The sequence below is a fragment of the Simochromis diagramma genome, unplaced genomic scaffold, assembly GCF_900408965.1.
Source record: "Simochromis diagramma unplaced genomic scaffold, fSimDia1.1 OVJJ01000205.1, whole genome shotgun sequence".
NCBI lineage: Eukaryota > Metazoa > Chordata > Actinopteri > Cichliformes > Cichlidae > Simochromis > Simochromis diagramma.
This window is the reverse complement of record NW_024386782.1, coordinates 4,710,264-4,775,436: the sequence shown is the minus strand read 5'-3', so window position 1 is coordinate 4,775,436 and position 65,173 is coordinate 4,710,264. Positions and strand designations below refer to the sequence as shown.

Below are 65,173 nucleotides of genomic sequence, written 5' to 3'. Positions count from 1 at the left end.
CCATCATCTTTTTCTTTCAGTCAAAGTAGCAATACCACAGTATAAGAACCAAGTGTTGAAATTACCTTCATAAATTTAATTTAGCAATGTAGTATTCATCACCCTAGCTCACATAAATGTTGCTGGCCCATTTTGTTGTTTTTATATCCCTCAGCTGTTGAGATCGTGTGAGATTTACAGACTTTAATTGAACTAAAGCCAATTTTATTTCAGGGGTCTCATTTATGTCATGAGCTGGAATCGGCTTGACTGTTTTTGAATTCAAAAGCACAACCCAACAACAGACTCTTCCTTGTTTCCCAACAAGTTTATTTACAAGATCACTCATCAGTCACCGGCATTTTAGGGACACAGTTCAGATGGATGAGGACAGAGTGGTAAGTTAGAGCCAGAGCAGATGTAAAGCACTCCTTCCTCAGGGAATGCAGACCAGCTCAGAGTTTCCAGGGAAGGCTGTCACTGAAGGTAAATGGTTTCGCTGACAAAGAAGGTAACATATTAACAAAACAACGATGCACCAGTGCTGAGTCTTAGAACCTGATATTGGACATTGTTTAACGAACAGTTATGTCTATAACTTCTGTTCCATGAAGGAGAGGGACGATGTATAACACGTACAAGTATGGAATGTCACGCCCTCGTGTGTCAATGTAGGTTCACAGCACACACACTGGACAAAGAGAATGCATCCTCCTCTGCTCCTCAGATGCAAAAGGAGGGGAGCAAAAGCTCAGCAACTCAAACTCCATTGAGCTATAAAATGTAGGCATCTTGGGAAAATAGGTAGCATTTGAACGCAATACAACCTTGTGGCCATCAGGAGACAACTGTGTGCAGGAGGGACACAAAGACAGCACATGAAGGTCACCCACTTGCTTTGCCAAAGCCAAAGTAAGATGTAATACATCATATGCCATCATGCCCAACAAACGTAATATTGTCTGGAAACACTCTGCGTCCCAGCTGAAACTGAGCAAGGCAGCGATGAAACGCGGCCATTCTGTGCTCCGACAAACGTGCAAGGCTGGAAAGCGAGCATATTTCTAAACCGAGGAAAGAAATCTGCTGACTCGGGATTAGCGAGCTCTTTTGAAAGTTCACAGAGAACCCCAGTGTCTGAATGTGTGACAGAACCAGCGACAGCTGTGTCTCCGCCTGCTCTCTTGAGCAAGCTACAAGAGCCCAGTTGTCTAGGTAGGCTAAAGTGCGGATGCCTCTCTCTCTGAGGGGCGCTAGCGCTGCCTCGGAACATTTCTCAAAGGTGCGAGGAGTGAGCAACGACTCAAACGGCAGCACCAGGTATTCGTAGGCTATGCCCTCGAATGCAAACCTCAGAAACTGCTTGTGATTTTGGTGTATAGCCACATGAAAATAAGCATCTGTTAGATCGATTGTTACAAACCAATCTCGCGGGTGACTGCATTCAAGAGCTGTCTGAGTATTAGCATCTTGAACTTGTATGTTCATAGATACCTGTTCAAGACTCGCAGCTCGCAGGATGGGACAAAGTCCTCCAACTTTTTTTGGAACAACAAAATAACAGCTGTACTAACCGTTTTATGTCTCTGACACAGGGATCACTCGTATTGCTCTTTTCTGCAATAGCGCCTTTATTTCTTCCCTCAGTATCATTGCTGCTTCAATGCCAATGGTAGTGTTTACAACTCTGCAGAAAGGAGGCGGCTTGACCCGGAACTGCAACTGGTAACCCATAGCAACAGTTTGCAGCACCCACAGAGAGGGCGCAAGTGTGTCACTGAGGGAAGTGAGCAGCCAGCCAGCTGGCCTGCAGCACCTCGGTGGGGCATGTCGTCCCCGAGTGTGTCTGCAGGGGAATGCATCACCTGCCTGACCTGGCTCATTCTGCCTGCATGCTGAGTATTTGTGATTATTTGACAGTAAACACTCTTTATTGATTGTAACATGGGAATGTGCACATTCATATATTTTGATGGAGGCAACTTTCCAGAGTTACAGCCTGAGGCGTTTTGTGGGCATGGGGTTTGTGCTTGGGAGACAGTGTTAGGAAAGTGCAGCGCCTTCTGGGGCTGACAACCTGAACAGAACTTGGACGGCGACAGAGGGGTAAAAGCAGCGTCTCCCTGCCGCTGGACTCTTTCTTCACTTAGAACCAGAACTGGGAGGGCTGAGGCTTTTTCCTCCTTGGCGTCGGGTCCCGCCGGTGCCCTTTGCTCCAGGCTGACTGGCGTGTAGATCAGACTGGAGGATGTGCTCCAGTCTCTTGCCAGTCGGCAGAGGAGTGGTGGGCCTGTGAGAGCTAGCTGTGGGCTTGGGCTTCGCCTGACGTCTGGGGATGATGTTGCACAGAGCTTCTGTCTGCTTCTTCCTCAGATCAAACCTAGCCTGAATGGCTTCAAGTGAATGTCTGAATAACCCAGCTGTAGACACTGGTTCGTCCATATATACAGCCCTGTCCCTCTCCGGGACATCAGAGAGGGTCAGCCATAGGTGCCCCTATGCCACTACTGTCAAAGCCATCCTTCTGCCCAGGGAGAGCGCTGCACAGCGGGACTGACCACATTAAGAACAGGTGCCAGTGGGCTGTCATCAGGAACCAGCGACCCGAGCTCCACCAGCCACATCGCCTGGTACGTCTGGAGCATGGTGACAAATCATAGATGTCCAGGCTGATGTCCAGCACGTCATCGTCTTCCTGGAAAGCGTGCTGGGAACCATGCTCCTGCATGGTTCTGGCTTGTCTTTGACTAACCCCTCAACGCATTCCATGTGGTAAGCCCAGCAAACTGCGGGGACATCGACCAGGCTTCAGGCTCCGTCTACGCTCTCCTAGCGCGGACGATCCCCAGACAGAGCAGGCATCATGCTGGCTGTTGTGCAAAGAGAAACCGCATCCCTGAGGACCGGGGTGAACAGAAGATTTCTGCTTTGCTTGCTTCGGTTTGGAGTCCATTCCAAAACGCAAAGCAAACCGCTGCCCAGGAAAACTCGAAATTACCGCTCGAACGCACCAACTGCGCGGTGGACGCTAAAACCAACAGGGGTACTTAAGCTAAGTTCAAGTCAGTGGTCAATGGTCAATGGTAACTTTATTGTCCTTAACGGGAAATTGATTTGCAGTATGTCCATACAGAAATATAAAAAACAAACAAACAAACACATCACATACACACAAAAATAATATTTATTTGTGTGTATGTGTGTATTTTTTTTATCATCAAAAAAGTGCAATGTGCAATGGCAACAACACTTATGGTTTAGTGTTATTAACCATGATAATAGCAGTAGGTACAAAAGACAATCTATGTCTCTTTGTCTTCACTGCAGGCAAGTTTAAAATCAAGTTTAAACTGGTTAAGAAGTTTATCAACTAAAAGATGTGGCTGGATAGTATTAAAAGCTGAAGAAAAATCAATAAATAAGAGCCAAGCATGAGTTTTGGCACCAACAAGATGGCGATAAAGGAAATTCAACAGAGTAACCACTGCATCATCAACACCTCTACGAGACCTGTATGCAAATTGTAGTGGGTCGATAAGCTTTTCTACTTGCTGCAGGATCTTCCTGACAAGTTTTTTAAAGGACTTCATCACTAAAGATGTTAAAGCGACAGGCCTAAAATCATTTAATGATGTAGGTTTTGTGGTCTTAGCAACTGGAGAAATAATTGCTTTTTTCCATACCTCTGGAACCTTCTGTTGCTGAAGTGATAAAATGTATAGCATGTTCTAAGCACCTGGGCACATATATTATCAGGACCTGGACTTTTATTAGTCTTACTCATTTTAAAAAGATTTTCCACCCTTCTTTCATCAAAGAACAAAGCTGGGGGGCTCTGGTGCTCTCTATTAAGAAATCAAGTGTATTCCTAAAATTATAATTATCATTAAATCTCAAATAAAATCTATTCAGCTCATTGGCTAACTGAGAGTCTGAACTAAAACTAGGGAGACTTATCTTATTACAGTCACTGTAACAGTGACCAGTCATGTGTTTCATGCCTGCCCAGGCAACCCTTATGTTATTGCTGTTATTAGGGAAAAAATGCACAACCTTTGAAGGGATAATCATGTCTCTGCAAAAGGAGATATAGCTGCAGACAACATCAGTGAGTTCATTAATGTCTCTACATGATTCTGTAAACACCGACCAGTCTGTACAGTCAAAGCAGCCCTGTAGGGTTAAAGAGGCGTCGCCACTCCAAACCTTTATGTGGTGTTTCCTCACCTTCTCAGCACAGTCTTATAAAGTGGCAGGAGATGCACTGTGTTGTGATCCGAGGATCCAAGGGCGGGGCCAGCCACAGATGTGTACGCACCTTTTAAGGAACCGTAACATAGATCCAGAGTCTTATTGAAGCGTGTGGGACAGTTCACATACTGATAAAAACTGCTCAGTGTTTTCTTCACGTCGCAGTGATTCAAGTCCCCAAAAACAATATTAGGGGCCTCAGGAGAGAGAGATTGTAGTGAGTGGATGACGTTGGAGATGGTGTCAGTCGTATTCTTAGGATTCGCTTTAGGGTGGATGTAAACGACAGTGACGTTGATCTGTGGGAATTCCCTCGGCAGATAAAACGGCCTCAAAGACACAGAGAGGAGCTCAATGTCAGACAGACACACTTGTTTACGAACTGTAACGTTTTTACACCATTTCTTATTTATATACAAACATACCCCTCTTCCATTTTTCCACTTATTTACTAATCTTATCTGAACTATGACAAATATACAGGCAAAGCGTTTGCTTTTGCCTGTATAGCTGTCATAGCTTCATCATTCTCATCATTCTCTTAGGGCATCTCCTAATCAGAAGATTGGTGGTTTGATCCCTGGCTACTCCAGTCTGTATGCCAAGTATCCTAAGATATCCACGATACTAATCCCAAGCTGCTCTCCGATGTGTGTGAATGTTAGATAGGACAAAAAGTGAGGAAAGTTGTGTAAAGCACTTTAAGTGCTCAGAGTAGAAAAGCAGAACCAGTCCATTTATAGCTTTGTAGCTACCCTGACATTTAATACTGGATACCATACTCTCTTTTAATGGAATTCATCCTTTTAACCACTGATCAGACTTCAAGAATTTCTGTCTCCCTTTGCATTTGTAATAATTCTTCTTGTGACCTTTTATTTTGAGTAAGATTTATTTAAAAGAAAACAAAAAGTTATTTCAGCTTTTAATTGCTTTTAATTACTTTATCACATTCCTTTGTCCACCTGGGTACAATCTTCTTTTTGCTCTCACTTCAATTCAATTCAATTGACTTCCTTCTTTATAGTCAGCTTGCTGCTTGTAGAACACCATTATAAACATTCATATCAACTATGTTGCATTTCCTGGCCACTAAAAAGCCCGAGTGTCCCCCATCTGCAGAAATGAAACACCACTTCTGCGCACCCCCTGTATCATACTCCTCTACACTCAGTTCGATCTCAGTTATTACAGGATGGTGGTTACTGATCTGAGATCCCTGTGTTGGTTTTGTTCTGCCATTATTATAATAACGTTGGTCCAGGATTGATGTGATGTCATGGCTTTGCAATGTGAGGACATTTTAAAAAAAGATAAAACAGCATTTGTTTCTGTAAAACTGTTAAGCATTTTGGGTATTTCTTTATTAATTTATGCAGCATCTTAAATATGCTATCAAGCTGTTAGCCAAATTTCCATTATTCATGTTGGTTTACTAGTGAGTTCTTTTTTTTTTTTTTGCTAATGGCAACTGAATGCTCAGACAATTTCACAGGTCAGTTGTTCCCCTCCTCAGTTGTGTCCCTCAAGATAAGTACACCCTCAGTAGAGAGTGTATTTTACTCACAATACACCCTCTGCTGAGAGACGCCTACCTCAGGCTGTTCAGATCTGGGTGTTTACCGTAACATCTCAGGGCCCAGATGGGGTTTTTTTTTCCTCCTCATCTAGCCATAGACTGCAGTGCTCAGCAGTCCCTCAAATTTCCCTGAGGGTGTTTAGGAAGTGTGTCTGTGGTTGTAGTGATGAAACCCAGCAGTCGACATCCACTGGGCAAACTGCTGCTCTCCAGATTTCCTGTTCTGCCTTCAGCTCGGTATATCGCAGCCTCTTCCTCTCACTGACGTCTTCCTTTGATACTGTAGTAGTAGTACAGAGAGAGGTGGACCAAAGTACCAGACTGGTCTTAGGATGAATAGAAATGTACTACTTTGGCACTTTTGTTTCTGGTCCAGGTTTCAATTATGATATTTGGTCATTTGTCATTTTGTTACTTTTTACCACAGTAAATGCAATCGTACATTTACCTTCAAATCAAGACAAGTATGTTTTCCTTGAATTTTTATTCAAAAAACATACAACAGCCGGGTATTGACTATAAAATTACTACCCAGGTGTATGCAAAGTCACCTACCACGGGACACAAACTAAATCACAGAGCAGCAGGTTAAGTCAGAGAAATATCACAAACTACCACCTATACTAGTTTTAATTCACTTTTTGCATAAATAAATACATTTCTTAAAATTGGGAACCATACATATTCCGCTTGTAGTAATTTCAAAGTTGCAGTCTTTATATTTTTTTACTCCAATGTCTGGTTGCGGGGCTCCGTATTTTCCGGCGGACTATACTACCTCTGTCGAACTGTTTTCTTCATAAACTGGGGTGCACTGTGCCCCCACCCGAGTGTTGCCAACTTAGCGACTTTGTCGCTATATTAGCGAGTTTTCAGACCCCTTAGTGACGTGAAAAGACGTGAAAGCGCGTATTGCTTTTACTCTCAACAAGCAGCGGGTGCTGGTAACACACGTCAGTTCTTCTTTTACTCTTATGCTGTTTTGGTGATCAACAAGGTTTAAAACTACTTATAAACACACACCACAAAGTAACTCCACCCAGAGTGCCTATTTGGGTCACTTTTGCCGGTCCCAAGCCACGAGGTAGGAAGGAGCAGGGTTGGAATTGTGACATTAAAAAAAACAACAATGCTAAAAGAAATTTAATTTGTAGTTCTAAATAAACTCTAAATGTATTTTAGGACGTTTTTATCTCACTTTATGGTCTCTTCCACGATGTTATTTCGCTCTCACCAACATAGGTTAAAGCATTAGATGTTAAGCAAATGCACCAATTATGCAAATTAGGCGATGACGTCATTTAGCCACTTCTAGGCGACTTTTTAGGACAACCAATAGCGATTTCCTTACTGAGGAGTTGGCAACTTGCCCCCCCCCACACACTTCCATCCCATCACCGGTTTCTCCGTCTTTCTGGCCCTGTCCCACTACATCCGCGGAATCTCGGAAGTCGGAATCGCCCTGATTCACATAATTCTGATTTAATCAAAAACGCACCATAAAAAAGAATCACGTCGTCGTGCTCCAGTATAGAGTTTAAAGTCGGATTTCCAGTTTTTTTCCTCGGGAATTTTTAATTTGAAATGGTCCCTCAATAAGAGAGTGTTTTCACTGTACTTGATTTGCTTGTAAGAGTCACATTTCTGTCTCGCAAACTGAAAAGAAAACAGAAATCCACTCTGGTCAGATGCTTACCACAATGCATGCTACTCCAGGTACCCCCATCCCTTTCATTATGAATCACAAATATATGATGTAAAATTTGATGTTACCTTTTCAGCAAGGAGGTTTGGCAACTTCTTTCCTGTGGTGGATCATTTTGATCTTTGTAGCCCTGGTTAGCGATCCAATTATTAATAGTAGTTAGATGGTCTCTGTCATAACACCTTTGTTTTAAGCTGGTCAGACCATTCCTTTACCATCTCTGTGCTGTGTTTCTGAAAACTGTTTTCGAAGGTGTCAAGCCTGGTTTTACTCATTGGGTTGTTCTGAAAGTTTTTCAAGTCCTTTTCACTATCCAACCAGAATGTTGGCATTGAACCAAGGATCGTCAGCTTGAAGGTTCCCACAATATCATCTTTACTTATTGTGTTGGCCAAGTGTGTTTGTGATGTTGTACTGGGAAATTCACGATGTATTTCTTTAGGCACGTAAATGATTGGGCGTTCACCGCCATGATATTTGTGTACATCAGAAATGTTCCCAGTAAATGAGTTTGTTGCCATTTCAAGCATGGCTTCTGCTAATCTGCTATTCTGGTTCAATTTTCTGGCCTTCAATATGCTACTGACTGGTGGCTGTTGAGCTGCATTGATGAAATGCCCAATTCCTTTATTTTTTATTGCATATTGTTGCCATTCTTTGTATAATTTCACTTTTCCAACTTCTTCCTGACGTAACTTTTTGGTTTCTTTTATGACTTTTCCAGCTCCCTCTAACATGTACCAGTCCCCTCCCTTGATTGTTTCAGTTAATTCTTTCCGCTTGATGAAAGGCTCCCATTGGCCTGGGTGTCTGAGAAGAGCATCGGCCTCCACAGATCGAAGACGATTTGCTTCCACAGTGATCTCTTCTTCACTGGCTTGTGGTTTCATTCCACGTGCCAAAGCATAAAACAGACAGCTCTTGCCTTTGTTGTCTATGCTCACTGTCTGGTTATTGATGTGCACATCATAATGGCCATCGGGGTATTGGTCACTCTTTGGTCTGTAGATCAGGGTCACAGTTTGATTGGCATGTTGAGTGTCTGGGCTCAGCTCTTGCATTTTGGTAAGTCTTCCATTGCTGTCCTCTGTTAGGATGACAACTTTAGTGCCAGTGGCTTCTGACAGGACTCTGATATCAAGGATGGTGCCTGCAGTCGTGGAGTTGTTGATCTTTTCAGCATGTGATTGTGAGCACTGACCTGCCTCTCCTTCAACTTTTAGGTTAGAATTGGGGTTTTTTGGCTTGTATGCAATGTATCTGTTGTTCTGTCCTGCTCTGAGCTTTTCCTCTGTTCTGTCACTCTTTAAACCCTTTCTTACATATTTACCAATAACACCATTTGCCTGGTCTTTAACAATAGAAACAATGTGACTGGAGACCTTCTGGTGGAAAACTTCCACCAAAGCATCAGCCAATAAAGTACTGATGGTGCTGGCTAAATCCTGCTTGAAATCTTTCAGCAGTTTAATGTCTTCTGCAGACAGATCACTTACATTCACAGTCTCTGATTTTCGTTGCTTTTCTTTAAATATTTTCAGCTGTTCATGAAAATTTGAAAAGAATTTGTCTGACAGGCTGAGCACTGCACTGATGGCTTCCCCTGTCAGTATGACCATGTGGACACCTTGTATAACTGTCAGAATTGCTTTTGCTGTTCTTCCAGTGTGTGATTTAGCTTTTTCAATCACTTTGTAGAGGGATGAATTCAGTTTGTTCTGCCACCTGAGGTCTTCATGGAACGGCTGTATTGCAGTTTTGCTTAACTCTCTGAAAACGGCCAGCAGCTCTTTCTTTCTTCTCTCATCATTCAGGAGGTGATGAAGTTGTTTTTTGTCCTCAAGTTGTGAAAGAATAATGAGGTCTACTAATGAAGATGGAGGCTCTTTTTCTATTTTTAATTTCACTTCGTGATCAGTTCTCTCTTTCACCTTGCTTTTGATTTCTTCTAATATTTTTTTAATTATTTCATCTTCTGCCTTTCCCAGTGCAAAGGTGATTAGTTCTTCTGCAATTTGTTTACCTGTGTGTTTTACTGCATTCTTCATATTTGTCTTTAAAACAACACTGAAGCCATCTTTAGCTTGTCTAGAGAGAAATTTTGGCATTGACTTAAGGCGTTTGCCTAATTTAACTAAGGTTTTAAAACATTTGAAGCCCTTTGAAATCAGCTTTCCAACTCCGAACCCAATGAGAGAGACAGCAACAGAAATGGCTTTTTCTATAGCCCATGACTTCCAGCTGAATTCTCCTGTCACCATGGCCTCAATGCCAGTGATGCAGTCTGATATCCCCTCAATAATGAGTCCCATTCCAACTTCAGCAAATGTTCCAAATGTAAATGCAGTGAGCAGTGCTCCTCCAACAATCTGTAAAACTCCAAGAAAGAACACCAGCAGACCTTCCCATGAGAAACGAGGCTTTTCTTCTACAGAAAATACATATTTCAGACCTCGACTGTAGAGGGTGTGAGCTTCAACTTGGAGATCTTTATCTTCATTAGACACCAATTTAAAAATCGGGGATTTTTTGGCCACTGCATCCCTCTCTCTCTGTCTTATTTCTTCTAACTTTTGGATGGCCTCAGTAATGTTTTTGTCAAAATAACTATACATTGTGGACCTGGTTGTTAACTGTTTTTCAAGGCTGGTTGGGGTACTGTTTGTTGAGCCTGCAGAGGACATTTTTACAAACTGAAGACAGACTATTAGTTCCTCAGTGAGATACTTCAGAGACCTCTGTGCCTCCTTTAGATCATCTATTGCCTTGGTGAGGTAATCTCCTTCCGCCTGTTGTATAGTGCAGTATGCACGAGTGTAAAAAGCTACAGCTGCCCAGCTTTCATCCTGTTTCATGGCTTTTTCAAACATTATGGCTGCGGTGTCCCACTTTTTTTCATCCAGTGCAACATTTCCAAACTTGATGTAGTGATAAATGCTGGAACTTGGTGAAGTCTGACTTTCAGACTGACTTTTTGCCTTTGACAAATCAGCTTTCAGACTCTCTTGCAGTTCATTTCTTTTCAACTGATCAATTTCTTCTGATTTAGTTTGCAGCCAAATCCCCCAGAACTCATTCATGATGGCAACAACAGCTCTTTCCTCGTCTCCATCAGTGGTGTCATAAATATCTTGAAGTGTTTCACAGTATTCTGAAAACAGGTCCTCCCGCAGTTTCATCTCAGCAACATCAGTCATCATGTGACTTATCTTTTCTGCTGTAAGTTGGTCCCTTGTCCTCTTGGCTTCCTCCAGAGAGGACATTGTGTGAAAAGATGGCTGCAGGTGTTCAGTGGAAATGATTATCTGAGCAGATCCAGGTTTACCTTTGCGTGCAGTTTGTCCAAAAGCCTGGAGTTCCACTCTTGTGTTCTCAGAGAGGAAGGAGAGGATCACAAACAATCCTCCATTATTGTTCACCTTTGAGGACACTTTTATGTCTGTGCCACGCCCAGCAAGGTTTGTGGCAACAATGACATCACCAGGAAGCAGCTCCTTGTCTATTTTACTCAAACTGTCTCTGTCACTGCGGCAGTAGAGAATGATTTCACCTGGGATGCTGCTCTTCAACTCTTCGTAGATCTCTTTTGCTTTGTTTATAGTTTCACAGATCACCAACGCTGCTCTTCCATCTCTGTATGAATTTGGGGAAATCTGAGCCGTGACCACATCTTTTATTTCAGATTTCCATTCTTCAGCTGTTTTTTTCAGAGTACCTTTGACCTCAAATAACTTCTTCCTGTTGAATGTTGACATTTTGCACACAGAGAGATTTGGATACAGGTCCTGCAAAAACTGAATGTCTGCTTTGCTCCCCAGTGTTCCTGTTGTTCCGTATATTTTCCCCTGGTATTTCTCAAAAAAGGAGATGTTGGAAATGTAGTTTGTCACTGTTGAAATTGTGCTCAGTTTGACTTGGTGTTTAATCTCCACAAACTGCTGCAGACCATCCCCCCATTTCTTATTCAGTTCAACAATACCAGTGGATCTGAAGTCCACTGGACAGACGTTGTCATTTTCTACGACATATTCTCGTCCTTCTTTCAGTAACATTGCCAGAAAGGCATTCTGAACCCACACTGAGACTTTCTTCTCCACCAGAGTCTTCAAGAATCCAGGAATGCTGATTTTGTCTGTATTGTTTTCACATGGGGTGTACTGAATCCTCTCATAGATCAATTCTGCAATGGGCTTGATGAGAACTTCTTCTGACTTATAGAGAGGACAACACAATCCTTCCTCCAGCACAAGAAATGAAAGCTCTGGAATGTCCCGGTCATTGTATGGACTGCACTTTTGAAGACAGAGCAGTCCTTTGTCATCTAGTGTGTAAACAATAAAGCCGTAAGGGACATAGTCCTCAATTTCTTTGAAAAAGTCAACCATAGAATCCTGACTCACTGTTTTCAGTTTACTGAGAAGTTCATCTTTTTCGCTCTTGTAGATATCTTCTGTAAATCCTTTTGGCACAAAGTTGGATTCTTCAGCAATAGTTAAAATGTCCATTGGATCATTAATTTCAGTGTCTTCTGTGTTCATTGAGTCATAGATGGCCTTGAAGAATGAAGCAGGAGGACCTCGTACAAATGTCTGGTGTCCTGTAGATAGGAAGCCATACTGACTGACGTGGCTCCAGAGCATGGTGAGAATAATGTTCAGGTGCTGCATGGAGACCATGGGGCTGGACAGGTATGTCAGCTGCACTCCCTGATCCAGCAGCAGTGAGTCCACTTCATCGATAATGATGCACTGAAAGTTACGATCAGCCCTCACATCCTTCATCTCAAATATTTGGCGAAGGTGATCAGCAGCAAAGGCTTCAATGGTTCCATAGACCACGTCCTTCTGATAGCATTCTTTCCGATCTTTATCCTCATTTTTATTTGTGTTTGTGTCGACTGTAATGCCAAAGTATTTGTAAAATTCTGCCCATTCTTCAGCATCTCTTTGGCATAACACAGAAGAGCTGGACACCACATCCACCTTTTCACCTCTAAGCACACGCAGCACGGCAAACATCGCTATGACACAAGACTTTCCTTCTCCAGTTCCCATCTCCAGGAGCTTCCCAGTGTCAGACAGGGCCAACAGGCACCAGCTTATCATCTGAGTTGTCCTGGGAAACCACTTCCTTTCAGCTTTGTGGAGGTGTACAGCATTGCAAAAGACTGCAAGGACCTGCTGTAAATCCCCAACCTCCATGCTGTGACTCAGAGTCCTAGCTCGCTGTATGTCTCTGTGTTTTTTAATTTCACCAGTTTTGATTAAGTTTGTTACATGAGTTACTATGTTGTATGATTTACTCAGTGTTTGTTCATCAATTTCTTTCATCTGCTGTATTTCATAAAAAAGGTTGTCAATGCTTTTAGTTTTCTCATCTTTAAGGCTCTTGTCTAGATGCTGGATCAGATTCTTAGTTGTGCATGAATCTATGAGCTCAAGGAGAGATTTATTGTTTTCATCTTTCCACGTAGAGGAAACCTGATATGTTTCCATCAAATGTAAAATCTTCATGATGAAAATACAGTTTTGATCATAGTGGTGGTCAGTTAATGTTCCAAGAAGGTTTAAGACCTCTACTGGTGACCAAAGCCTTTTTTCCCTGAGATTTGAAACCATCTTGAAGACTTCTTTGGTTTCTTTGTCTAAGTCTTGGAATTGTTCCACGCAGGCAAATAAATTCTCCAAACAACATTTGCCTGCAGGATCTGTCATGTTTTTAACAGCTTCTGTTTCTCTAGCAAACACTTGCAAGAGATTTTCAAGAAAAGTCAAAATAAAGATCTCATTAGAAAGCATTTTCTTCCCGGTGATTTTCTTTGAGATGGTGATGATTTTTGTGTCAGTGGTTGTATCTTGGTTTAGATTGCTGTGGAGCACCTGAAAAAGGGCCTTAATGAACATGTGTTTCAGTCCCACATCTTCACTGTGAAATTTACTCATGAGGTTCTGCAGGACCTCCGCAGCAAACACCAGAGAGTCATCGTCTTTGAGTCTTGAAAGCTCCAGAGCATGCAGAACACTGAGACTTTGTTTTTCAATAATAAATCCACGACTAAACTGCGTATGCCCCGTTTCCATTGCCTCTATGCCACGTTGAACATAATCTGACACAAAATCATCCATTGTACCATAAACAATGTCTGCTTCATAGACATCCTGGAATGATGGGTCAGTCTTCTTCATGTTTGTGTTAAGTGAAATGTCAAGGAGTTTGTAGAAGTCAGACCACTCCTTTGTTTGCTCCTCTGAGTGAACATCAGAGCTCAGCACAATATCCAGTTTGTTTCCCATGCAGACTTGCATGGCTGCAAACATGGCTGTAACACATGGGTCTTCTTCCACACCAACCAGTTGTACCACTCCACTTTTATGAGTCAGCACCAGTCCACACCACTGCACCATCTGCCTCACCGTGGGCCACCGGCCTCTTATGTTGAACACTGCTTTGCAGAGCTGACACAGACATTTCTGTATGTTGTCTGCATTCAAAGATTCACATTTAAATAACTCTTTCATAAAAGGTTCTTCTTTTGGTACATTTTCTGTATATTTCAGGACACCAGTGTTAATGTTTTTTATCATATCAATGACAGAGTCATCCAAATTCCACAACATCTTTACTTCTGCTAAAACTGCAGTTACACTGTTCTCATCGTTTCCTCTTAGAGTCTTTTGTAAATCCTGACAAAATCTCTCAGCAGCAGCAGATTCAAGGAGCTGGATTAGAGAGTGTCCACAGTCATCTATCCAGTCTGGTGGTATGTCATACACTCGTACCAAGGTAAGGATTTGAGTTATGGAATCATCATCTGCATATTTCTGTGACAGTGCTTTAAGCAGAGTGACTGCTTCCATTGGAGTCCATTGGTTTCTTTGTACAAGTTTGAGGAGCATTTCAGTAGATTTTGAGTGGGCTTCTTTTCCATTTAGATCTGTGAGTGTGAATAAGAGAAGCTTTAAACACTGGATTTCCATCTTTAAAGTGAACACAGAGGCTCTTCCAACTGCACTCTGCAGTGATGATGTGAGGGTGCTCAGGAATTCAATTATAAAGAGGTTCTCAGTGGAAATCTCATATTCTGCCCATTGTTTGGCTATGAGGACAGCATCATTATCAGATCTGTCACGGTCATTGAAAAAGTGCATCAGGTTCAGATACAGGGCTTGAGACAAGAGGAAACTCTCAAAAACACCACATGCTGATTGGCTGATGGATACCAAAAGGGACTGCATATGATTGGAGATGGTTTGTAGGGAAACTCCTTCAGATATCTCCAGAGACAGAGCACAGAGCTCTGTGATGAACACCTGAGTGTGCTGCAGAGTGCTGATGGATGGAGGAGCACGAATCCACTCATCAAACAGAAGTTTGTCCAGGACTGAAAGGATCTCACTGAGCTGATTCAGATTGAGATTTGAAACTGGGAGACTGCATTTCACTGAGAGGATTTCAAGTAGGTCATCACTGTCACTACTTGATTCACAGTAAGCTGCAAATTCATCCAGACACCCTATTAGAACATCTCGCTTGGACTCACATTCATCTAAGATGTAGCTGCTCAATTGTTTCTCAAGCTGCTCTTTAGCTTGTTGGTGAGATTCCTTTAGTCTTTGACTCAGTTTTTCTTTCTGTTGCTCCTCTCCTCTCCTCTTCTCCTCCTCTCTTCTCCTCTCCTCTTCTCTTCTCCTCTCCTCTTCTCTTCTCCTCTCCTCCTCTCTTCTCTTCCTTTCCTCTTCCCTTCTCCACTCTTCCTCTCTTCTCTGTCTTTCCTCTTCTCTTCTCCTTTCCTCCTCTCTTCTTCTCTCCTCTTCTCTTCTCCTCTCCTCCTCTCTTCTCTTTCTTTCCTCTTCTCTTCTCCTCTCCTCCTCTCTTCTCCTCTCCTCTTCTCTTCTCCTCTCCTCCTCCCTTCTGTTCCTTTCCTCCTCTCTTCTTCTCTCCTCTTCTCTTCTCCTCTCCTCTTCTCTTCTCCTCTCCTCCTCTCCTCTTCTCTTCTCATTTCCTCTTGATCTCTGATTGGCTTATTAAAGCAATAATCACACTCATATGCGTCATTGTAACCAACTGGTCTGTAGTATTCACCTCCATTAAACACATGTACGTGTCGCCCATGAATAGTACTTTGGTAGAAGTCATCAAATGATTTGCATGGAGGCAAGACTTTAAAACATTTGCAGCATCTCAGGGAGCTTCCCATGTTACTCTCCTTTGGTAATTCATTACCCATTTTTGATGTTTTGGTGTCTAGAAGAAAGGTTTCTAGAAGAAAAAAGAAAAAAAGAACAACTTAATGATCACAGACTACCCCAAGGCAGTGCCAGAGCATTTAGGCAAAAAGTATCACTCAAGCGCTGTTTTAGGTCATCTCCCAAGTCAGGATCCTGGGATCAATTGGGATAGAAGGCAGAGGCAGTGATACAGGAAACAAAAACGAGCCTGCCAAGCTGTTGAGTGAGAAAGGGTAAAGAAAACACTGCACAAACCTACACTGCCCAGCCTTTTCCTCACAAACGACTATTATTAACAAAAGGGATGAGCTGAGGCTACAGCTGGAAGATAATAGACTCACTGGGGACTGCTGCAGAGGATTTACCCAGCAAAACCCAATGCACTTGTCAATACAGAAACCAGAACTCAAAGAAACAACAGCAAGATGGGGGTCTTTCCCTTTATGTTAATGAAAAATGAGCAAATAATACTAAGACTGTGGACAATCACTGCTCTCCAGACTTAGAGTTTGTGAGATTTTTCTTCCCCGCGAGATTCAAGCTATTCTGACCACGGCACTAGATATAGCTTCCAATGCTAAATCTAACTCAGCCCTTAGCCTTCTACATAATGCCATTCACACCCACCTGAATAAGAAAGATGAATAAGAAGCAGCACACATTAAAGCTGACGTCTTTAATCGTGTGGACTTAAAAGTAGTGTTCCCCAAATTTCACCTGCATGTAAACTGTGCTACATCTGCGAAAAGGATAAAGTCTGCTCCAACATTAAACAGAGCTACTACAAAGCCTCACCATCACCCGCCTGGCTGGGCCAGTTGGACCACATATCCCTGTTTATGTTGCCAGCTTACATCCCCCCTCGGGAAATGAACCCCCCCACCCCGCCACATTTCTTAAACAAAAAAACTGTTAAGTTTTTTTTTACAATGTATAAAAATAAAACTGACACTTGTAAGACTTCATTAGAGGTGTAAGCATCACAGAAGGCACCTTTTTTTCTATCCTGCCTTTTTATAGCAGATAATCCCTTAAAAATATTCTGCACTAGATCAAAAATGGAAGAAAACCATGAATCAACATATGAACATTGCCTGACGCTGAACAAAGTTTCCGAGGTTTTATTAGAGACAGAGCTAAGCATTTTGCAATTTGGTATAATTTGTAAAAGTTTCAATTTCTCTGGTATTGAACAGCAGAAATTAGGCTTTCTTGTCAGAGGTCATCTTTGACAAAAGTAAATAAATAAATAATAGTGGGCGACAGTGCTGTAAAGAACAGTAGACTGGTGAAAAAGCTTGCACACAATTGCAGCCAGTGACATATTTACCAAAAGAATCTTTGAAAAAAGTGGGATACAGTAATATTGTTTTCCAATGGAAACTAAAAAACAGGTCACTGCCTATTCAAATACACTCAGCACTGAAGTCATTAGACTTAACCGAGTAATAAAACAGATTTGCTCCTGGGATACACTGCATTGGCTGTTGGAGTCTGGGGCTCAAGCTCATATGTGTGTAGAAGTAACAAAATAATTTCAATCAGAGTATTTAATCAGATAAATGTTCAGTTTATTCCAAAATAGAAAAGGCTTTTACTTTGAATTACATCTCTGCTCTCCTTGTAATATATGCATTCAAATAAAATAATTTGAATGCATATATTCTTAAATGAATAAATAAGATGTCATTAACACAGCAGTAGGCCCAGGCTATAACTAAACAATGGACACGCCATGCAGTTATGTCTTACATACTTGGCTTTGAAATGACGACTCTGGTTCAGTTTTGTTGAATTCCTATTTGCTTGTATCTATGAGGATGTAGAGACTGTGAAGAGAGAATGGGAAACTGAGAAACAACAAGGGAAAAGCAGAAGTGCAAAATGCTAACCGGTGTCTTATTTTACAAGTAATATCTTTGACAGCCCATGTTGCTCATATGCAGAGGAATTTGGCTGAAAGTCTTTTCTCCTCAGTGCATCTCTCCATCAGTATTTTCTAACTGTATCTTTGGGAAATATAAACATGCAAAACAAGTCCATCTAAACAACACCATGCAGCTCTGTGTGTCTTCATAGCTCCAAATTAGGTTAACTTAGTGTGTGTGTAACCCTGGAGAGTTACTAAGGGTTTTAGTGTGTTATGAGTGATGTTAGTATTTTGAGTTCACTGTTAAGTTTTATTAAGTTAAATTATTTTGTTGAGAATTAATAAAATAGAAGATGTCTATAATGTCCTGATGGTCCTTGAAGTATACAGGGGGAAGTACCGCCTCCTGCCGTTCACTGCGTAGCAGCTACAGATATCAGGAGAGAGGGAGAGGAAGAAAAGTCCGTTTTTTCCAAGTGGAAATCGTGGTTGTTTTTATTCAGTCGGATTGTACGGTGGAAATAAACTATCTGGAAATTGTTGTTAACCAGAAAGGAGTTTGTTACTGCTCGGATTCTTCTGGGTGAGTTAATTTGTTGTGAACAAGAATATTGTGAGTTTAAGCCACTAACGATGACATGCTAGCGGCTATCGCGGCTATTGCTATTAGCCATGTGGCTGTACATGTGTGAGTGTAAGACTTGTGTCAAGCCAGCCTCCAATTCGAGACTTGCAGTCAAGCAGCCTCCAGTTTGTTTTACGTTCCCTGTGTATTCAAAGTATTACGGGAATGGATGTGGAAACCGGATTTCAAAATAAAAGCCAACTTCGAGTGAATTAACAGATATGCTAAGAACATAATAACATATAATTTAGGCTTTTTTTTTTTACAAACTCTAATGTTAGATCTATATGACACAGCCTTGTACCCTAATTGTGCCCTGTCACTATCAAGGCCATCTTATTTTGGATTTCAAAGTAAAAGCCCTGTGAATCTTCATTTTTGAACTACTCTTTCAATAGCTAGGTTTCATTTGACGTAGACGTGACGTCGACGTAAAGCGCGAAATTTGACTGGCGGTCGGAAGTGAAAAAGATAAGCGCAAAATCACAGACAGACAGTACTCAAAATGCCTATGTCCTGTTGTGTTTACGGATGCTCCAGTAGGTCGACCCGAGAAACTGATAAACGGTATTTTAGGGTACCAAAAATAGCCCAACGAAGAGGAGAAAAATGGAAAATTCTAACCGAAAAACGTAGGAAAAAATGGATTTTAAATTTACGTTTACAGTCGGGAGGAGCAGAGTCTGCCAATGCCCGTGTCTGCAGCGACCACTTCGTCAGAGGTAATGTTATGTTTGCAAACGAACTTATTAGCATTAGGTTGTCGTTAAATTCTCGTTTACTTAGTGCTTTTAAGTTAGTAGTCTAATATTGACTTGATTGGGACTATAGGCTGCCCAAGTGCTTTGGATGACGAAGAGTCGGAGGACTGGGCTCCGACGGTCAATCTTGGCTACGAACGAAAACCCAGATCGGAATCAGTTCTCAAACGAGAGAAAAGAATGAAGCTTAAGGCAGAACAGCATCGATGTGCAGAGGCGATTTTGGATATGCAACAGAGTGTGTGTGTATGTGTGTGTTCTCATTGCAATAACATCCTACTTAATTAGGCTACTAACCCTGCCATACAATTGCAATGAGCTGCAATCACTTCTCCATCCTCCTTTGCAATTACCCAAGTCTTCAGAGGTGTCTCGTTAGACCTCTGAGAATGGTTTACCTTGAAACAAACAACTGTCACTCTAACGAAGTCCTAAGGATGTGGCATGTTTGTTGACGTTAAAGCCGCTACCGCTAACTGTTAGCGTGTTTAAGATAAAGCAATATAAGAACAAACACTCACCCTTGCAAACACCAAACTGTATCCATCACGGAGACGTTTTGTTCCAAGGTTGTGGACCCACCCGCTGACAAAAAAATTGTACGCCTCCAGACTCTTGAAAGCTTTCATTTGCTGCCTAGTGTAGTAAGAAGTCTGGAGGACCAAGTAGTTGGTGATATCCACAGCCTCGATAGTAGGCAAATCCTTTACTTCTGTGGTGTATTCGGACATTTTCAAAGAATACGGATCATGTCCGATATATTTTTTAACTATCTGTTTATATCTCTCCCGAGAAACGGGGTCTAAAGTTGCACAATAGCTGCTCTCCTGACTCTCCACAGTGTCCTCCATGTTTACTTCCGCCCTCCACTCAAAAATCGCGCTGCCTCCGCACGTCATCAGAACCACGTGACCGCAACCCAACTATTAGGGCTGCCACGATTAGTCGACTAGTCACGATTACGTCGACTATCAAAATCGTCAACGACTGATTTAATAGTCGATGCGTCGTTTGAAGCTTTGTAAGATCCCAAAAGACGCAGGAATAAGTAGTAGTATTTAAGAGTGTAATAACGGACTGAAACAGAAGATGGCAGCACTGCATATACAAGGATGCCAGCTGCCGTTAAACCCCGAAGAAGAAGAAGTAGCTCTGTCCCAGAATTCATAGCGCAGCCCAGCTCAGTTTCCAACAATGGCGGCAGCTAGTTAGTTTTAATATTACTCTTATTATTCTTTCTGGGTCACAAAATAAACGTTTAAGATATTTTCAGGCAAGAATGTAGCTGTGTAAATCTCAAATATCTGCTCAGTTTATCAAGACACTGCATATTTTCAAAAGCGCTCCGACGTTTTCGGAGACGTCTGTTACCCACTAGCTCGATAGCTAGCGGGGGCAAGGCTCACTAGAGCCGCTGAGAACACCGGACTCCCAGCAAATCGTTTTCAAACCCACCGCTGTCTTTCGCTACTCAGGTTAAACATATATAAGTCACTTAGATAACTTAAAAATGTTATTGTTTGGCTTTTTTAGTATTTTATTTGTTCCTGAGTGAATCGGTTTGGCTGAGATCAAAGTTATAGTTTTTACACAGCTGAATAAACGTCAAGCAGACAACTGATTATCAGAAGTGTGAGATGCTCGAGAATATACTCCGGTATCCCGTTATATTTTAGATAGCAAGAAGTTTATTAAACTTCACTGAACAATCTGCAAATTTCATTAAAATTTAATAAACTATCATCTTGTCTTTATTTTTAGTTATCACATAGCTTAAACACTTAAAGCTGTAAGCTAATGATAGTTATATAAGAGCAGCTGCTGCTGGTGCAACAAGCTGTACGTTTTACGTCCAATGGATGATGATCTGATTAGTCGACTAATCGCAAAAATAATCGGTGACTAGTCGACTATCAAAATAATCATTTGTGGCAGCCCTACTTTCAATGACTTAATAATGCTCTTAAAAGCAAAAGTCGTATTTCCAAATACTATTTGAACTTTATATCAACACTTTCCAACCACAGTCTTTTTCACAGTAATACCATATCAATATCAAGTCAGTCTGATTTTGCCTTTCATAGTAATGGCCCTTTGAAATTGCCAATATTTGACTTAATCTTCTAACGATTCAAAATGCTCTAAAATGAAAAATTCTTGTTTCCACAGGGTAAGTCCACTTTAGATCAACAGTATACAGACCCACAGTGATACCATATCAATATCAAGTCATTCTGATTTTGCTCTCAAAAATAAAAGCCTTTTCAAATTGTCCATAATTGACCTAACTTTCAGTGATTTCAAAATGCTCTAAAAAGGAAAATTCCTGTTTCCACAGGGTAATTCCACCTTAGATCAACAGTATACAGCCCCACAGTGATACCATATCAATATCAAGTCATTCTGATTATGCCTTCCAAAATAAAAGCCCTTTCAAATTGAGCATATACGACCTACTTTTTTAACAATTTCAAAATGTTCTTAAACAGAATTTTGCTATTTCCACAGGATGAATCCATGTTAGATCAACAGTATCCAACCCCACAGTGATACCATATCAATATCAATTCATTCTGATTTTGCTTTCAAAAATAAAAGCATTTTCAAACTGCCCATATCTGACTTATGTCAGATATGGGCAGTAGGCGTTGAAACATGTGTATGTAGAGGTTGTGTATGGTTTGCATGAACTCCAATTACTTAGTGGAAACAGTAATTGTCCTGTTAACAGCATCCGCGTTTAATTATTAAAAGTACCAAATGAACAATTATAATTCCGATACTGACGTGATAAAACTGTGGGGTTGTATACTGTCAATGTAGAGTGAAATGACCTTGTGGAAACGGCAACTTTGCTTTTAATGGGATTCTGAAGTCAGTGAAAGAGTGGGTCATACATGGACAATTTCAATGGACCATTACTTTGAAAGGCAAATTGACTTGATATCACCGTGATAGTGTGCACTGTCGATCTTGAGTGAAATTATCCCGTGGAAACAGCAATTTTCATTTTTAAAACATTCAGAAATAATTGAAAGAGTATATCACATATGGACAAATTTGACGGGCCATTAATTTGAAAGGCGAAATCAGACCAACATGATATTTACATGGTTTTACTGTCGGGTTGGATACTGTTGATCTAAAGTGGAATTATCCTGTGGAAATAGCATCTTTCAATTTAAGAGCATTTTGAAATCGTTAAAAGAGTAGGTCGTCTACGGGCAATTTGAAAAGACTTTTATTTTGGAAGGCAAAATCAGAGTGACTTGATCTTAACATCGTATCTCTGTGGGGTTGTATACTGTTGATCTAAAGTGGAATTATCCTGTTGAAACAGCAATTTTCATTTTTAGAGCATTTTGAAATCTTTAAAAGAGTAGGTCGTATTTTGGCAATTTGAAAAGTCTTTTATTTTGGAAGGCAACATCAGACTGATTTGATATTGATATGGTATCACTGTGGGGTTGGATACTATTGATCTAAAGTGGAATTATGCTGTGGAAACAGCAATTTTCCATCTTAGAGCATTTTGAATTCGCTCCAAGAGTAAGTCATATATGGGCAAATTGAAAAAGCTTTTATTTTGAAAAGCAAAATCAGACTGACTTGAAATTGACATGGTAACATCATGAGGTTGTATACTGTTGATCTAAAGTGGAATTACCCTGTGGAAACTGAAAGCTTCCTTTTTAGAGCATTCTGAAATCACTGAAAGTTAGGTAAATTATGGGCATTTTCAACAGGCCATTATTTTGGAAGGCATAATCAGAATTACTTGAAATTGATATGGTAACATCGTGAGGTTGTATACTGTTGACCTAAAGTGAAATTATCCTGTGGAAACAGCAATTTTCATTTTTAGAGCATTTTGAAATCTTTAAAAGAGTAGGTCGTATCTTGGCAATTTGAAAAGTCATATATTTTGGAAGGCATAATCAGAATGACTTGATATTGATATGGTATCACTGTGGGGTTGTATACTGTTGATCTAAGGTGGAATTACCCTGTGGAAACAGGAATTTTCCATTTTAGAGCATTTTGAAATCGCTGAAAGGTAGGTCAATTGTGGACAATTTGAAAAGGCTTTTACTTTGGAAGGCAAAATCAGAATGACTTGATATTGATATGGTATCACTGTGGGTCTGTATACTGTTGATCTAAAGTGGACTTACCCTGTGGAAACAAGAATTTTTCATTTTAGAGCATTTTGAATCGTTAGAAGATTAAGTCAAATATCGGCAATTTCAAAGGGCCATTACTATGAAAGGCAAAATCAGACTGACTTGATATTGATATGGTATTACTGTGAAAAAGACTGTGGTTGGAAAGTGTTGATATAAAGTTCAAATAGTATTTGGAAATACGACTTTTGCTTTTAAGAGCATTATTAAGTCATTGAAAGAGTAGTTCAAAAATGAAGATTCACAGGGCTTTTACTTTGAAATCCAAAATAAGATGGCCTTGATAGTGACAGGGCACAATTAGGGTACAAGGCTGTGTCATATAGATCTAACATTAGAGTTTGTAAAAAAAAAAAAAAAAAAAGCCTAAATTATATGTTATTATGTTCTTAGCATATCTGTTAATTCACTCGAAGTTGGCTTTTATTTTGAAATCTGGTTTCCACATCCATTCCCGTAATACTTTGAATACACAGGGAACGTAAAACAAACTGGAGGCTGGCTTGACACCAGTATTGTAAGGATTAAACTGTATGTTAGTTTGTTAGCTTCCTATGATGATGCATGTAAAGATTGTAAGTTATATGTATACTGTAGATGTTGATATGTTCCTATATCAATCCTTAATTGTGTTCATTGTGAGGTGAATACAGTTTAAAGAAAATGGGGTTATGTTTCTTTGTAGTTGTGCTACAACGCTTCACCATCGCCATTTTGAAGCTCCAGGAGAGCCCGTTTTATTGGTTACTTTGGTAAGAAGTTATCATTGTCTATGTTTTGGAATATTCTGTCGTTCTTTCTGTATACTGGAAAGGTAAAATGCAAATTTGTTAGTATGTATAAATGACTAAATATAGATTTTTGAATGTTATTCTGACTGTGTTATATAGGTCAGGTTTTTTTACTTGGGAGTACAGTTCAGTGATGATCCAGTCCAAAGATGGCGAGCCACCCCTCCAGGACCCTTGGGATGATTGTTTTAAGAAGAGAACTAAATTCTTTGGACGAACCGTGAACTGTACAAACTCTACTTAAGTGGTAGGACAGATTTGCACGTCATTCCTCCTTTGCACATCCTGCAAAGAGAATCCTCATTGCTGGACTCACACTTAAGGGTGTCGGCTGACACGAGAGAGAGACTGAGTCAAATCCCCCGGGGTTGTGTGTATTTTGTTTATTATTTTCCGTGACTTGGGCCCAATTTTTCCTTTCATGTACTGTTATTGTTTTCGTTGTATATATGTGAGATTCTTTAATTGTGAATACAAATTGATCAAACCAAGTTCTCAGAGCGTTTCATTAGTCATCCACTCTGCTCCAGTAGTCGAACCTCAGCTATTGGCCCAACACACAGGTAACCATTTAAATCTGTATCCCAAGTGTTGAAAGGGGTGTTACATGTGCACAGTAACATTATTGCCATCTGTCAAACAGACTATTTAAGCCAAATCTAGAAATGAACACACAACACACAAAATACAACACTTACTTTCTTGCTATGTCAAAATAAAAGCAATACGAAAACAACTTCTCATCATTAAGTTTTTTTTATGCTTTATGTGTAATAATGGCCATAACTCCTAGTAGTTAATAGCCCTACTTTATGATAACCTCTTGAAGTTAAGCTAAAAGTCTGCGCATAAATCACATTTTGACTGAAGAAATATGCATTAAAATCAGTCATTTAATCAAATCAAATTTGATTATTGAACACATATAAACAGATATGAAAGAAACTCCTTAGCTTACTCTGGATGTGCATGAAGTGTTCTGAAGTCTGCCACATATAAAATAACACATTTATGCTTTTCACCTGTCTCTTGGTGTGATTTCCTGCTGCCTCGACGTAAAGACAAAGGTACACGTCTTTGCTTCAGAGGATGTCCAACACCATCTGGGTTTACAGCTGTGTCATCCAGAAAACCACAGTTTGTGTCCCCATCGGAGCTTTTATTCTGTCCGTGAGTTTCGTTTTGAGTCGCTGTAACGGGACATGTTATGCTTTGTGCTTTTTTTAAACTTTCTGTTTATGGATGTGTTCACCAACTATTTATTTTTGGCTTTCAGAGTTAGTCATTTGAGCTGTTTGCAAAGGTCGAGGCATGTAAGAGCTTAGAAACGTGACACTGAAAACAAATGTTGACTTTTCCCCTGAATCATCATTGTGACTGGGGTTCACTAAACCTTAAACTACCAATGTAGCCTGACAGCGTGGTGGCATGGGAATAACACTCATTTATGATCCTCATTTATTTATAGATTAAAGATATTATCACTTGGACTAGTCCACCAGGCTCCTCTCACAGTGGTACATCCCACCTTCCCAATATAGAAAAGTTACGAGTTTCCGGAGAAATTTGTCACGGCCCGGAGGATCAGCAGGTCGCTGACCAGTAGTTTTGTCTCTCTCTCTCTCTCTCTCTCTCTCTCTCTCTCTCTCTCTCTCTCTCTCTCTCTCTCTCTCTCTCTCTCTCTCTCTCTCTCTCTCACGCCCTCTCTCTCTCTCTCTCGCCAAGGCGGAACTCACTGCGGGTTCACGCCCTTGGCCCACGCCTCTCTGAAGAGGAAACACCTGGGCCTCATTAGTGCAGCCGGCATTTAAGCCAGGGAGTGACTTCTACTCATAGCTGGATCGTTGTGTGTGACTTGCGTCAGTGCAGCCTAGTTCAGAGCAAGTTCACTTTGGCATTTCAGCGCATTCCTTCTAACATGTATATAGATCCCCTGGACCCGACCTTGTGTTCCCTGAGTGGATTCCTGTTTTGTGAGCGTTTGGAGAGAGACTGATCAGGGCTCGCAAAATCGCTAGCCCGACGTCCCGGGGCTAGTGATATTTCCAGTCGGGCTACCAAAATCTATCTCAGCCCTGCCCGTCGGGCTATCATAGGAAGTAAAAATATATGACAATGCCTTTGCTTTCTTTCGCAAATGTAGCTGAGTAATTAGCTGAGTCCTCATCAAAGAACAGTGCTCTTTAATGAATGCAGCACATAACTTTACATCGTAGAGGTAACAGGGAGACATATCGAGTTATCATATAGCCGTCTTAACTATATTCTAACTCTACAATTTCCCGACTGCACTTTCCTCTTATTTCACGACACCACCCTCTAGTGGTGCAATATGGTATAGTCAGACAGGACACAACATCACTCACTAGCTTACTCTTCAAACGTGGCACGTGAAATCTCCCGCAGCAAGCTTAAACGTGCTAGAGGTTGACTGCGCAGAGAATTTAAAAAAAAATAAAAATCTCTGGCATGTGTAAAGACAGATGGATTTACACAGGTATTTTAGTTCTGCTGAGCCAAAAAAGACAGGTCAGGATGAAGAAGGGACAGGCAAAGAAAGGCCTACCACAAAGCGGGAAAGTTATGATAAATCAGATTACGAGGCAAAAAGAAAGCGCAGTTTTTTGGATTCATGGACAAAATAATTTCTGTGGCTGGAATATGACAAGGTAAATAACATGATGTTCTGCCGGGTGTGTCGTGAGTTTCCCTCTATTGCTGAGTCGACAAGCGCCTTTGTTACTGGGACCAGTAATTTTAGGAAAGACCCCATCAGAACTCATGAGAAATCTCTGCATCACAAGAAATGCATTGGTGCTCAGTCTGCAGCATCTGTCCCAGAACAAACACCAATTGCAAAAACCATACTAAAAATAAACCAAGCACAACAAGAAGTCCTGAAAAAGCTGTTTAGAACTGCGTACTATGTTGCAAAGAGTGAACTACCACTGGCAAAATTTAGCAGTCTTTGCAAACTTCAGAAAGCAAATGGCCTAGATCTTGGTTCCACTTACCTCAATGACCATGCTTGCAGAGAGTTTATTGGAGCAATAGCACAAACTTCAAGAGACCAGATTGAAAAGGAAATTCAAGAAAGCAGGTTCTTATCCATTCTTGCAGATGGCAGTACAGACACTGGTATAATAGAACAGGAGTTGGTTCACGTCAGGTATGTGAGGGATAATGGTGACATAGCCACATACATGATCAAATGTCAGCCAGTCAAGAGTGCAAATGCTGCAGGTATTTTAGAGGCTATTGATGAAGCAGTGAACACCATGGGTATCAGAGAGGACACATGGAAAAAGAAAGTAGTGTGTGCAAATTTTGATGGTGCTGCAGTGATGATGGGTGAGAAAACAGGAGTAGCTGGGAGACTGAAACAGAGGATACCCCACATCATAACAATCCACTGTGTGGCACACAAACTAGAGCTAGCCGTGCTGGATAGCGTGAAAGGCTGTGAGTACCTGGTGAAATTTGAAGATACACTGAAAACCATCTTTAAGATGTACTACTATTCCCCAAAGAAGCGAAGAGAGCTGACAGAAATAAGTGAACTGCTAAATGAGAGGCTGGCACATTTCAGTGGGCTGAAGAGCACACGGTGGCTTCCAAGCCGGCTGAGATGTCTAAAGGCTGTGGAAAAAAATTACACTCCCACTGTTGTTCATATGGAGAACATGGCAGAAGGAAGTGATGTCAAAGCCGAGGATGCAGCCAAGGCTAAGGGGGTGGTGCAGGAGATGAAGACTGAGAAATTTGTTCGCTTCCTGCATTTCATGTTGGACTACAGTACCATCTTATCCAAGTGCTCTACTGATTTTCAGCATGATAACCTAAACATCACACGAACAAATCAGTTAGTTGAGAGCACAACATCACGCTTACTCAGCCTAAAAACAAAACCAGGAGAATATCAGAAAACCTTGGACACAAAGTTCACAGCGAACCAGGATGGTAGCATTTGCTACTGTGGAACTCGGCTAACAAAAAGTCAGCGACCTGCTAGAAGAGGTGAGGGAACAGACAAAGACACCTTTGGTGCAGAGATCCAGAAGATTATTGACAACACAGTCAAGTACATGGACAACAGATTTAAAAAATCTCCATGAAAAGCCTCTCTCTTGTTTCAAGGTTTTTGACCCTTCCACTCTTCCCTACCCCAGAGAAGAACTAGCAAATTATGGGGATGAAGAGGTGGATTATCTTGTCACACATTTTGCCTGTTTGCTAGATGCAGAAGAGAAAGAGAAAATTCCACAAGAATGGATGGATCTAAAAGTGTGGCTTGCAGAACGCCGGGGTCGCAAAGTAGATTGCTTGTACAGAGATCTCCTCTCTGAGAATCCAGAACATCTCTCTCATATCTTGTTGCTGGTGAAATTAATGCTGACACTTAGTCCATCGACAGCCATCTGTGAGAGAGGATTTTCTTGCATGAACAGAGTGAAGACAACACATCGTACCTCTCTACACCCTGAAACACTGAATGACTGCATGCAACTCTCCATTAATGGGGAAACAGTTGAATCTTTTTGCCCTGACAAGTCGATTCGTTTCTGGATGTTTTCTGGAAAAGGTTCAAGACACCTGGATCATAAAACCCCGACAAGAACAAAGAGCAGTGAAATGGAGGGCAATGCACAGGAAGAGAAAGCTGATGAAGGAGATGCTATGCCCTCAACGTCGAGTGGCATTTTCTCATCCGAGACTTCAGTGGAAATTTCAGATTCAGGATCTGACACAGACTAATTCATGTTCTACACAGTTCTAACAAGTTCACAGAAAATTCTGTTTAATTAGAACCAGATATTTGAGTTGATTGTAATGTTTACACAGTTGTTGTAATTTGTGTTTTAACAATTTTTTGATTGATGTTTTGTTTCCTTTACAATATTATACAATAAAAATAATCTTTTTTTATTCGGGCTACTCAAATTTATTTCGGGCTACCAAAAACTAAAGAGCTACCAGGGATTTTAAAATTTTGCGAGCCCTGCTGATCGCAAGTGTCTGAAGAGGCGCGAGTTGGTTTTTTTTTTTTTTTTTTTTTCCCCCTACCTGGATTCCCCGGAGCCTTTTCCCTTTCACCGTTTGGTATATAGCATCTCACCTGCATTTTGCATTTGAGGTTAGTAGCTGCCACATTAAATTCCACATTAAATTTTGTCCATGACTAGCTTTTGGGGCAAGAAACTGAAAAAAAATTTTAAGTTACTGCTGGAAGGTTCAGTATACTGGCTTTTGGTGCAGAAACACTTTAAATTATTCTCAGCTGAGCCCGGAAGTTTCTGTGTATGTTTCGGCACATGAAATAAAGTCTGTGTTTCAGTGGGTGAAATATAAACACGGTGAAAGTGATGGTTAATGTGTGAATTAGAGGCCATTAGAGCGAAGAGAAGAACTCCACCATTGTCTGGTCCCAAATCCAGGATGAGAAAGGAGGAGGGTTGGGCATCGGGGCTAGCAACCCCACCTTTTAAAAATAAGCCATGCTACAGAAACTGCAACAACAACAACAAATACATCCCAACAACTGCCTGGAATAGAAGTCTCCTCTTCAGCGGGGCTCATAACGCATGCCGGTGAAAGCCTTCCGGAAGCCAGCTCGCCGATAAGTCTTCTTACGACTAAGGCCAAGACCAGGATAGAGACCTGGAACCTCAGAACCCTGTATGAAAGTGGCAAGTCAGCACAGGTGGCCAGTGAGATGAGAAGATACAGACAGCATCAAGGTTCTTGGACAATGTGAGACCCGATGGAATGGAAGCGGCCAGAACAGACTGTCTTCAGGCGAAACCATAACCTACTCCGGGCACGAAGACGCGGACCACGGTCATACCCAAGGAGTCGCGCTACTGTTGGCATGGGAACCCGTCTCACCAAGACTAATGATAGCCAGGTTCAACTCCAAGGGCAGGAAGATCACCATCATCCAGTGCTATTCACCCACTAACGCAGCACAAGCAGAAGAAAAAGAAGACTTTTACAGTTTCTTGCAATCCCTTTTCGACCGGACTCCAAGATGAGACATAAAGATCGTCATGGGCAACTTGAATGCGAAGGTGGGAGGCGACGACACCGACAGAGAACTCATCATGCGCAGACACGGCATAGGCACCTGCAACAAGAACGGAGAGTTGTTCACAGACTTCTGTTCCTTCAATGACCTAGTCATAAGTGGCACCATCTACCCAGACAGGAAGATCCATAAGACCACTTGGACTTAACCAGATGGGAAGACCACTTCACCATCGTGGCTCAAGAGTTGGCACTTCATCTTGTAATCGGAAGGTTGCCGGTTTGAGCCCCGGCTCGGACAGTCTCAGTCGTTGTGTCCTTGAGCAAGACACTTCACTCGTTGGCTACTGGTGGTGGTCAGAGGGCCCGATGGCGCCAGTGTCCGGCAGCCTCGCCTGTGTCAGTGCGCCCCAGGGCAGCTGTGGCTACAATGTAGCTTGCCATCACCAGTGTGTGAATGGGTGAATGACTGAATGTAGTGTAAAGCGCATTGGGGTCCTTAAGGACTAAGTAAAGAGCTTTACAAATACAGGCCATTTACCATCGACCGCAATTGGAGACGAAGTATGCTGGACGTCAGAGTAAGGCGTAGCGCAGATGCAGCCTCAGACCATCAGTTGCTAGTGGCAACACTGAAGACAAAGTTGAGATCCCTCTGTGACTCTTCAGGAAGACCACACCATAAGTTCAACATACAGTTTTTTAAAGACGGCAAGCAAGTAAAAGAGTTCAACTGTGAAGTCAGGAACAGGTTCGAGGTGTTGCAGGATCTGGTCGAAGAAACAATAGAGAGCCACTGGACAGAAATAAAGAAGACCTGGAAGGCCGTTTGCACCAAAGTCCTGGGGAAGAAGGAGAGGGAGCAGAAAGAGTGGATGACAAAAGAGACATGGGAGAAGATAGAGAAGAGGAATGAGGTGAAAATTAACAGATGTCAAGATCAACAGGAGAAAACAGACAGGAGAAAACAGACCTCAGAGCACAATATTGGGAGGTGAACCGAGAAGTGAAGAAGAGTGCCAGATGGGACAAAAGACAATTTTGACACAGTATGACAGAAGAGACAGAAACAGCAGCCAAGGAGAACAACATGAAGAGAGTGTATGAGATCACCCGGACCTTGTCAGGAAAGATTTTCAACCCAAGTAAGCCATTTAAGGACAAGAATGGGAAAACCATCACAAGTGACGAAGAACAAAGAAGAAGATGGGTGGAACATTTTGAAGAGATCCTGAATCGACCACCACCGCAAACAGTTCCCGACATACCACTAGCAGAAGAGCCCTTCTGTATCAACACCAATCCACCAACCAAGGCAGTGATCACCAAAGCCATCAAGTTCTTGAAAAATGGAAAGGCACCAAGGCCTGACGGCATCCCTCCAGAAGCTCTCATGTCAGACACGGCAGCAGCAGCGGCGATGCTACATCCGCTCCTAGTGAAGATATAGGAACAGGAGCAAGTAGCTGCCGACTGGAAGCTTGGGTACCTGGTGAAACTCCCCAAGAAAGGCGACCTATCCCAGTGCGGCAAATGGTGAGGAACTATGCTGCTGTCCATCCCAAGCAAGGTGTTGACCAGAATCATCTTAGAGAGACTGAAGGAGGCACTATAATAATAATAATAATAATACATTTTATTTGAGGGCGCCTTTCAGAAACCCAAGGTCATCTTACAAAAACACAATTAATAAAAGGAACAATAGTCATAAAATACATAAAATAAGTTAAAATTACAAAACAGAGCGTGACAACAGATAAAATCAGCATTAAAGCGAATAAGCCAGTTTAAACAGATGTGTTTTGAGCTGTGTCTTAAATACGGAGAGGGAGTCAATATTTCTTAGTGCAGGAGGAAGAGAGTTCCAGAGCCGAGGAGCAGAGCGACTGAAAGCTCTGTTCCCCATAGTGATAAGGTGTGAGGACGGAACAGTAAGATGAATAGCAGATGATGATCTGAGAGTGCGGGAAACAGTGGTGATATGGAGCAGGTCACACAAATATGAAGGAGCAGATTTATGGATACACTTGTATGCAAGAAGTAAGATTTTAAAATTTATCCTGGCTTCTATGGGCAACCAGTGAAGCTGCTGAAGAACTGGGGTAATATGAGCACTTAACGGAGTGCAAGTTATGACCCGAGCTGCAGAATTTTGAAGAAGTTGGAGTTTATGAAGGGACCTTTACTGGTCCCTTTACTGGAGCAGGCAGGATTTAGACAAGACAGATCATGTACAGACCACATCGCTACTCTGCACATCATCATCGAGCAGTCTATCGAATGGCAGTCTCCCTTGTACACAACCTTCGTTGACTTTGAAAAAGCCTTTGACAGCGTCGACAAAGCGACCATGTGGAAACTGATGCAGCACTACGGAATCCCGCAGAAGCTCATCAACATCATCCAACAGCTTTATGAAGACTTGTCCTGCCAGATCATCCACAATGGAAAACTGACCAATCCCTTCACAGTGAAAACCGGAGTGAGGCAAGGCTGCATGCTGTCACCAACAATCTTCCTGATCGTCAAGGACTGGATCATGAGAAGAACCAAAGAGGGCAGCAACACCGGTATCCAGTGGACCCTCACCAAACAGCTGGAGGACCTGGATTTTACAGATGACATCGGCCTTCTGTCCCATAAGCAGCAACATGCACAGTCCAAGCTTACCCGGCTCACTGAGGAGGCAGAAAAGACCGGCCTGAAGATCAATGTCAGAAAAATGGAGGTGATGCGGTTGAACAACCGACAAGAACATCCACTGCAGCTACAGGGAGAAGACTTGGTGGAAACCAATCACTTCATCTACATAGAAAGCATAGTCAACAGTGATGGCGGCGCAGATGAAGACGTTAGGAGCCAGATCAACAAAGCAAGGCTTGCATTCAACACCCTGCGACCCATCTGGAACTCCAAAGCCTTATCTCAGTGCAGCAAGATCCGCATCCTCAATACCAATGTGAAAGCAGTCCTCCTGTATGGGTCTGAGTGGTGGCGGGTGACCAACACCACTACCAGCAAGATACAGATTTTCACCAACAAGTGCTTGTGACACATCCTCAACATTAGATGGCCTGAGAAGATCTCAAACAAAGACCTGTGGAAGAGAACCAGCCAGAACCCGGTTGGTCAAGATATGAAGAAGAGAAAATGGGGCTGGATAGGCTACACACTTCGAAAACCACTCGACAACGTCACAAGGCAAGCACTGGACTGGAACCCACAAGGGAAAAGGAAAGTGGAGAGACCCAAACAGACATGGATAAGATCTGTCGAGAGGGAAGTGAAGGCTGCCAGAATGACGTGGACCCAGCTGAAGAAAACAGCCCAGAACAGAGTCCGTTGGCGTGGTGCTGTTGCGGACCTATGCTCCACCAGGTGTCTACAAGAAAATTGAGAGCGAAGAGACTTTTGCTAAGATAAACAGATAAACAACTAGTGGGCCTTGTGGATTTTGTTCTGGGAGTGGTTTCCCCACCGGTAGTTCGGACGCAGCCCGGAGGTAACTAGGGTAGCAACCTTGGGAGTAGGACCCCTAAAACGCTTTGTTCATGGTTTGGCAACCCTCCTGTCTTTGGACGCAGAGGCAGGCCCAGCGGTGTCTGGTGGTCTGAGGTGGCAACTTGAAAACTGAGGACTCTTGCATTAGCGCCAATATAAACAAAGAGACTGCTGTGTAATCACGGGTTTATGTTTATTCCGGTGTAGAATAAGAGACTTTTGTTAAGATCTACAGGTTGAATTCTACAATAGAAAAAAGTGTTAAATCACTCGCTTCAGCGGTAGAAATTGTTGTGTGCCTGTCTGTGTTTCTCCTCTCCTCCTAAAGGAAGTACGTGTATGTGTGAGCTGAGCTAGCGTGAGCAACTTTTGTTTGTCTTTTGCTGGGTTGTTGGCTCAAGGGGAGCTGGAAACGGTGAGAAAAGCCATGTCTGGGTTCCATTCACTGAGCCGCTGAAAGATTTTGTCACTTATACAAAAAATGGAGAAGTAGAGCGAATGTGCGCTTGCTAGAGCGTAAGTGTGACTGAGGTAAAACAGGAAGTGTGAGAGTGCCTGAGTGAGTTTCAGAATAAATGACCTATGCAACGTGGCATTTGCCCAGATGTGAATAGGATCTATTTTGATTCAGTGTGAGTGGGATATCTCATGTGAATGCTGAATTATCCAAGTAATTTGTGAGTGTGTCCCCTGTTCTTTTGTTTAATTAGGTTCTTAGAATAGTTGTTCATTTCATACTGGAAAATTATTATTGGGTTTTAAATACATTACCTAACACTCTCTGAATAAAAAGTGAATTTCTGTTTGGGTCTTTTGTCAAAATGTTATGCAAAAGTTAAAGTAAGTACATCATAGCCAGATAAATAAGTTCAAGCATACAATTGAGGAGCTTTTACGAAAGCCAGAGAGTGGAAAACAATCTTTTAGTACACGACTTCAAAGTAATAAATGATCACATTCGCATTCAAATTATTTTTAAATTAGACTTTGTTTTGTTTTCAATGATCACAGTTCCAGTTATTTTCTAAAATTAGACCTTGTTATAATTTTAATGATTCTGAATGTTCCTGAAGTTCTAATTTAAATTGGACTTTGTTTTTATCTTTATTTTTAATGATTTTAATTTATTTAATTAAACTTTGTCTTTCCTGACAAAAGAATAGATCTTTTTGAAGTTATAGTCCAAATTGAAATTTGGTTTTGGTTCATAAATGTAAAGGATTTTGAAGTTAATTTCATTTGAACTTTGTTTTGTTTTGATAAACAATCTAATATTTATGAAACAGTAAACACCATTGGCCGTAGTTTTTATCTGATAGGGTGAAATGTTTCTGGAAGGTGGATGCTGAATTGAACCTTGTTTCTGCCCAATAGACAATTTGATGTTTTCCAGGGGCATTTTAGCCCACTTTTGGGCCCCCCCCCCCCCAAAATGAATCAAAGCACCCCCAAATATTTATTACTTTTTTTTGACAACATTTGCTGTTTGTGTGACACACTACTAAAAATATAAAAAGCATACAGTATTTGGTTGAGACGTAATAGTTTAACAACAAAAGTATAGATCTCCCCCCCCCCCCCCCCCCCTCCCAAAATGGTTTGTTCCAGCTCACCTCTTCCCTACTCTGGCTCTAGCCCTCTTGCTGCCAGAGCAATTGTGGCTGAGACGCAGCGGAGCGGAGGTGTGAGTGCCTGGCTTGAAACAGGACATGTTAGCTGCATTTAACCTTCAGTTACTCTTTATATAATTAAGTAGGAGTCAGACCATGTTTCTTTTTAGCTGAAAAACATTACACCCAGGTAACCTGCAGTGTTGAAAATGTGTTTTCCAATAATGTTTGCTACCCTACAATTCGTCCTACTCTGTAGTAAAATCAGCGACATTTAACTGTCCTGTTGCTCCCACTGAAATTTACATAGCCTATTTAAAATCTAAAACTTAAAATTGTCCGTAGCCTACTGTTGTTACCACTGTCCGGTTTGAAATGGAATGAGAGAAGCTGATTATTTTGTCATATGTGCATGTGCCGATATTAAACCCAAGACCCATATTCAAGTCCAATCCTCCTAACTTTTGGTGGCGCTGTCACTTGGTGTTCACTCTCTCTGCAGTAGAGTATCACTTCCTGTTCCTGCTCAAACACAGTGGTGTTTTTGAGTAGCTTATGTGCTTAGCAATTTAATTAAAAACTTTTAAATACATTCTTTTTTCATAGTATAATCTTCACTTGTTTCATCCGAAATACACTTCCTGTGTAGTCACTACCTAATTTATAGCCAAAGTATTCACTTACTCAGAGGTGGGTAGTAACGAGTTACATTTACTCCGTTACATTTACTTGAGTAAGTTTTTGAAAAAAACGTACTTTTTTTTTTTGTACCTTTTTTGCACAATACTTTTTATTTTTACTTGAGTACATTTGTGAAGAAGAAACGGTGCTTTTACTCCGCTACATTTGCAAAATTCAACTCGTTACTTTTTAAAAAAATAATTAGTTTAACACATTAGATAACATGGCGCCAGTGGAGTTTCCGGTAACTTTTTTACCAATCAGATGTGGCCATGCAGTCACATGACCAGGTTGAAACTGTGGCGGTCAGAGCCTCCCAAGCGTTTCAAAGTAGCGGACACACGGAAAGAAGAAACACATGAAAACATGGCAGAGCCAATTGTCTACGCTAGAGCTGAAGAGGATGAACACCATTGGCCTCATGTACAAAGAATGTTTCGCTTAAAAGCAGTACAAAAGAACAGCTATGTCTTCAGTGTCGGTGTCTTCAGTGAGAGCCAAAACAAACCAAATTTTCAGCGTGAAAAAACTCAGCTCATGTAACCTGAGGAAACGGTAAGTTTTCTCTTAATATCTTTTTAGCTGTGGTTAGCTGGATGTCAGTCTTATGTTACAGCAGCTGTGTCGAGCTTGAGCTGCGAGTCATATTTTCGGCGTGAGATAAGTTTGTGGGTGTTTTGTGCAGCTTCGGCTGTGCTTTTAACTGCTCACTGGTTAGCTAGCGTGAGCTATAAGCTAACAGCTAGCCTGGTTAATGACGCTAGAGTTCAACACGCATGCTAACAACTCGTCTCTACTGCTTTAACTTTAAAAACAGAAGGCAATACTGCGGCTGACAGGGTTTATTATGTGAAACAGCAGCTTGTTTAGTTTAAACAGTCTGTATTAAGCTGGGCAAACACTGCGATTTTTTTTTTCAGTCGCGCTATTCAGCTCCTGCTCAAACTGTACAATTGAATCTCAGGGGTTAGAAGTTCATAGGTCACGATGCACTATACGGCCTAATGCTCTGATGCAACCTGAGTGCTCAAACTGTGTGTGTTGGGTCTGTCTAGCACAGGCCCACCGCTGGAACGAGACAATTTAAAAACACAGCAAAAGCATTGAACAACAAGTGGGCAAAGTTCTTCGTGTTACTCATGCATGAGGGAGACCTGCCTGGAGCCAAGTGTCGTTCCACCACTTGAACTCCGTCAGACTCTCAGCCAGGTTCCCCATAGCACTCCTTTTATTGTGGTTACATGAATATGAGAGAGTGATATTATACCCCTTATGTCAAAGTGAGTGATTTATGGCCCCCCAATAAAGTTTTATGGCCCCAGGAAGTAATAAAGTAATAAAGGAAGTAACTAAAATATGATATTCATAAAAAATATGATATTAATAAAAATATGCTAGTTCATAGCTCATTGCTTTTTTCCCCCCTAAAAACAACTAATTGATTATTTAGATACTTTCTTATATATCAAATAGCATTCTTTAATTTTTTTAAGCCATTAAAAAGTTTTTACTTTTTATGCTCAAAAAACGCCATCTGGTGGCGGGTCAGTGTGTCTGGGTGCGCGGGGGCGCGCCCGTGTCTCCGGACCGTGCTCTCTCGAGCTCCGTGCTTATGTGTTTAAAAATCTGTTAAACCATATTAAAATTGTTTAGTTAAACTTGTGCTTTTGTAACGTTCAGTATGGCCACAAATACAGGCTGCATGCCTTGGGGCAAAACTTTATTTCAATTTATATGCATTTGTAGATTTAGAATAAAACTCATAGTCACAAAAAAACTCTCGCGATCCCCTAACCCTCCTTAGACACATAAGCAGGGAAAACTCCTTAAAAAACCCTCCGCGTTTTCTCCAAAACCCTAGAATAACTTGTTAGGTACCCCCTCTATTCCCAAAACCTTATATTCGATAACAGGGAAATCCTGAAAAAATCCTTAGTCTTTTTTCTCAAATTCAGCGCCCCGCGGCTCCCCGCCCACCGATCCTCCACCGAGCAAAAGGCAAAACTCCTTTAAAAAAATCCTCCGCGTTTTCTCCAAAACCCTAGAATAACTTGTTAGGTACCCCTCTATTCCCAAAACCTTATATTCAAAAACAGGGGAAAAATCCTTAGTCTTTTTTCTTCAAAACCATCCCTCTTACTAGCTACCTCTAAAATTCTATGCAGAGTCTAAGTTCTACCTCGCTCTTAATCGCACCGACCCGCAACTGCTTCCAGAGCAGAGCACAATTTGTCCTGCTTGTTCGCTCCACGCTCAGCTCCCGAATGCGCTGCTTACCTCGTTTGAAAATTTCCGCCGGTGACCAACTCCGCCTTACTTCGCCCCGCTGCTAATCACATAACATTCGGGCGGCTCCCTTCGCACCCCGGTTAGCCAATCGGATACAAGTCCGATGGAGGAGAGATTCAGGCTCAACACCGGTGGGCTTTGGGGCTATGCTTTCAGTCTTAGAGAGAGCAAAATCTATTTCTACCAGCTAAAAGCGGGTGAAAGTTTTGGCCCACTAACACCGCGGATCGCCTTTACTTTGTCTGATTGGGGTGTTTTGAGCCTCATCGCTACGCCCGAAGTGCAGAAGACCCTGCGGGAAACGAGCTCGCAACAACCACGAACCAGGGATCAACAACAACTTCCGTCGCTTTCCCTATGTGCATATCATTCGGTAAGTGTTAATCTTCCTCTCTAACTACATTTTTGCATTTTCCTTTTTACCATTCTGCCAATCCTTTCATTTAAAAAAATATCACAATGGTTTGTAACACGTACAATACACCATCTGTCCATCCATTCGCTTCCGCTTATCCTTTTTTTCAGGCTTGCGTGGTGCGCTGGAGCCTATCCCACGTACAATACACTTTAATATATATATATATAAGCTCGACTTTTAACTCCCGTAAAAGTTTATACATTACATGTCTACATCACCTATCATGGCCTCATCAGGTATCTCATATCATCTTGTTATTGTTATGTTATGCTCCTTTGATATTTTGCTAGTTTGCGTGTTTTAAAACTCTTTTTGTTTTTTCTTTATATTTTTAGACCCAGATGTGTTAACCTGATCCCTGCGAAACACCAGCTCTGCGTGGATTTTGACCGCGAGTGACCGGATGTTGTTTCCGGCCTGAGGTTGCCTGAAATGCCGTGAGGCTCGTTTGAAAGATTGCGCCCGAGACCAACTCCGCCTCCAAGGCATGCCTACCTTTAGCTGCCACCAGTGAGATATCAGAGCCGGGCTCCACATATCCAATCAGGAGCACGAGCAAGACAGCTTTTGCAGACTCTCCAGAAATATACAAGTCCTTACCAGCTGCTCTGCAACCCATCTGAGGGCAGCAGCGGGGACAAATGATTGTAATGAAGCGACGGACATTTCATGGCTGGTCTTAGATAATCGTGAGTTATTATGTCTTATGGTGAAAAAGTACATAGTTTTGCAAGAGGCATACAAGCACTGTGGAAAAAATGATTGTGTTTAAGTCCTCTAAAACTGTTTTTGTGAGCACTTTGCTCCCTATGTTATGCTTTAAAAATATGATACATGTAATGTGATCATCAAAGAACATGATTTTTTTAAACTTTTATTCTTATGCTTTTAAAGTATCTCAGATTATCATAAAACACTTTTTTGTATGTTATAATGTTTTTCTTACACCATGTGTAATTTTTATAAACACCTTGTTCATTGTATCAATGTGTAATTATGTATCTTTGATAAATAATAAAATATCTAATCTTGTATTTGTGTACTTCCTGGTGATTCAATAAAAACTTAGTCACATATCGCTCTGATAAACACAGATGGCTCAAAGAAATGTTTGATGGAACAAAGGAAACAAGTGTCTTGCTGCTAAACTTTTAAGTCACCATGGTTTAAATGAGAAAATGCCACTAGGAAACTAGCAGCCCTAAGTCTTTTATGTAAAACATGAAAAACTCCATATCAGTGATATCTACAAAGGTGTACTCATTTCTTTGTTATGGTACTTTACTGTTCCAATGAAACAAAAAGAAAATCTCATTTTTAAAGTACATTTTTCGGCCATCCTGACCTATTTTCAGGGGCAAGAATGTTGATGTTAGACTGTGTTTTAAATCAGGTTGTGATCTTAAACTAACTATCACAGCACTGATTTTACTGATTTCAGTTGTAATCTCAATTAGAATCCCAAATTGGCTTTTCTCCAGTCAGTGTTATGGTGAAATTTAACTTGTTCTTTTGTGTAATTGCACATGGCCCAGCAAAGGACCCCTTAGTAAGCTGTACAGCATAAGTTTTCAATTCACTTTTGTCAGAAAACTTCACAGTATGAGAAGTTACAGCACATTTTCTCCAAGTGTGTGCTTCTTTTTCAGCCACCGTGCTTTTAGAGCATCTGAATTAGCTCATGTAGTAAAAGTACAATCAGTAATGTACTTTAACATTTGAGATTCCGAGTGACTCTTGCTTAGATCATGTGAACTATATCATGAACCTTTTTTTGTATAATGCATCAAACCTGTTCAAATCAGTTTATTTTCAATTTATTTTAACTAATCTAGAGACAAGCAACTCCTTTTTAGCTTCTGTTATGCATTTACCTCTCACACCTTAATCTAGATGTTAGTGTTCTCAGAGTTAACATGTCTCATGTTGCCATGTTGTATTTCTAATACCCAGCCTCAGTGTTCGCCCTGTTGACCCTCAAATCCAAGTACTAGTAGTCCTAGTATTCTGCAGCAACCAGGCTTCAAGAGTGATCACTCTTCTGGCTTTCAAATGGTGAAAACATGTCAGTCTTAACTGCAAATCAGAAATGTTGGTAAATTTAAAAAGGAATTTAAACGTCAGCTTTGACATAGACACAGACTTTATTAATGCCACACTCAGGAAATTCACATGTTACACATGATTTAGCTCACCTGCTAAATCCCCAGAGCAATAACCCCATCAGCATCATTAGCCTGAGTGTTGATCCTCGCTCACCTGGAGAATACTAGGACTACTAGTACTAGTTCTAGTACTACTGCTACTGCACAAAGCATATTGTTCAGGAATTTCACAAATTTGCTTAAGTCTAATGTGTTGGCTTACAGGTAAACTTGTTTTGCAGGTGGATAGGATGAAAACTTCCAGCATCACATAATGTTTTCCGATCAGTAGGTTTGGAGTAAAAAAAGAACTGGACATATATTTGTCTTCTTTGGGCTACTTTTATGTCAAGAAAGTTAACTTATTTAGAACTGTGATCAAGGATAACACATAAACCCTTGAAAATGTGATGGTAAAAGAGTCTAACATCTAGGTGTTACATGGTGTTGCAGGTGATAAAGATCCATAAACTACTTCCATTTGTTTAGAGGTGATTGCCAGTTTTGTTGGGATTTTTAGAGATACAGAGATCCTGTTCTGCTTTACTTTAAAAAAAAAAAAAAAAAAGGATTTTCAGAGCTGTTGATATATTAATCGGTGTTCATAGAAACATGGATCAACCCTGTTTTGACAGTGAGAGTGTTACATTGCAACAGTTTCCATAAAAGTCTGCAAATTCTCTGAACAGGTAGCCATGAAGCAGCCTTTTTTTTTTTTAAGATTAATTAAACTTAATATTATTTGTATGGCCATATCACAACAACAGCATAGCCTTAAACCAGGTTTGGAGTAAAGAGAACTGGACATATAGTTTCTTTTTTGGGTTACTTTGAAGTGAAGAAAGTTAACTTGTTTAGAACTGTGATCAAGGATAACACGTAAAACGTTGAACGTTTCAATATAAAAACTGTACAAACTCCAGAAAAGTGGCAACTGAGGTGGCAAAATTGCAGGCAATTTTTACTTAAGTAGAAGTACAGCTGCTAGTGTCAAAAACACTCGAGTAAAAGTTTGATAAAGTATCGGGTCAGAAATGTGCTCAAATTGAGGAAGTCAAAGTAGTAACCTAACTGAACCTTGTGCTATAATAAAAAATAAAATAATATTAGTAGATAGGACTACAAACTTAGTCTGGTGGTAAAAGGCACAAAGGCCTCAGGGGGACATTTGGCAGCCAGGGTTAGAGCTCAGACACCTGGAGCCTGGGGGTTGGGGCTAACAACACTGACTGGTAAAAGAATCTAACATCCAAGTGTTACATGGTTTTGCAGGTGACAAAAAGCCATAAACCACTGTTTAGAGGTTGTTGTGGAAGTTTTCCATTTAATAAAGCCTGCAGACAAGCGATGAGCGGTAGCTAACATTCTTTAATCAAGACAAAGAACAGAAATCAAGCTTTGTGAGGGACTGCCATCGCTGGGGCAGAAGGTGAGCAGAGTCTCTCACTGAGCCTAGCATGGCTCTCAGTTAAATACCTCCTACAGGAAAGAAGGCAGTACACAGCTGTTTTCACACCTTTTGTCTTTTCCCCCAAAGAAAGTTTCACACTGCCTTGCTATCTTTTACAGTGGAGAAAAGACAAAAAAGACTCTTCCTGTGGAGTTGTCTGCTTCTCCCCAACTTCCTTACCAGACCCCACTATCTGTCAAACTGTTTAAATGGGGTGTGAGGCAGACATGTTAAAACAGTAACCTAAAAGCATTACCAATAAACAATGTGATCAATACATAAATGAAAGAAATGCAGCTGATAAAAAAGCCATAAACTACTTCCATTTGTTTAGTGGTGATTGCCAGTTTGGTTGGGTTTTTTTGAGACACAGAGATTGAGAGATCCTGTCCTACATTACTTTAAAAAAAGAAGATATTTTCAGAGCTGTTGATATATGAAGCTCTGAGCATTGAGTGTTGCATTGTGAGAGTTTCAGTAAAAAGCCTGCAAATTATTGCATTTATACTGGAGAGCAAAGAAAAATTAAATTCTACTTGTACTATGGAAAATCAGTTTCATAAAAGCTACATAAACAGACCTGAAGAAGACTGCGTTTGTAAAACTAGCGGTAACGTCTGAGAATTATAAGTTATAAGACTGTTTCTGCTATCGATACAATTTGTGTTGTTAATCCTGAATGATTCACGGTGACAACATCATAAGAAGAAGGTCATTTTACTCCACACACACACACACACACACACACACACACACACACACACACACACACACATTTGGAAAATCACATAGTTTGACCATAAAAATTCCCAGAATAATTAGTATTTGAGATTGCTGAAGCAACATCACTAAAGAAAAATATCCTTGCATGTCACTTTCGTTTAAAAATATAAAAAATGTGAAGTTTTTTTTATGTAAAACATAAAAACAACAAAACTTAAGACCTTAAGAATCTCCTTATGAATTTTGTGAATATCTAGATCATTGGTGTTTGGATTTGAGGGTCAACAGGGCGAACACTGAGGCTGGGTATTAGAAATACAACATGGCAACATGAGACATGTTAACTCTGAGAACACTAACATCTAGATTAAGGTGTGAGAGGTAAATGCATAACAGAAGCTAAAAAGGAGTTGCTTGTCTCTAGATTAGTTAAAATAAATTGAAAATAAACTGATTTGAACAGGTTTGATGCATTATACAAAAAAAAGGTTCATGATATAGTTCACATGATCTAAGCAAGAGTCACTCGGAATCTCAAATGTTAAAGTACACTTACTGATTGTACTTTTACTACATGAGCTAATGCAGATGCTCTAAAAGCACGCTAGCTGAAAAAGAAGCACACACTTGGAGAAAATGTGCTGTAACTTCTCATACTGTGAAGTTTTCTGACAAAAGTGAATTGAAAACTTATGCTGTACAGCTTACTAAGGGGTCCTTTGCTGGGCCATGTGCAATTACACAAAAGAACAAGTTAAATTTCACCATAACACTGACTGGAGAAAAGCCAATTTGGGATTCTAATTGAGATTACAGCTGAAATCAGTAAAATCAGTGCTGTGATAGTTAGTTTAAGATCACAACCTGATTTAAAACACAGTCTAACATCAACATTCTTGCCCCTGAAAATAGGTCAGGATGGCCGAAAAATGTACTTTAAAAATGAGATTTTCTTTTTGTTTCATTGGAACAGTAAAGTACCATAACAAAGAAATGAGTACACCTTTGTAGATATCACTGATATGGAGTTTTTCATGTTTTACATAAAAGACTTAGGGCTGCTAGTTTCCTAGTGGCATTTTCTCATTTAAACCATGATGACTTAAAAGTTTAGCAGCAAGACACTTGTTTCCTTTGTTCCATCAAACATTTCTTTGAGCCATCTGTGTTTATCAGAGCGATATGTGACTAAGTTTTTATTGAATCACCAGGAAGTACACAAATACAAGATTAGATATTTTATTTATTTATCAAAGATACATAATTACACATTGATACAATGAACAAGGTGTTTATAAAAATTACACATGGTGTAAGAAAAACATTATAACATACAAAAAAGTGTTTTATGATAATCTGAGATACTTTAAAAGCATAAGAATAAAAGTTTAAAAAAATCATGTTCTTTGATGATCACATTACATGTATCATATTTTTAAAGCATAACATAGGGAGCAAAGTGCTCACAAAAACAGTTTTAGAGGACTTAAACACAATCATTTTTTCCACAGTGCTTGTATGCCTCTTGCAAAACTATGTACTTTTCACCATAAGACATAATAACTCACGATTATCTAAGACCAGCCATGAAATGTCCGTCGCTTCATTACAATCATTTGTCCCCGCTGCTGCCCTCAGATGGGTTGCAGAGCAGCTGGTAAGGACTTGTATATTTCTGGAGAGTCTGCAAAAGCTGTCTTGCTCGTGCTCCTGATTGGATATGTGGAGCCCGGCTCTGATATCTCACTGGTGGCAGCTAAAGGTAGGCATGCCTTGGAGGCGGAGTTGGTCTCGGGCGCAATCTTTCAAACGAGCCTCACGGCATTTCAGGCAACCTCAGGCCGGAAACAACATCCGGTCACTCGCGGTCAAAATCCACGCAGAGCTGGTGTTTCGCAGGGATCAGGTTAACACATCTGGGTCTAAAAATATAAAGAAAAACAAAAGAGTTTTAAAACACGCAAACTAGCAAAATATCAAGGAGCATAACATAACAATAACAAGATGATATGAGATACCTGATGAGGCCATGATAGGTGATGTAGACATGTAATGTATAAACTTTTACGGGAGTTAAAAGTCGAGCTTATATATATATATATTAAAGTGTATTGTACGTGGGATAGGCTCCAGCGCACCACGCAAGCCTGAAAAAAAGGATAAGCGGAAGCGAATGGATGGACAGATGGTGTATTGTACGTGTTACAAACCATTGTGATATTTTTTTAAATGAAAGGATTGACAGAATGGTAAAAAGGAAAATGCAAAAATGTAGTTAGAGAGGAAGATTAACACTTACCGAATGATATGCACATAGGGAAAGCGACGGAAGTTGTTGTTGATCCCTGGTTCGTGGTTGTTGCGAGCTCGTTTCCCGCAGGGTCTTCTGCACTTCGGGCGTAGCGATGAGGCTCAAAACACCCCAATCAGACAAAGTAAAGGCGATCCGCGGTGTTAGTGGGCCAAAACTTTCACCCGCTTTTAGCTGGTAGAAATAGATTTTGCTCTCTCTAAGGCTGAAAGCATAGCCCCAAAGCCCACCGGTGTTGAGCCTGAATCTCTCCTCCATCGGACTTGTATCCGATTGGCTAACCGGGGTGCGAAGGGAGCCGCCCGAATGTTATGTGATTGGCAGCGGGGCGAAGTAAGGCGGAGTTGGTCACCGGCGGAAATTTTCAAACGAGGTAAGCAGCGCATTCGGGAGCTGAGCGTGGAGCGAACAAGCAGGACAAATTGTGCTCTGCTCTGGAAGCAGTTGCGGGTCGGTGCGATTAATAGCTGATATGCAAATTAGTTGATCGTTCTTAGATTAATGAAAGGTGATTTTATTCTAGCACGAGTGAATGGGATGTGTTGGAGTTTGTTGTGTGTTGAGTGGAGACTCTAAAACACTGAGTTTCCTGTTTTGATGTGCGAGTGAATCCTGTACCTAGATACACAACTCTGAATACGTCAGAACAAACTTCTTTTGTGAAGTGCATGACAACATGTCACATGTTTTGTGATGACGGGGAAAAAGGAAAACTGAATAAAATCTGTGGCCTAAATGAGTGAAGAGCACAGACCTGGAGATTAAACTCATAGCTATTAAGATATTAGGGTTGTGTTGTGTGTTGTGCAGCTGATGGTTGGTTTGGAGTGAATCTAGCTGATGATTTTTTTTTTTTTTGTTGTGAAGTTGAGCCTGCCAATTAGTATGATGGTATGATAAACCATGCTAATGGTATGATTTACCCTCCTGAGATGAGGAGCTTGTGTCATGACTTAACAAGGCCTTTTTATTTTGATACTTTCACAGTGCACTGAAAGTTTTGTTTGATAATCTCTGTTGAGCAGATCTGCACGATTAGAACAGAAAGCGCTGTACGACACGTCGTTGAGAAAATTGTTACAAGTGAGCTTCTCCACATTAAAATGGGCTCAGGAGAAAGCCACTTATTTGGGACAATTAGAAAATCTTCTTTTTCTTTTTGAAATGACGTCATTTTGCCGAGAGTGGAAACGTAATGCGACAATCGATTCCACTATCAGCAAAGAAAGAAAGAATGAATGTGAATGAATGAGTGAAAGAGAAAAAAAACTGACTGACTGGTAAAAGCTGACAAAAGCTGACAAGACTTTACTGATGTAATACGACTGTGCGAAGTTAACCCCCACTTGACAAAGGTGCAGATGAATCTATGTGTGTTTCCTTTTACAGGAGCAGAAAGATGACAGCAACATTCGAGGTTGCGTGATGATTTAACCTTTTAAATGCCACGTTCTGTGTCGGTGCATCTACCAGGGGGTGTTATTCACTACCTTGTGTTGCTCACAGAGATCACTGTGAGAAAGTGTGTATACACCTGCGCAGCGCTAACATTTGCATTTTTTTTCTACAGCATTACAGTTCTTCATGTGGTTTGATCATGTGATTTATACCAGGACAACTAGTTAATGTTTTTCTACTACAGGATTTCTGGGTTTATGTGTGAAGAAACTGTGTTTATAGGTTATGAGTTGGTGATGCTGTTACACTGTGTTGTTGGGAAAATGTGAAGGTTACTTTGACAATGTGAATAACATGTGAGAAATTTTCTGTGTTGAAAACTAGTGTCACTTCTTTCCACAGCTATGGATGGCTAACTTTATGGTCTTTTTATGGCACCTCTGGAACCTGTAGACCTGCGTCTGACCACCGATGGTCACTGTGTATTGCTAATGTTTGTTTTTCTAAGAGTGCATGTAGAGGATTCGGCAGAAGCGGACAAGTAACATGAGAAAAACAAATAAGAGATGCAGTGTTTATGGAATAGTTTAATATGGTGCTCATTAGCTGGCCACTTTTGAGCCCATAGTAATATATGAGTGGAGTGACTTTGCTTAAGAGAAGTCACCGATTACATTAATGTTGACTGAGTACATGGGATGATCCATGTCTGAGGCAAATTATGGTAACAGTTGTAGTTTACTGATTTGAGAAAACCTGCACATGACACTTGTCTTGCTGATGTTGAATGCTTATTGCTCTTATGATATAATTGTTTATAAGTGTGAAGTTTGATTTCACTTCCAGATTTTGCTTTCCTGGCCATGATGGTGTGTATGCAGGCTCCTGGCAGAGCCAGGTGTTAAGCAAACTTAATATGCAAAACACGCTAACATCTTTTATTGCAGGGTTACGGAGCTACTCCGGCGGGGATGCCCTGGTGTTGCCTGGGACATGATCTAGCTAACCTTTTTCTTTAAGACAGGAATCCAGGTTTGATGAGTTGACTCATGGGAGTGTCCATGCGTCAAGAGGAGGGGTCCAGGATTAACATTAAATAATGTTTTCTATTATTGTTGCAGTGATTTGTGTGATTAACAGTTTATTTACAGGTATTAAACCTATGCAAGTGGTGCATCCATGTTCAGATGAGGCTTTGATGGCCTATAAGTGAAGTTCACTGAACTAAAGAATGTGGTTTGATGATTGTTGACATGCTCTCCAAATAGAAGTTTTTCCTCCTAGCAAGGAAATAAAGGTGCAGCAGTCTGCTGAAAGGGATCTCCTGAGAAATCTTCAGAGGCCCAGTGAGAAGCAAGAACCATTCCAGGCATAGCTGACAGTCCAGGCAGTGGTTGAGGTCAAAGGTCGAGCTGGTTGGGGCCCATTATGAGATCAGACTTTGGAGCCACAGCAAGGACCATGAAGCTGCGTTGGAATGAGAGCTGTGCCAAGGGGGCTTTCCAGAGGCCAACAGAGGAGATTGTGGACAACAGACGGGCACCTGAAGGATGAGGGGAGCGTGCCACGCTCCATCGACAGCGCAGAGGGAGTCTAAGGATAGTATCATGATTCTGTGAAAAGCACAGGAACCAGAAGCTATGGTGGTGATGACAGCAGTTTCCTATGAACATCACCTAATGTTGTGTCACTGTACTATGCATACGATGACACTCTGAAGGCTGCTGGGATCATACAGTAACAGCAGTAAGACAACTGGACCCAGCACCCTTTCCACAGAGGGGTTTTTCTGCAGAGCATGGACAATGGAGGAGTCATAAGTACCCCCATCGCAGGACGAAGGCCTGAAGTGAGATGATGGGGGTTGGTAGAGGCCATAAAACAAGAGTGCTGACGAGGCCTGCAGCTTTGGAGATAGCTGAGACCCATGTTGACAAACAACAAAACCACCTGGTATGTTTGAATGTTTATTCTACATACATGTGGACTTTGGTCCTATGGACAGTGATGGAAACAACTGGAAGAGACATTCATGACGCCCTGCCGAACTAAAACCACTCTGCACAGATGATGGGTGATCACCGCAGAGCTGGAATGTTTTTGAAAATGTTACTTTCTTATTTTAACTATTAAATTAACAATTCATTTGTTTGCTCGTAGGATGCAGTTTGCCATTGGATGACATCAATGAGGAATGGGATACATTTGTTAAACTGTGTACGTTTACAGTAATTTAGGGTGATTGACATATGCTGTGTATAAAAATGTTTGCATTGAAACTGTCAGACATGAGGTGATCATAACTGGGAACTTTTATAGCATAAAGGTCAAAAAGGGGGGAATGTTAGGTTTTGTATTGTTGATTGTCATTTATGCTTAGAAATATTTAACCATATATGCTTAGAGGTATATAATCAATTGTGTAGTGATAGGATGTGTGATCTTTAGCAGGCTACAAAGGCTTGGTGTGCATCCTGGGAGCATGGGAAGAGGTCGTACCTTGTTTTATTGTTTTATGGTAGGACAAACGTGGTTATATCTGTTTTAGGCTAAGTGCCTTTTGTTTAGATGAACTGTTGGACTTCCTGACCAGCAGGTTTAGGGAAGTCATTTATGGGGTCACACTCTGACCCCCCCCCCCCCCCCCACACACACACACACACACACACACGCAGGCAAGGTACTCTTTGTTTGTATGTAGACGTCGTATGTTAATGAACCTATGCATATTAGAGAGTGATATTATACCCCTTATGTCAAACTGAGTGATTTATGGCCCCCCAATAAAGTTTTATGGCCCCAGGAAGTAATAAAGTAATAAAGGAAGTAATAAAAATATGATATTCATAAAATTATGATATTCATAAAAATATGATATTCATAAAAATATGCTAGTTCATAGCTCATTGCTTTTTTCCCCCCTAAAAACAACTAATTGAGTATTTAGATACTTTCTTATATATCAAATAGCATTCTTTAATTTTTTTAAGCCATTAAAAAGTTTTTACTTTTTATGCTCAAAAAACGCCATCTGGTGGCGGGTCAGTGTGTCTGGGCGCGCGGGGGCGCGCCCGTGTCTCCGGACCGTGCTCTCTCGAGCTCCGTGCTTATGTGTTTAAAAATCTGTTAAACCATATTAAAATTGTTTAGTTAAACTTGTGCTTTTGTAACGTTCAGTATGGCCACAAATACAGGCTGCATGCCTTGGGGCAAAACTTTATTTTGATTTATATGCATTTGTAGATTTAGAATAAAACTCATAGTCACAAAAAAACTCTCGCGATCCCCTAACCCTCCTTAGACACATAAGCAGGGAAAACTCCTTAAAAAACCCTCCGCGTTTTCTCCAAAACCCTAGAATAACTTGTTAGGTACCCCTCTATTCCCAAAACCTTATATTCAAAAACAGGCGAAAAATCCTTAGTCTTTTTTCTTCAAAACCATCCCTCTTACTAGCTACCTCTAAAATTCAACGCAGAGTCTAAGTTCTACCTCGCTCTTAACCCACTAAGATGACAGGACAACAGAAATGCACGTTGAAAATGTTATCACAAAAATAGAATTTCCCTCATACAGTAAATTACTTGTGCTGCATCAATCAAGCAGGAAGCATCTCCCAATTTACTATATCAACAACTAAATTTATTGTCTGATCACTGGTTGGTCAAACCAGAATCTTTTTTCCCCACAAAAGTTAAACTGTTGTCCTGCAACCTAGAGAGTTAGTTGTCAGCATTGGATAAATTCAGCATTTGATAACAAGTGTCTGTTAAATTCACACTATTTTAACACTGATGAGAGATAACAAGCTGATCTTCATTGCATGTGTGTTTGTGTTATTAGGCAGGTTTAATCAATGTCTGTGGAGCTGCATATACAGCAGAGCATGTTCTTAAAGCTGCCTTTCCTACACACTTCTCTGCTATTATTTGATCATTTCTTAACTAATGTGCTATGAGTCCACTGGTCTTTGCATCACTTCTCATCACACAAAGTGACTTGGACAAGATGATAAACAGACTCACATGCTTAAGATGTTGTCTAATCTTCATGAGCTCTCTTGTGTTTGTGTTAGTAGGGTTAATGCATGTTCTGCTTGTGTGTGTGTGATTTTGTATGTTTCTTTTTTGCAGTGTTTCAGACTCCTTCACAATTTTCCAACTTAAGCAGTCAGTTTTCTTTTCCCCTGGCTTGCTAACCCAAATTTTGATTTCCCACATTAAATAACAAAATTCCTATGTGTTCTCACCACTCCTTTCACTCTGTTGTCCTCTCACTCTGTTGTCCTCTCCCACTTCAACAGTCCAACAGCCGGCAGTTCTCCTTCAGCTTTGTCCTGTGTTCCACTGTCTCTTCTTGCCATTTTACTCCAAAGGCGGCAAATGTCAAACTCCAACAGTCTCCTCAGTTCTCGTCAAATGTTCTTTTCACATGCACAGTGAATTTGCAGCTTGTTGGAAACACAGTGCCATTCATCCAATCAGGCAGGATGATGGGTTTGCTTTTCTTCTCCGATGCTGTTTGTCCACATTGCTGCTGCTTGTTGGGACTCTTTGCTCAGGACTTTGCTGCTGTCTCTTTATCTGCCATGTTATTGCTCTTTGGAGCTGCATTCCTTGTCTTCAGGGAGGAGTGAGAGCTCGCTTGTGAGTTTGAGAGACACATGGTGCTGTAAATAAGTTAGCCAGAAACTTGGCCTGCATGTTTCCAATGATGTTAAACTAAAATTGATTCAGGTCTGCTTTTCACCTGAAAGTGACAAACTAAGACATTTTCATTATTATCATCACTGCTTAACCACACACATCTCTCTCTCTCTCTCTGTTTTTGTGCACAGTCCTTTCTTAAAAGCAGAAAATGAGATTGTAGTTGTTCTTGACTGATCAACACAAACCCTTTTTCCTATGATTATTTTTCATCTACAATGTAAATTTTGTCTCTTTTGTACTTTTTTTTTTTTTTTTTTTTTCCCTTTACAATAGCTGGTGACCTGCAGAATCACCGCTCTCACAATTGGAGGCAATTACTTTTACACAGCGCACAAAAACACTGTGACGTCAGACACATTCACACTCACTTTTTTCATGTGCATAAATAAATCATATGGCTGATGATATGTGCCATGGTGATCCATAGGTATGATCACAAGTTTATTTAATTATTTTCAACCCAACAAAACAAATAAACAAAAACATGATGCTGATGCTATGAACACTCTACACACATGAGTCAAGATGCAGAAAAACTGCTCACGGAAACGCTGCACACTCCAGTTATCACAGTTATCATAGTTCTGTTTCCCTCTCTTTGATGAGTTCTCAGCCAGCTCTCGATCTGATAATGTGTAGCTTGCTCATCAGCTCAGAAGAGACCGCAACGCAACCTCACACAGTGGTTGCGTGCTTTGCCCACAGTGGCAAAGACTTGCACTTTCATATTCAATTCAGCGTCTCCATCATGTACCTTTTAGATGTTTCATACAGGGTTCAGCATATTAGTTGTTTTCACAGGTGTGCTCTATATCTCAACCATGGCTCATAATAAGACGACAGTCTTTCACACAGGTCAAGTGCCTCTATGCACTTCATTAGTTTAAATATTTACCTATATCACTTCACCTCATATGTCATTGTACTGAATTTGAGCAACCCTAAGCTTAATGCAGATTACTTTTAACAACTATCCACCTCAATTAAATCTATGGTCTGGAGCACAGGCTGTTGTCGAACAGGGCAAGCTAAAGAATAAACATTTTGTGTCAGCAAGGGGTGGGGGGAAGCCATTCACCAGAGCATATCTTAAGTGCTGCTGATGTGGGCTGGCCTTCTCCACACGCTCTTCAAGGCTGGTGTGTTTTCTGAAAACTTCTAACACTTGAATCTCTTCCATAAGCCTGCGATTAACCGCACGGCTCAGGTCCGCGTGAAACCCGCGCAACCGTGCTCGCGTGAACCCGCGCAGCTAAGGAGCCGTCGCTCTCTTTTATTTAAAGTCCAGCATAAACGTCTGTCACCCTCTGACACACTCTTGGTTGCTTAGGAACCCATGATAACAACAGCCGGTGTCACAGACCACGTGTTCTGCTCCACACCCACTCACACAAACACACTCAAACACAACAACAACAACACAAAATAGGCCTAATCCGGACCGCTCTGGACCCTAACCCAGTCGCGCGACAAAACCCAATGAAGGGACGCTCGGGACACAAACCCAGGGCGATTTCAAAACCGGACACTCACCGGACGCTTGGGCCCTTGGGCGATTTTACCAAAACCTCTTTTTCGGGACACTAACCCAGTTCTGCGGTTATAGAGTCGCTCTCTCAACTTACTCGGCGTTGCTTAGCATGTAATATCAGCCTCGAATCCCGCCGATCGTCATTCATCGAGGAGAGAAAACAGACAGCTAATCCACCTGCCCGATGACAAATTCTCACGTCTCGGGACTTTACTACAGGAACTTCCTGGCTGACGTCAGTCTTTCAGCGTGTCTCTTCTCCCCTCGGTGAATGTCGACTCCAGGGCTCCGGCTCTCGAAGGACCAATTAATGATAGGTTTGTAGCTTGAACCTATTCGCTGGAACGTTGAAGACAATATAATTACACAGCAAGCAAGACACGAAGTAGGCAAAGTTCTTCATGTTTCTCGTGCACGGGAGAGAACCGGACAAACGCCGTTCCTTCGCTTGACCCCAGTTGCTCTCGTCCGCTCCCCTGTAACACTGCTCTTTTATTGAGGTTACATGAATATGCATAGGTTCATTAACATATGACGCCTACATACAAACAAAGAGTACCTTGCCTGTGTGTGTGTGTGTGTGTGTGTGTGTGTGTGTGTGTGTGTGTGTGTGTGTGTGTGTGTGTGTGTGTGTGTGGTCAGAGTGTGACCCCATAAATGACTTCCCTAAACCTGCTGGTCTGGAAGTCCAGCAGTTCATCTAAACAAAAGGCACTTAGCCTAAAACAGATATAGCCATGTTTATCCTACCATAAAACAATAAGAGAAGGTACAACCTCTCCCATGCTCCCAGAGTGCTCTCTAATGCACACAAAGTTTGCAGACTATTAAGGATCAAACCTCTACCAATCTAAAACTAATTGTAAAACTCTAAGCATACATAAGTAAATATTTCTAAGCATAAATGACAATCAACAATACAAAACCTAACACTGAGCATCACACTGGAAGGGAACCTGTAGGATAGCAGGCTGAACGAAACACATGCTCTTTTGTTCACACGTTAAAAACGTGTGAAAGGAGGTACTGTTAGGGTTGAAAATTTTTGATTATTCTACTAAATAAAGTTGTTTCATATACACATGGCAAATGTGCTCATATGAGGTCAAAAGCTTTGTTCGGCGTGACTGTCCGGACTGACATATTGTAAGAATGGCGTAGAGTGCAGAGGGTTGATTGCAAACACGCTTACACACAAATAATGGTTAGACAGTCCCGAACATGATATTCTGAACCAGAACTTAGAATCACCAGAAGAACAATGGATAATAACATTAGACTATCAAGGCTAGGCAGAGAGGTGTTTGCCTTTTCTGTCTCTTACAGAGGAGGGAGCAGATACCAGATGAGGACACGGAGGTACGAGAATGATTCGCAGCAGACAGCAAGACTGCCACGTCCGTGCGGGAGCCAGATAGCCATAATAATCGATGTTATTGTCGTAGTATAAAACCTGTACTGCCTGATTCAGTGTCATCCTTTTTGTGAACCAGATGCTTGATTTCACACAGAGGTCCACAGCGCTGTGTAAACTTGTAATTTCAAATGCCAAAGCAAATTCAATATTTTTAAATGACAGACCTTTTGTCATGGTTCTGGGTCATTTTGACCCATCATTTTCTGTTTCTTATGTTTTTGTGTTTTTCTGTACAATGATTTATGTCTGATTCTTTAGCTATCCTGTTTTGATGATTATTATAAATCGATATTTCAGTTTGGTTCTGATCATGAGTTTAGTTTGATGTTAATTCTTCTTTAAGTCTCTGTCATCTCTGGGTTCCATGTGTTATATTCTTTCAGCCTGCCTCTCAGTGTCAAGTCTACATCTTTGTGATTTGTTTTGTGTTTTATTTTGATAATCCCAGTCTGATGTCAGTGTGTTCAGTTTTACGTCTCCCCTGTCTCGTTGGTCTAATTTCTCCCAGCTGTGTCTCCCTCCAGTTTCCCATTCCCTGAATACTCCCCAGTGTATATAAGCCCTGTGTTTCCTTTGCTCTCTGTCACGTTGTTAACGTCTGCTCACCCTCATTCTCTCTGTGTGTTCCGTTTGCTCGCTTGCCTGCCTGTTAGTTTATTTGTTTTCCCAGTTCAGTTAATTTTTTGTTCTTCTTATTTTCCTGTATTAAACAGAGTATCTTAAGTTCACCTCTGCTGCCGCGAGTCCTGCGTTTGGGTCCAATCCTGCCTGCCTGCACAGCACACAGCCGTGACACCTTTCTCCTGATTCCTTCCTTCCTTCTGAAAAATTTTGAACATGGCAACACTCAGAGTGAAACTTACACATGCTTCAGTTTTGCATGAGTCAGCCATATATCCAAGAGCGAGACGCTGCAACTAATGACAAGACCTTTGACTGACGGTTCAAACTGCGACCTGGAACTCCTCCCTGAAAGTCAATGAAATCATTTCAAAATACAGGTGGCCCTACCTTTTACCAATAAGCAAAAAACAAAAAAACAAGGAGCAAGAGTCCAAAACAAACCAAAACAAAGCCCATGAAAGGTTCAGGAACACAGGAAACAGTTCTGAAAGGTTCAGGGGCCAGTCCGGAGGTCAACAACACAAAAGTCCAAACCCAGGCATTTCAGGTGGTCGACCACGAAGCTAGCGGCTGCGATGGAGCAGGTCCAGAGGTTGGCCTTGCGGAAGGCAGCGGCAGCAACTGAGCAGGTCCGGAGGCCGGCCACGACAGCGATGATGTTCAGCCAATGGCCTGGAAAGTGGCTGGACAGAACGAGGACGTGCAGGCTGGACAGGACGGGGTGAGGCAGGACCAGATGGCGCGGAGACCTCTGGTGCAGATAAAGCATGACCAGATGGCGGCATGGCAACCGCAGGCGACGGATTTGGTGGTGGCACTGCAGGCGGCGGTGTGGAAACTGCAGATGGTGGATCAGGTGGTGGCACTGCAGGCAACGGCGTGGAAACTGCAGATGGTGGCTGACTGGACTCACCAGAGCCGTCAGCAGACCTGCTGAAGCGATTCTCTCTCTAGCAGAGACTGAAGGCTGAACGGGCACCTCGGATCTTCCAGCGGAGACTGAAGGCTGAACTGGCCCCTCAGACCCTCCAGCGTAGGCAGACAAAGGCTGGTGTGGTTCTCCAAAACCCCCAGTGGGAACAGATGGCTGGATGGGCCCCTCGGATCCTCCAGTGGAGACAGCAGGCTGGATGGGCTCCTCAGACCCTTCAGCTGAGATGGAAGATGGCTTGAGCGGTTCTCCAGAACCCCCAGCGGGAACAGACGACTGGATGGGCCCCTCGGCCCCTCCAGTGGAAACGGAAAATGGCTGGGCTACAGGCAGAGCTAATGGTTGAGCTGCGGGCAGTGTAGATAACTGAGCAGGTGGCAGAGCAGATGAAAAAAGTCTTTTAAATCCTGAGAGAATAAACAATTGGCTCCGAAATGAATGCAGTCTGGGAATGCGATTCCACAGAACACGTCACAGACTCAGCATTAGCAGGAACAGGAAAAGTGCTCTCGTGACTCACCACTGCGAATTGCTCGGTAATCCTGGAAAAGGGCTGAGGAGAGAAGTGGCAGTGGCGAGGGCGAAGTTTCCTTCTGGAAGTGGGAACTGGGACTGGTGGAGAAATGGAGACGACCTCCTCATCTTTCGACCACATAGTCACCAGGAAAGAGGCAGACGAGCGAACAGGCGAACGAGGTCCCGGCTGGCGTGTGGAGGAAGACGAAGTCCGTGGCAGCGGCGCAGAAACTCTGTCCCGCTGTGGTGACCACTGCGTAAGATGCTTTACGGCGAGCTCAGACCACTGCTGCGTTGGCGTAGTGAGGGAGAGGGCAAGCTCACATCCCCTGACCTGCCCCCTCTACGCAGCTATGGTGCTGTCCAGATTGGTGTCCAAGGCAAACTGTTGAAGCCGGGGGCTGGTTTTCACCATTGCTTCCACTGTGCTCAGTCCCACAGGCATAGCCCGTAGGCAGTCGGACTGGGATATGCTGTCCAGCAATTTAACCAGTCTTTCCATCTCAGCATCTAACTCCAAAGTGAAAAGGTATGTGGGGTCCATGTTCTGGTCATGATCTTCTGTCATGTGAAGGCTGTGTGCAGGCAGGAGTGGTGATATGGAGGACCCAAAGTGCAGACACTCTGAGACAAAACGTGAACACAAAACAGCTTTAATGCTGAACTCAAAAAGTAACAAAACTATGAATCCAAAATAAACTGACGCAGACAGACAGAACACACAGCAAGATGAAGGTAGATCGCAACACTGACACAGAGAAACACAGGGCTAAAATACACAGAGGGAGCAATCAGGGAATGGGTAACAGGAGGGGGCAAATCAGGCCTAACGAAAACCAGATACATTAACATAAGACATGGACCTTTAAAGTAAAGCAGGAAACATAACACAGAAACACGCACTTGACACGGGGATACAGCAGACAGGAGACAGAAAACCAAAACACTAAAACTCTAACAAAACCCACACAATGAACCTAAACTAAGAATAATCCTATAACCCATAAGACAAAGCTAGAATATAATGAAATAAACAAAATCAAAGAACCAAAAACACAAAACACTGGGTCAACGAGCCAGGCACCCTAACAGACTTATGGCCAATATAGTAATTAAAAGAGAGGAAGGCCCTAACATCGGCCAGTGAGAGAGTGGGGGAGGCCGGCTTTAACCTGACGAATCGGAAACAACCATTGGGGGGCTTTGACACAACACCACCCTGCCCCGGGTGAAGGCAGAGATCAGAGAGAGACTCGAACCACTAGCATGCCATTAGATTCAATTACAGGAAGAGGCCCCTGAATCCCACCCACAGCCAGGATCTGGATAGAACACAAATAAATAATGAAATGAAATAGACTGAAAATTTAACTGAGTAATCAGGAAGTCCTGTGTTTGGGTCCAATTTTCCGTAAACCTGACATTTGTTTCTTATAACTGTTGCTTCACACTAACGGTGCCTATTCCATCTAAAAACAGCAACATGGTTTCCATATGACACAGAGTGATGACTTTGAATGAACCTGGTTGATTGAATCTTGATTAAATTTGTATTGTTGCTCTGACCCCTTTGCAAAGACAAATTAAAAACTCACAAAGACAACCAGCTTGTGTGTAATTCTATTTATTTCAGAATGTTCATAACAGTGGCCAGTTATGTTTATAGGCCGTTTTCACCAATATGTTTTAAATACATTTAGATAAACCTTTAAAGCATGTAATATCATATTGGTACATTTCCCTGCAGTTTTATTGTCCACTATTGTGTAAAAACATTTCCATAGAGACATTTTTTCCTGTAGCTTCTGTGATTCATCTCAAGCAGTTTCTTTATCTCCAGAGCTCCTTTCACAGTCAGGCTCTGCAGAATCACTCCAGCTGTCACATTGTGCTCCAACCAACAAAAAAGAAAATCAAGCTGCTTAATATGACACATGTGTAGTTTGTCTCTTGAACACTGGAGGGCACTCAGGTACTCTGTGGATGATTTAGAGATTTAGAAGCCTTTCAGAGTGATTAGTAATTACTGATTAGTGATTAGTAATTTACTACAAGAAATACTTTGTTGCATCATTTTAGTGTGCTCTTTGTGCGCAACAAAAAACAAAACCTGTCATAAGTTTGCAATCTACATTAAGCTATAATGGCTAAACAAGCAGTTAGGACTTTCTTTTTTTCTGTGATAAGCACAAAAATTAAGTTAAAATTAAACCAAGGCACAGAGATATCTGATAATGATGATTAGGCAGGTGGAAGATCTCCAGGTTTTCACTGTACTTCATTTGCTTGTAAGAGTCACATTCTCTTCTCTCGCAAACTGAAAAGAAAACAGAAATCCACTCTGGTCAGATGCTTACCACAATGCATGCTACTCCAGGTACCTCCCATCCCTTTCATTATGAATCACATATACAGTGTGGCAAAAAAGTATTTAGTCAGCCACCGATTGTGCAAGTTCCCCCACTTAAAATGATGACAGAGTTCAGTAATTTGCACCAGAGGTACACTTCAACTGTGAGAGACAGAATGTGGAAAAAAAATCCATGAATCCACATGGTAGGATTTGTAAAGAATTTATTTGTAAATCAGGGTGGAAAATAAGTATTTGGTCAATAACAAAAATACAACTCAATACTTTGTAACATAACCTTTGTTGGCAATAACAGAGGTCAAACGTTTACTATAGGTCTTTACCAGGTTTGCACACACAGTAGCTGGTATTTTGGCCCATTCCTCCATGCAGATCTTCTCAAGAGCAGTGATGTTTTGGGGCTGTCGCCGAGCAACACGCCACAGATTTTCTATGGGGTTGAGGTCTGGAGACTGGCTAGGCCACTCCAGGACTTTCAAATGCTTCTTACGGAGCCACTCCTTTGTTGCCCGGGCGGTGTGTTTTGGATCATTGTCATGTTGGAAGACCCAGCCTCGTTTCATCTTCAAAGTTCTCACTGATGGAAGGAGGTTTTGGCTCAAAATCTCACGATACATGGCCCCATTCATTCTGTCCTTAACACGGATCAGTCGTCCTGTCCCCTTGGCAGAAAAACAGCCCCATAGCATGATGTTTCCACCCCCATGCTTCACAGTAGGTATGGTGTTCTTGGGATGCAACTCAGTATTCTTCTTCCTCCAAACACGACGAGTTGAGTTTATACCAAAAAGTTCTACTTTGGTTTCATCTGACCACATGACATTCTCCCAATCCTCTGCTGTATCATCCATGTGCTCTCTGGCAAACTTCAGACGGGCCTGGACATGCACTGGCTTCAGCAGCGGAACACGTCTGGCACTGCGGGATTTGATTCCCTGCCGTTGTAGTGTGTTACTGATGGTGACCTTTGTTACTTTGGTCCCAGCTCTCTGCAGGTCATTCACCAGGTCCCCCCGTGTGGTTCTGGGATCTTTGCTCACCGTTCTCATGATCATTTTGACCCCACGGGATGAGATCTTGCGTGGAGCCCCAGATCGAGGGAGATTATCAGTGGTCTTATATGTCTTCCATTTTCTGATGATTGCTCCCACAGTTGATTTTTTCACACCAAGCTGCTTGCCTATTGTAGATTCACTCTTCCCAGTCTGGTGCAGGTCTACAATACTTTTCCTGGTGTCCTTCGAAAGCTCTTTGGTCTTGGCCATGGTGGAGTTTGGAGTCTGACTGTTTGAGGCTGTGGACAGGTGTCTTTTATACAGATGATGAGTTCAAACAGGTGCCATTCATACAGGTAACGAGTGGGGGACAGAAAAGCTTCTTACAGAAGACGTTACAGGTCTGTGAGAGCCAGAGATTTTCCTTGTTTGAGGTGACCAAATACTTATTTTCCACCCTAATTTATGAATAAATTCTTTACAAATCCTACCATGTGGATTCATGGATTTTTTTTTTTCACATTCTGTCTCTCACAGTTGAAGTGTACCTCTGGTGCAAATTACTGACCTCTGTCATCATTTTAAGTGGGGGGAACTTGCACAATCGGTGGCTGACTAAATACTTTTTTGCCCCACTGTAATATGATGTAAAATTTGATGTTACCTTTTCATCAGAGGAGGTTGGCAACATCTTTCCTGTGTGGATCATTTTGATCTTTGTAGCCCTGGTTATTGATCCACTCAGTAATGGTAGTTAGATGGTCATTTCGGTCATGACACCTTTGTTTTGAAGCAGAGAAAACCATGTCTTTACCATCTCTGTGCTGTGGTTCTGAAAGCTGTTTTCAAAAATTTCAAGCCTGGTGTTACTCATTGAGTTGTTCTGAAAGTCTTTGAAGTCCTTATTATGATCCAACCAGAATCTTGGCATTGAACCAAGGATTGTCAGCTTGAAAGTACCCACAACATTATCATTACTTATGGCTGCAGCCAAGAGGTCTCTGAAGGCTTGTGATTTTGTACTGGGAAATTCACGATGTACTTCTGCAGGTACATAAACTGTTGGAAGTTCACGGCCATGATATTTGTGTACATCAGAAATGTTCCCAGTAGATGAGTTTGTTGCCACTTCAAGCATGGCTTCTGCTAATCTGCTATTCTGGTTCTGTTTATGGGCCATCAATATACTGTTGACTGGTGGCTGGTGATCTGCATTGATGAACTGTCCAAAACCTGGATTCTGAATTGCATATTTTTGCCATTCTTGGTATAACTCTACTTTTCCAAACTCTTCCTGGTGTAACTTTTTGCTTTCTTTTATGGCCTTTTTGGGTGCAGCTACTTCTGCCACGTACCAGTCCCCTCCCCTGATTGCTTCAGTCAACTCTTTGTGCTTGAGGAAAGGCTCCCATTGGCCTGGGTTACTGAGGAGAGCATCAGCCTCCACAGATCGAAGGCGGTCTGCTTCCACAGTGATCTCTTCTTCACTGGCTTGTGGTTTCATACCCCGTGCCAAAGCATGAAACAAACAGCTCTTGCCCTCACTCTCTATGCTCACTGTCTGGTTATTGATGTGCACATCATAATGGCCATCGGGGTATTGGTCACTCTTTGGTCTGTAGATCAGGGTCACAGTTTGATTGGCATGTTGAGTGTCTGGGCTCAGCTCTTGCATTTTGGTAAGTCTTCCATTGCTGTCCTCTGTTAGGATGACAACTTTAGTGCCAGCAGCTTCTGACAGGACTCTGATATCAAGGATGGTGCCTGCAGTCGTGGAGTTCTTAATCTTTTCAGCATGTGATCGTGAGCGCTGACCTGCCTCTCCTTCAACTTTTAGGTTAGAATTTGGGTGTTTTGGCATGTATGCAATGTATCTGTTGTCCTGTCCTGCTCTGAGCTTTTCCTCTGTTCTGTCACTCTTTAAACCCTTTCTCACATATTTACCAATAACACCATTTGCTTGGCCTTTAACAATAGAAACAATGTGACTGGAGACTTTCTGGTGGAAAACTTCTACCAAAGCATCAGCCAATAAAGTACTGATGGTGGATGCTAAGTCGTGCTTGAAGTCTTTCAAAAGTTTAATGTCCTCTCCAGATAGATCACTTACTTTCACATTCTCTGATTTTCGTTGCTTTTCTTTAAATATTTTCAGCTGTTCATGAAGATTTGAGAAAAACTTATATGAGAGGCTGAGCACTGTACTGATGGCTTCCCCTGTCAGTATGACCATGTGGACACCTTGTATAACTGTCAGAATTGCTTTTGCTTTTTTTCCCGTGTGTGATTTAGGTTTTTCAGTCACTGTGTAGAGGGAGGAATTCAGTTTATTCTGCCAACTGAGGTCTGCATAGAATGGCTGCACTGCAGTTTTGCTTAACTCTTTGAAAATGGCCAGCAGCTCTTTCTTTCTTCTCTCGTCATTCAGGAGATCATGAAGTTGTTTTTTGTCCTCAAGGTGTGAAAGAATAATGAGGTCTACTAATGAAGATGGAGGCTCTTTTTCTATTTTTAATTTCACTTCGTGATCAGTTCTGTCTTTCACCTTGCTTTTGATTTCTTCTAATATTTTTTTAATGATTTCATCTTCTGCCTTTCCCAGTCCATAGGTGATTAGTTCTTCTGCAATTTGTTTAGCTGTGTATTTTACTGCATTCTTCATATTTGCCTTTAAAACAACACTGAAACCATCTTTAGCTTGTCTAGAGAGAAATTTTGGCATTGACTTAAGCTGTTTGCCAAATTTAACTAAGGTTTTAAAACATTTGAAGCCCTTTGAAATCAGCTTTCCAACTCCGAACCCAATGAGAGAGACACCAATAGAAATGGCTTTTTCTATAGCCCATGACTTCCAGCTGAATTCTCCTGTCACCATGGCCTCAATACCAGTGATGCAGTCTGATATCCCCTCAATAATGAGTCCCATTCCAACTTGAGCAAATGTTCCAAATGTAATTGCAGTGAGCAGTGCTCCTCCAACAATCTGTAAAACTCCAAGAAAGAACACCAGAAGACCTTCCCATGAGAAACGAGGTTTTTCTTCCACAGAAAATACATATTTCAGACCTCGACTGTAGAGGGCGTGAGCTTCAACTTGGAGATCTTCATCAGCATCTGAAACTAGTGAGGACATCGGGGATTTGGGGGACTTTGCATCCCTCCCATTCTCTCCTATTTCTTCTAACTTTTGGATAGCCTCAGTAATGTTTTTATCAAAGTAACTATACATTGTGGACCTGGTTGTTAACTGTTTTTCAAGGCTGGTTGAGTTGCTGTTGGCTGAGTCTGCAGAGGACATTTTTACAAACTGAAGGCAGACTAGTGATTCTTCACTGAGAAACTTCAGAGATTCCTGTGCCTTCATTAGATCATCTATTGCCTTGGTGAGGTAATCTGCTTTCTTTTGTTGTATAGTACAGTATGCATGATTGTAAAAAGCTACAGCTGCCCAGCTTTCATCCTGATTTGTGGCTTTTTTAAACAGTCTGGCTGCAATATCCCACTTTTTTTCATTCAGTGCAATATTTCCAAACTTGATGTAGTGATAAATGCTGGAACTTGGTGAAGTCTGACTTTCAGACTGACTTTTTGCCTTTAACAAATCAGCTTTCAGACTCTCTTGCAGTTCATTTCTCTTCAACTGATCAATTTCCTCTGATTTAGTTTGCAGCCAAATCCCCCAGAACTCATTCATGATGGCAACAACAGCTCTTTCCTCGTCTCCATCAGTGGTGTTATAAATATCTTGAAGTGTTTCACAGTATTCTGAAAACAGGTCCTCCCGCAGTTTCATCTCAGCAACATTGTTCATCATGTAACTTATCTTTTCTGCTGCAAGTCGGTCCCTTGTGCTCTTGGCTTCCTCCAGAGAGGACACTGTGCTGAAAGATGGCTGCAGGTGTTCAGTGGAAATGATTATCTGAGCAGATCCAGGTTTACCTTTGCGTGCAGTTCGTCCAAAAGCCTGGAGTTCCACTCTTGTGTTGTCAGAAAGGAAGGAGAGGATCACAAATAACCCTCCATTATTGTTCACCTCTCTGGACATTTTTATGTCTGTGCCACGGCCGGCAAGGTTTGTGGCAACAATGACATCACCAGGATGAAGTTCCTTGTCTATTTTACTCAAACTGTCTCTGTCACTGCGGCAGTAGAGAATGATTTCACCTGGAATGCAGCTCTTCAACTCTTCGTAGATCTCTTTGGCTTTGTTGATAGTTTCACAGATCACCAACGCTGCTCTTCCATCTCTGTATGAATTTGGGGAAATCTGAGCCGTGACCACATCTTTTATTTCAGATTTCCATTCTTCAGCTGTTTTTTTCAGAGTACCTTTGACCTCAAATAACTTCTTCCTGTTGCATGTTGGCATTTTGCACACAGAGAGCTTTGGATACAGGTCCTGCAAAAACTGAATGTCTGCTTTGCTCCCCAGTGTTCCTGTTGTTCCGTATATTTTCCCCTGGTATTTCTCAAAAAACGAAACGTTGGAAATGTAGTTTGTCACTGTTGAAATTGTGCTCAGTTTGACTTGGTGTTTAATCTCCACAAACTGCTGCAGACCATCCCCCCATTTCTTATTCAGTTCAACAATACCAGTGGATCTGAAGTCCACTGGACAGATGTTGTCATTTTCTACGACATATTCTCGTCCTTGTTTCAGTAACATTGCCAGAAAGGCATTCTGAACCCACACTGAGACTTTCTTCTCCACCAGGGTCTTCAAGAATCCAGGAATGCTGATTTTGTCTTTATTGTTTTCACATGGGGTGTACTGAATCCTCTCAGAGATCAATTCTGCAATGGGCTTGATGAGAACTTCTTCTGACTCATAGAGAGGACAACACAATCCTTCCTCCAGCACAAGAAATGTAAGCTCTGGGATGTCCCGGTCATTGTATGGACTGCACTTTTGAAGACAGAGCAGTCCCTTGTCATCTAGCGTGTAAACAGTAAAGCCGTAAGGGACATAGTCCTCAATTTCTTTGAAAAAGTTAACCATAGAATCCTGACTCACTGTTTTCAGTTTACTGAGAATTTCATGGTTTTCACTCTTGTAGATATCTTCTGTAAATCCTTTTGGCACAATTTCAGATTCTTCAGCAATAGTTAAAATGTCCATTGGATCACTAATTTCAGTGTCTTCTGTGTTCATTGAGTCATAGATGGCCTTGAAGAATGAAGCAGGAGGACCTCGTACAAATGTCTGGTGTCCTGTAGATAGGAAGCCATACTGACTGATGTGGCTCCAGATCATGGTGAGAATAATGTTCAGGTGCTGCATGGAGACCATGGGGCTGGACAGGTATGTCAGCTGCACTCCCTGATCCAGCAGCAGTGAGTCCACTTCATCGATAATGATGCACTGAAAGTTACGATCAGGCCTCACATCCTTCATCTCAAATATTTGGCGAAGGTGATCAGCAGCAAAGGCTTCAATGGTTCCATACACCACGTCCTTCTGATAGCATTCTTTCCGTTCTTTGTCCTCATTTTTATTTGTGTTTGTGTCGACTGTAATGCCAAAGTATTTGTAAAATTTGGCCCATTCTTCAGCATC

At 41.6% G+C, this 65,173-nt stretch overlaps 1 protein-coding gene, 2 long non-coding RNA genes and 1 pseudogene across 3 annotated transcripts in view; 2 read left to right on the top strand and 2 right to left on the bottom strand.

Moving 5' to 3' along the window:
- Positions 1 to 15,483: 15,483 nt before the first annotated feature.
- Positions 15,484 to 25,359, bottom strand: LOC120725111. Its single transcript, XR_005694053.1, has 3 exons — positions 24,996 to 25,359; positions 17,499 to 17,571; positions 15,484 to 15,773 (listed from the first exon to the last, which is right to left on the bottom strand). It is a non-coding gene; the product is annotated as an uncharacterized LOC120725111 (long non-coding RNA).
- On the top strand, positions 17,840 to 24,706 carry LOC120725104. Its single transcript, XR_005694052.1, has 3 exons — positions 17,840 to 18,195; positions 23,868 to 23,934; positions 24,073 to 24,706. It is a non-coding gene; the product is annotated as an uncharacterized LOC120725104 (long non-coding RNA).
- Positions 25,360 to 27,251: 1,892 nt separating the features above from the next.
- Positions 27,252 to 33,856, top strand: LOC120722729 (annotated as a pseudogene).
- A 23,214-nt stretch (positions 33,857 to 57,070) lies between these two features.
- The window catches only part of LOC120725025, a 10,498-nt gene continuing 2,395 nt past the window's right edge, over positions 57,071 to 65,173 (bottom strand). Inside the window, exons 1-2 of the mRNA XM_040017645.1 lie at positions 60,281 to 65,173; positions 57,071 to 58,567 (exon numbers count right to left, since the gene is read on the bottom strand). The exon at positions 60,281 to 65,173 is cut by the window's right edge and continues 2,395 nt beyond it. Of these exons, the coding sequence (XP_039873579.1) occupies positions 60,371 to 65,173 (4,803 nt within the window). The 3' untranslated portion in view covers positions 57,071 to 58,567; positions 60,281 to 60,370. The remainder of the gene's footprint in view (positions 58,568 to 60,280) is intronic.